The sequence below is a fragment of the Periplaneta americana genome, chromosome 15 (assembly GCF_040183065.1).
Source record: "Periplaneta americana isolate PAMFEO1 chromosome 15, P.americana_PAMFEO1_priV1, whole genome shotgun sequence".
NCBI lineage: Eukaryota > Metazoa > Arthropoda > Insecta > Blattodea > Blattidae > Periplaneta > Periplaneta americana.
In genome coordinates, this window is record NC_091131.1 from 58,245,363 (window position 1) to 58,317,451 (window position 72,089).

Sequence of the window (72,089 nt, forward strand, 5' to 3'; positions counted from 1 at the left end):
AATAATGATTTATTTTAGCTGGCAGAGTTAAGGCCGTAAGGCCTTCTCTTCCACTCAACCAGCAAAAAGTGTATATACATATGCATGAACTTACAAAGAATCCAACAATTTGATTGAGATGAGAGTTACATGTATACAAAAGTTATTTACAAATTAAACAACAAAATACTATGAACTATTAATTAAACACTGAAATAAACTGTGTAGCAGAATTAAACTAAAATACATAGAATGTTAATATATTTCAAATAATATTAGATAATAGAAAGAGATTATTACGAGACAATTAAAATACAGCACAATCAGGATGATGTCTAAAGAAAAAAGTAACAATGTAGTCAGTGATAGTTTAAATCAGTATGATTGGAGTGAAATGCTAATAAGGTTATCTTTTAAGCTGTTCTTAAAGGTGTTTATTGTCTTGCAGCCCCTAATACTTTGTGACAAGGAATTCCATTGACGCGAGGTGGATATTGTAAAAGATGAGGAATAACAAGATGTTCTATGAAGAGGTATACTTAGCGTGCCACAGATAAGTGATCTGATATTTACGTCGTGGTTAGAGTATAGATAAGAGAAACGAGACGAAAGGTAATTTGGTGTTGAAGTGTGCAGAATTCGAAAGAGTAAAGACAAAGAGTGTAAAGTTCTGCGTTCTTTAAGTCGGAGCCACGAGAGACTTGCGAAGGACGGTGATATGTGATCATACCGTCAGGATGATTCACGAAATTCTCCCTAGGTTTTTGGAGGTGATTCCTGAGGTTATTTGTAACAAAAAATGTAAATAAATTATTTGGATCACATTTATAATGACAGAGTTACAACACATTTTCGAAACGTGTCATAGTGAATGGAGCGCTAGGCATGTTCGTTGCCATGACTATGTGCAGGCATCATAGCTATTTATTAAGCTGTTATCTCTTGTGTAAGTTGCATTACGATTCTTGCAATGCAGTGACAATAAGGGACAAACTTGTGAAGCTGAGAAATGCTAGCTACAAGTGCGGTTCACACTCGTCCGGACCGTTGCCTTGAGCTTCTGGGAGGCATTTTCTAAAATGTGATTTAAATTTATTCTAAATTAAAGAGACTGATACATAAACAATCAATTGTTTTTATTTTAATTATTTCGTGTGTTTTTTTTTTGTGAAATCAAGAAATAAAAGTTTTTTTTCTTACGTTTTCAAATTACCGTAACTCTGTAATTATGAATGTGAACCCATTAATTTATTTACATTTTTTGTTCGAAATAACCTCAGAAATCACCTCCATAAACCGGGGAAAAACTTTGTGAATCACTCTGTATATATTGCCATTCACCCAATATAGAGTCTGGTTAGCTACCGGAGTAGCTCAGGCGGTAGCACGTTTCCCTACTGATACGAGGCTTCGTTAGGGCGTAAGTTCGATGATTGCCGGTTGTATTTCTTCCGAGAGTTCCCGAAATGTAAAGCGAATCTCAGGTAGTACTATGGTAAAACCTCGGCTTCATCTCACCAGAAATCATCTCGTTATAACCAGTTCTATCGAGCGAAATAACCTAGCAGTTGATAAAACATAGTTAAATAACTAATTCTTTTAAAGTTTAGGTAGCAAACGGACAAACAATTTATTTATTTTCTGCATTGTGTGACTAGTTTGTAAGATCTATTCTTATTTGGTTCTCTAATTAGAACTTCAAATTTGTGCAATAGATATTCATTTTGCTTACTAGTCTTCCAGTCCACACGAGGCTGCTTGACAAATTTACAAGACACACCAGAGAATCAGACCCTGTAGATTATTTGTCTGATAGTCCTGATCGTTCTATTTATATATTCATTGCTCTGAATCTTTTCTCTTCGCGATATCCCACCTGCCTGATTCAGATATATTCAGTCGATATCAGACGCGACTTTAGTAACTTGTCTAATTTAAATCTTACCATAGGACATTAAAAATCTTTCAGAGTTTTCATGCCTTTCAGAAAATTTTTGAAATACCGTTATCTTTATAATACTAGTTCGATGCAATCTTTTATTTGTTTGTGCGACTTTAAAATTGAGGGTGGAGACACGGTACGTGTGTCCCAGACCGTTGCGTCGCGTCGTTTTCTTGCTGGGACTGTACGCCAAGTTTTATATTAATTCCTACCTGAGTCGGTTCCTCTGCCGGGTTTAATTATTTCCGTGGGAGATTCAATGAACGTCAAATGCTCCAGCGAACAACCCGCCCGCCAGCCGCTTGGCTGAGCAGCGCTCTATCACCCTCCAGAAAACATCCTCCTCGGGCGCGGGGCGTGGCCTCATCTTGTAGCTCAGCCGCAGGTTATTCATGAAACAGCAAACGGGCCATGCCGAGCACTGTGCGCCAAGACATTAAAACATGTTCACGGTGATTGAATCGCATAAAACTTCAGTCACAGCTCGATAGTTAACAATAGAATTAAAATTCGTAAAAAAAAAATGTGTAATAAGAAATAGTCCTGAAGTCTCAAACTTTTTTCATGAAGCAATTCAATTCAATTCTTGGAAAAATTCTATAATACGGAATAGTTAAGAAGTCTCGATCCATTTTAATGAAGTAATTGAATTCAATTCGTGAAAAATTCTATAATATGGAATAGTCCATAAGTTTCAGTTTATTTTCATGATGGAATTCAATTGGTGAAAAAAATTCCACAATGCGAAATAGTCCAGAAGTTTCAATCTCTTTTTATAAAGGAATTCAATCCAGTTGGTGAAAAAATACCATAATACGGAATAGTCCGTAAGTCTCGATCCACTTTAATGAAGGAACTGAATTCAATTCGTGAAAAATTCTATAAAACGGAATATTCCAGAAGTCTCAATCTATTTTCATGATGGAGTTCAATGCAATTGGTAAACAAATTCTATAATAAGGAATAGTCCGTAAGTCTCAATCTATTTTGATAAAGGAATTTAATGGAAGTGGTGAAAAAATACCATAGTCCAAAAGTCTCGATCCATTTTAATGAAGTAATTTAATTCAATTCGTGAAAATTCTATAATATGGAATAGTCCATAAGTTTCATTTTATTTTTATGATGGAATTCAATTGGTGAAAAAAATTCCACAATACCAAATAGTCCAGAAGTCTCAATCTATTTTTATAAAGAAATTCAATCCAATTGGTGAAAAAATACCATAATATGGAATAGTCCATAAGTCTCGATCCATTTTAATGAAGGAATTGAATTCAATTCGTGAAAAATTCTATAAAAACGGAATAGTCCATAAGTCTCAATCTATTTTCATGATGGAATTCAATGCTATTGGTAAACAAATTCTGTAATAAGGAACAGTTCAAAAGTCTCAATCTATTTTGATAAAGGAATTTAATTGAAGTGGTGAAAAAATACCATAGTCCAGAAGTCTCGATTCATTTTAATGAAGGAATTGAATTCAATTCGTGAAATAATCTATAATACGAAATAATTTATAAGTATCAGTCTAATTCTGTAATACGGAATAGTATAAAAGTCTCAATCTATTTTGATAAAGTAATTCAATTCGTAAAAAATTCTATAATACGGAATAATCCAGAAGTCTCTATCCATATAGGCGAGAGCTCTTTTATGTCGTACGTGTATTTACAACGTGGGACCTATAGTTTTCCTCCCTTTTAGGCTATGCTAAGATTTTTATCTTCCATTGAAGTTGCAATATTTAGATTCATATTCAAAGTTTGTAACAACCACTCAACGACGACGACGACTATTGTAGAGTAAGGACTAGGAAGAATGCTATAGATAATGCAAGGTTTGATTTATATAAAAAAATCTGTCGACTCATAATGTACTATGACTGGGTAACATTGCTCTTGATGGGAAAAATATCCAAACATGTTACAGCTTTTACTTTACATAATATGAATTTCACAATTTAAAAACAAACATAAATATAAAGACAAGCCCACAGAATCTCATTAGGGCAAAGGTCTCCTGCATACACAGGGTTAGCTTTTTTTTTTGTTATGGCAAGACTTAGGCCTATTCACTTTCTTAACTAAGTCTGTAAGTCCTCTCAGTATTGTTATATTTTAAACTGTACTGTTCCAGTTCTCTCAAGGATGTTTTGTACTTAGCTTCTCGAGTCCACCATTATCCTGCCTCCTTCCTGAAGAGGTCCGCTCAACGCACGCGTGGTCTGCCGATGTTCCTCTTTCCCATCCTTGGGTCCCACGTTGTTGTTGTCGGCGCCCACCCCGTCAGATGAAGTCTGCATACGTGGCCACCTCACTTCCATTTCAGTTATGGTGCTGCCGTCACCACGTCTGTCATGCCCGTCCTCTTCCTCATGTCGCAGCTTCATATTCTGTCCCTCAGGGAAATGTTTGTGACAATGTGAAGCATTTTCCTTTGTATTCGGATTTTCTATTAACGACTATGTTTGTCAACCGTAGAGAAGAACAGAGCTCACACATTTCACTTCTTTTTTCGTTCTCAAGGTTTGGTATTTTTAGTTACAATGAGTTTTAAACACGAAAATTTCTTCCAAACCAGAGCTATCCTCCTTTTGACTTCTTTTGTGCATTTCCCTCCTGTCCTATTTGAGATAGGTGTCCTTTATTATTACTTTACTTCAAATTCCTTTCGTTGTTTTAGAATAGGTAACATTGTTGCTTTTTGTGATGTTCTGTATTGTCTTGGTGGACTCTCCGTTGTTCCGATCGCACGTTACAGAAGTAGGCCTACCACTAGGTATTAATTTAGAACAGCTTAAAAAGTACGAAATACATGCTTAGATAAACCCCCACTCTTGCTGCTTCGGTAGCTCAGTTCATAGGTGCACTTAGCGAATCCGGATTCAAGTCCCGGTGGTTACTATGTCGTATCTGTGGTGGACAAAACCAAAGTTCCTGGTTGAGACAAGTTACCTGGTTGAGATTTTTCCGGGGTTTTCCCTCAACCTAATAACAAGTGCTGAGTAACTTTCGGTGTTGGACGCTGGACTCATTTCACGTGCATTATCACCTTCATCTCACTCAGACGTTAGATAACCATAGCAGTTGATGTAGCGTCTTAAAATAAACCAGTTAAAAACCAAGGTTCTTGATGGTTCTCCTCGGGATTATCTCGTTACTCTCCATCATTCCATAGTCACTTTCCATTGAAATATTCATTCATCATCATCATCATCATCATCATCATCATCATCATCATCATCATCACCATCATCATCATTATTATCATTTCAATAGTATTTATCGAAATTAGTGTGACATAATTTAGTATTGTAACTGGAGTAAAGATGGCATCAGTCTGAGAAAGAGTGGGCACACTCTCAGTGGGAGGAAGTAAAAGGATATTCTAATGCAGTCTTGTCAAGGTCACTCACCATTACGAGAGGGTTTTGGCTCGCGTAGTAATCGTAGCAGTGTCTCCTATAAAAAATAATCTGCTACAAATTAAAACCTTGAGATATTTAGGCTACATATGTCACAACATTCTTATGTTAAATGTTAAATTTATTATGATACACGTAAAATCCAGAACTCTGTGTACACTGCGTTCGTATTCAAATAGATTCATACAAACGGTTTGCTCTGAAACTGTAATAGGCCTATTAAACATGATCATTGTGAAATATCTAATTACAGTCTTACTAATAAATCGTGTATATTTTTTGTACCAGACTTATGCAGTGTTGAAAAAAAAAAACTTTACTAATAAACCATACATAAGCGATGGCTGTATAAACAGGCCGTAACTATACAATGGGAATTGCTTTGCAGTAGTTATATACACGAAACCCCTTGTTTAAGCGTTGTACATAGAGAAAAAAATGGCCACCTCTCTTCTCTAACAGCTGTTCGTATCGACTGTCATGTTATGATGATGGTTGCCTTGTAACCACAGAAGAACAAACCAAAACAAAAACTTTATATCTTCTGAAAGAGACTACAATCAATGTTTTTAGTATGTTTACTATGAGAAGAGACTAGCAACTAACTTTCGAGCAATCGAAGTCTCAGCTGAGCTGTCAATCATCTGGCCACTGTAGAAGAGTCGAACGACGGCTATGGCAAATGCCATCTATGACTCACTTTGATATGCCTAGTTTTTTTTTATTTTATTGGGTTATTTTACGACGCTGTATCAACATCTAGGTTATTTAGCGTCTGAATGAAATGAAGGTGGTAATGCCGGTGAAATGAGTCCGGGGTCCAGCACCGAAAGTTACCCAGCATATGCTCGTATTGGGTTGAGAGAAAACCCCGGAAATAACCTCAACCGGTAACTTACCCCGACCGGGATTCGAACCCGGGCCACCTGGTTTCGCGGCCAGAAGCGCTGACCGTTACTCCACAGATATGCCTAGTCTAATGGAACTTTATCTGACTCTTGTGGATGAATTGCTGGACTCTTGTGGATGAATTGCTGAATCGAAAGATGTCACCACACTACTGATTTATGGTATTATGTTGAAAGAAAGCAGCTGTTCGGACTCCACAATTATTTATTAGTAAATAAAGGAGAGGTGAGGCTCAGTAAACCTCGAGCTGCGATGCTATCTTTCAGGTCATTCCTGCATATAAAGGGAAAGATAAACCTACTTGGAATGTCAAATTTTCTAGACAGATAGTGTCGTTATTTCTTTAGTGTAAGCTATGACATTTTATTGGCATGTGGAAAGACACAAATAAAGTAATCATTAGCGTGTGGCAACACATCCAGGTTGTTTACATTATGGTGTATTAACGTTATTAGCAGCCATGGATATGCTCAGGGTAGTGGAAGGTTTGCATACAATCGACATTAGTGTAATAAGAATGCTAGTCTATCTGCTTGCCGCCTTTGCAGTCAAGGAAATATCCTTGGTAATCATTTATATTAGAAGCTGAGTGAAAATTAGAAGGCCATAGTGATGAGGGAAACGAACCTGTGACCTTCCGGCTTGCAGCGCAACTCTTTAACCGCGACGCTGACGCTCTCCGCAATTCATTTACAAAGTAATATAAATTAAATCTTTCACACAGTAGTCCTGCAGGGTGGAGAGTAGCTAATCACTTGAAAACCTCTTCCTACTTTATTACTATGAAGTAATTAGTCTGAATAATGGATTTTACATGTACATTTCTAGGTTTACCCATGGTCATTTTTTGGTGGAGGGTTTTTTGACTTGGCATTAAAGCAGTGGTTCTCAAAGTGGGGTCGTGTAAAGAGCTGGGGGGGGGGGGTCGCGAGTTGGTTTACAAAACAAAACAAGAAAAATCTATATACAATATATTTATTTGCATTTAGGAACGTCAACATAATCAACGATGAACATAAAAATTAAAATAATAAGTTTCAGAGGCTGGTGTAACTCTTCAATGATATTTGGGCCCAAGGCAAGATACCACAAGATTGGATGATAACTTTAGTGATCCCACTATATAAAAAATTACCAAGAAATATTTGTTCCAACTATCGCGGAATCTCATTAATAGACACAGCGTCAAAATTATATGCAGCAATTTTAAAAGAGAAATTGAAAACATCAGTAGAAGCTCAAATTGGGGAAGAACAATGTGGCTTCCGAAAGGAACGTTCCTGTGTAGATGCCATATTTATAGTAAAACAATTGTTAGAAAAGAGGCGAGAATTTAACCTCCCTCTATATGTGCTATTTTTAGATTATGAAAAAGCATATGATAGAGTCAATAGAGAAAAGTAATGGTTAATTTTAGAATCGTATGGCATTCCAGAAAATCTGTCAAATTCTATAAAAAGTCTTTATGAAACAACTACTATAAAAATTAAACTAGATCATGACAAATATACGGAAACAATAGTAACTAACCAAGGACTTAGATAAGGTTGTGGCCTTTCCCCCCTTTTGTTTATAATATAGCCTACTTAGACAAAATATAATCAATGAAATGGTATCTTGAGAAGGAACTTTGGAAAACAAATGCGAAAAGAGATCCAAATCCGATTTCACAACGTAATATCAAAACCAGCTCTGTTATATGGCAGTGAATGTTGGACACTGCGGCGAAAGGAAATAAATAGAATCAACGCATCACAAATGAGATTTTTACGATCACTGACAGGAGTTACCTTGCGGGACCGCATTAGGAGTGAAGACATAAGAAATCAGTGGGAAGTTGAGGAGATGACCGCAGACGTCCAACATTATCAACGTAAATGGAGAAACCACCTTCTTAGGATGCCTGAAAATCGTTTACCAAAGAGACTTTTGTATTACCATGCACGAGGACGAAGAGATTTAGGCAGACCTCACCGACGTTGGACGGACCAATTCCATTTATAGTTCACAGACGGGAAACAACCCAAAACTGTGTATTGGCAGACGAAGAAGAAGTTTCAGAGGACATAAAGTAAAAGATAATTGAGGCAATAACAGCTTAACTCTACTTAAATCGTTATTCCGGCGATAGTATTTTCACAATCTTCCATGTCTTCTTTATCGACTGTAGAAGTTATATTTCATTTCGTCGACTCTAAATGGAAGGAGAGTTCATTATACGAAGTGCTGTGCTAAATCGAAATGTTCAAAATTCGCAATACAAACATATGTTATACTCATGTTTTATACATCAGGGTCTTTGGTAGTATCATATACTTACAATACCGTTTTTCAGCCATTCATTTTTTAGTAGAACATAATATACTACCAAAGGAAGAAATTGATCTAAAAAAAATCCCCCTCGTACTGGCTTAAAATTATCTATAGTAATCTCAGACCTCGAGTGACATTTATTAGGACTATTTCGTGAATAAAATAAAAATGTAAATAATTTATCCCTAAAATTCGTTCACAAAATGTTAATAATTGTATATTTATGAATACTCAGACATTGTGAAGTCGAAATAGATGAATAACGATTATTGCAGTAAAGAAATTGAATGTTATTCAGTAATTCCAATTGAGAAAAGCGAAATACAGGTTTAACTATGTTAATTACATGTACTGCGCTTTTCTCTTGTTCTTATAACAGAAATACGTTTTGATTATCTGCTGAAATCATAATTTAATTTAAACATTTTATAGTATAATTATAAATAACCTGATTAATACATTAATTAAATGAACAACATTTTCTTTAGATACAATGGACATGGAATTAGAAGATGAAGATGTAGGTGTGGAAGTAGGATTTCGCACTTTATTCAGGACAATGGATTCATGCTCATCGATTTACGTGGAAACAGTTGGCGACACTGACTAAACAAAAGAACGACCAAGCGATAAATTGATAGTGATAAATGGAGCTGCAAAAAGTATCGCGATGTATGACTGTGATTGGTTAGAATTCAAAATTTCATTACACTTCATTGGTCGAAAATGGAATGACGTCATATCAACGTAACAGTCAAAGAAAAATTATATTATTTCATTATTCAAATTCTTAAAACCAGAAAATGCATGTTCTTTTGAGAATGTTTTAGATTCTAAACCACGCTGGATTAAAATCATTCTGAAAGTGAAATCAGTGAACATGAATAAGAATTGGAGATATCTATTGGTTTTGAGTAAAACTACCGTTGTTTTTGAATTCACAAGGATATGTCTTTTTTGAATGGGGTTAAGTACCAGGGGGTTTCGAACAAAATTATTGTCCGAAAGTGGGTCGCGTCTTCAAAAAGTTTGGGAACCATTGCATTAAAGGAACACATTATGATGCGGATTAACAAAATGTCCGTCTCCAACACAATATAACACAGTTCATCATTTTGAAAACTGACTAAAATCAGTGGTCTGGGCGGAATTCGTATTGACGACAGTGACTTCCAAGCAGAATTGAAAGGATTTCTTTATTTAATGATAATAAATGCAAAGTGGATTTAATGATGCTACGAAAGTAACGTAACAATGGTGGAATGATGATAGACGAAACTATAAAAATCACATTTCAAGGACGATTAATCAACAGGATTTTCCGTGGATAGAAGGAATGATTAACATAATGAAGAAAAATTGATATAAACTTACTAAAAATAAATAGGAAAATTTCACGAAAGTAATATTTGAAGAAAGATCATATTCTAGAGACGAAAAGCAGTCTTTATGACAATCTGCTTTTGAATGTAGTCAATGTCTGACATCCTTTTACACTATGTACATTAAAATATAATATTTTCACTGTATACACTATCATAAAGAATGAAGGCTTACATTGATAAAACACTATTCACACTATTGTACACATTTAAAAAAATTAGTAGGCTATAGTATTATGAAATAAAATACCTTTATTACAGTACACAATCTGTACAAGCTTAATAGTGTAAATAATGTTTGATGACATATTATAGTGTAAATAGTAGAAATAGCGTATTTCTAGTGTATATAGTGTAAATAATATAAATTGTAAATATTAGTGTAACTGTCAAGGTTATTTTGTTCTTTTTTACTTGGTTATTTAACGACACTGTATAAACTACTAGGTTATTTAGAACCGATGGAGTGGTGATAGCATGATGTATTTGGCGAGATGAGGCCGAGGATTCTCCATATATTACCTGGCATTGGCCTTACGTTTGGGGAAAATCTCGAAAAAACCCAACCAGGGGGATCGAACACGCGCCTGAGCGCAACTCCGGATAGGCAGGTTAGCGCCTTAGCCGAACTGAGCTACGCCGGTGCCTGTTTTGTTCCGCCCCACTTTACGAAACAAGAGTCGCGTGAGCCGTTAGTCAAGTAGTACGCTTGCTAGATGCAAGCCCGTTGTCCAGTTAATAACTCTAGCAGTACTTAATCTTGTAGCCTTCTGGGGCAAAGTATGGTTCCTAGTTAAAAATGAAACGGTTCGAACGACCCAGCTCTAAAGAAATAAGATGATAATTATGATGTGTTTTTAGACAATGTTTAATTAAGGAACTGAAAGTATTTAATCGTATGGTCATTTAAAGAATATCTTTACACGTTTAAATTATATTCCATTCATGTTACTTCCCCATCTGGTGCACGCAAGAGTATATAAAATATATTTTCAGCCTCTTTTCACTTCTATACAAAGAAACATTAACTCTACCGAACACAAAACGTACAATCCCTGGGAACAAATAAAACAAAAGAGACTTGCCTGCTAAATAGAAGCAATTGTCGAGTTCGTTGTGCAGGCCGGACCTCTCTGAAAATACATGCAGTGTATTACCTCTCTCTTTCTCTCTTCCATCGCCATAGTTGCCAATATAAAATACTGCGTTCGAGTTTCTGTTGCACACAACACAACGAGAATTTGCTGTCGTGAAGTTGTCTCGCCCGAACACACCAAGAATCCAATCGGCATTGTGTGGAACGGACTGGGGTTACTGCAGCTGACGTTTTTAGCGCGGGTAGTGAGTTGCCTGGGGGTAAAGGGAAAGGGAGAGGGAAAAGTGTCAGGAAATTGTGGTACTTGTGCCGCACCGAGTAAATATTATCTTGTGCTAGAATTCTTTTATGCGGCTTCTATTTTTCTCTACTCTTGTAGAACGAAACAATGACATTGCTATTTTTTCAGCGAGAGTGTGTGTTTTACCGGAGCCCTTTTGTATGCCCACAGTGAATGCGGAATGAGTGAAGAAGGCAGAAATAATAGAGAATAAAATAAAAAGCAGCAGGTGAGGAGGACTGAGGAGAGAGCATTGTGCCCGACAACTATTTGAAACTCTCGTATTGATAAACCACTGTTGTTCTGCAGCATTGTGATAATTAGCCGGGCATGTGTACACAATTAGCTATATTTTATTCATATTATTTCAAAAGCATATGAAATGCATGCAGTGACCCAGCACGCACGTCAGGGCTGCATAAATTGTTGGAATTTTAAAAACCAGCGGGGGAAAAACTCAAACAATGAACCGTGTGTAAAATAAATAGGAAGTTAGCCGCGCAATGTTGCGACAAAAATTCTTAAATTTATACTTCACTTCTGCTATCCCAAATATAACTTCCCGTTAAATGAAACAGATTGATAGAACTTATAAAACTCTTTAATATATGCTAGAGAATTAATGTAATGAACCGTGTAAGAAATAACCAGAATAAATGTAACAGATTAATAGGAGTTATACAACTCTTTAATATATGCTAGAGAATTAATGTAATGAACCGTGTACGAAATAACCAGAATAAATGTAACTGATTAATAGGAGTTATACAACTCTTTAATATATGCTAGAGAATTAATGTAATGAACCGTGTACGAAATAACCAGAATAAATGTAACTGATTAATAGGAGTTATACAACTCTTTCATATATGCTAGAGAATTAATGTAATGAACCGTGTACGAAATAACCAGAATAAATTAACAGATTAATAGGAGTTATACAACTCTTTAATATATGCTAGAGAATTAATGTAATGAACCGTGTAAGAAATAACCAGAATAAATGTAACAGATTAATAGGAATTATACAACTCTTTAATATATACTAGAGAATTAATGTAATGAACCGTGTACGAAATAACCAGAATAAATTAACAGATTAATGGGAGTTATACAACTCTTTAATATATGCTAGAGAATTAATGTGATGAACCGTGTACGAAATAACCAGAATAAATGTAACAGATTAATAGGAGTTATACAACTCTTTAATATATGCTAGAGAATTAATGTAATGAACCGTGTACGAAATAACCAGAATAAATGTAACAGATTAATAGGAATTATACAACTCTTTAATATATGCTAAAGAATTAATGTAACGAACCGTGTAAGAAATAACCAGAATAAATGTAACAGATTAATAGGAATTATACAACTCTTTAATATATGCTAGAGAATTAATGTAATGAACCGTATACGAAATAACCAGAATAAATGTAACAGATTAATAGGAATTATACAACTCTTTAATATATGCTAGAGAATTAATGTAATGAACCGTGTACGAAATAACCAGAATAAATGTAACAGATTAATAGGAATTATACAACTCTTTAATATATGCTAGAGAATTAATGTAATGAACCGTGTACGAAATAACCAGAATAAATGTAACAGATTAATAGGAATTATACAACTCTTTAATATATGCTAGAGAATTAATATAATGAACCGTGTACGAAGTAACCTGAATAAATGTAACAGATTAATAGGAGTTATAAAACTCTTTAATATATGGTAGGGAATTAATATAATGATCCGTGTACGAAATAACCGGAATAAATGTAATAGATTAATAGGAGTTATACAACTCTTTAATATATGCTAGAGAATTAATATAATGAACCGTGTACGAAGTAACCAGAATAAATGTAACAGATTAATAGGAGTTATAAAACTCTTTAATATATGGTAGGGAATTAATATAATGATCCGTGTACGAAATAACCGGAATAAATGTAATAGATTAATAGGAGTTATACAACTCTTTAATATATGCTAGAGAATTAATATAATGAACGTGTACGAAATAACCAGAATAAATGTAACAGATTAATAGGAGTTATACAACTCTTCAATTTTTTGCTAGAGAATTAATATAATGAACGTGAACGAAATAACCAGAATAAATGTAACAGATTAATAGGAGTTATACAACTCTTTAATATATGGTAGGGAATTAATATAATGATCCGTGTACGAAATAACCGGAATAAATGTAATAGATTAATAGGAGTTATACAACTCTTTAATATATGGTAGAGAATTAATATAATGAACGTGTACGAAATAACCAGAATAAATGTAACAGATTAATAGGAGTTATACAACTCTTTAATATATGGTAGGGAATTAATATAATGATCCGTGTACGAAATAACCGGAATAAATGTCATAGATTAATAGGAGTTATACAACTCTTTAATATATGCTAGAGAATTAATATAATGAACGTGTACGAAATAACCAGAATAAATGTAACAGATTAATAGGAGTTATACAACTCTTTAATATATGGTAGGGAATTAATATAATGATCCGTGTACGAAATAACCGGAATAAATGTAACAGATTAATAGGAGTTATACAACTCTTTAATATATGCTAGAGAATTAATATAATGAACGTGTACGAAATAACCAGAATAAATGTAACAGATTAATAGGAGTTATACAACTCTTTAATATATGCTAGAGATTTAATATAATGAACGTGTACGAAATAACCAGAAAGGTAACCGCACGAATTAGCGACTAAACATCTTCACTTCACAATTAATCGATAGTTACAAATATAACTTTCCGTTAAATAAAATAGATTCATTCATCCATAGTGTTCACTGCAAACCCAGCATTCTCCAGTCTTTCCTATCTTCTGCCTTCCTCTTAGTCTCCGCACATGATCCATATATTATAAAAAAGAGATTAATATGAATTTAATGAATGCTAGAAAATTAATATAATGGACCGTGTGCGACATAACTGGGAAGTTAACCGGCACAAATTGTCGACTAAACATTCTTCACTTCACAGTTTATTCGCAGTTAAAAATATAACTGCTCATTAAATGAAAAGCATAAATGGGAATTAATATAATGAATCGGAACATTAACAGCACAAAGTAGGGGCTAAAAACATCTTCACTTCACAACTCATTGCTAGTTTAAAATATAACTTTCCGTTAAATAATAAAGATTAATAAGAATTTTAAAACTGCTTGATGTATGGTACAAAATTAATATAATTAACAGTGTGCGAAATAACCGGTAAGATGAGCGCACAAGGCAGGGGCTAAACAGTTCATTGCTAGTTAAAAATAACAAATTCCAGTTAAATGAAAAGATTAATAAGAATTTTAAAATTGTTTGTGTATACTGGAGAATATAATATAATGAACAGCGTGTGAAGTAACAGAGAAGTTAATCTTACAAAGTAGGGACTAAACATCTTCACTTCACAGGCCACTGCTAGTTGAAAAATTACTTTTCGTTAAATAAAAATGGTGAGTAGGAATTTTAGACCTTTTTAATGTATGAATAATTTCAAGGGAAAAATTGTTCCGGGGCCGGGTATTGATCCCGAGACCTCTGGTTGAACGCACCAACGCTCTACCGACTGAGCTACCCAGTTTTTTTTTTTCATTTCATTTATTAGCAATTAGCAATGAAGCTTTAAGATATGGAACAAGTCAAAATTTTACAAGATTACAATTACAATTACAATTTTTGCAATATTTTACCATTTTTACAATTTTGCAATTTTCTACAATTTATTACAATTTTTTACAATATTTTGGCGAGATGTAGTGAGATGAGGTGAGGCCCGAGGATTCGTCGAAAGATTACCTGGCATTTGCCTTATGGTTGGGGAAAACTTCGGAAAAAACCCAACCAGGTAATCAGATCAAAGGGAGTGAAATGAAGTGAGGCCGAGGACTTGCCATAGACAACCCGGCATCAGTCCCACCAATGGAAGAAACCAATGGGACCAAACGGAGGATCCAACCCAAGCCCGAGCGCAGCTCCGGATCAGCAGGTCAGCGAGTCTGCCAACTGAGCTACATCGATGGCTCAACTAAAAATATACATTACATAGCCAATCAGAGTATTAAATTTACAACACAAACGATTATTCATCAGTTGAGCTATAAAATATAATACATAACATGTAAGTTAATTAAATTTAAGGCATAAGCAATTCAATCAGTTGAGATATACAGAAATTGATAAAACATATCATGCAAATTACTTCAAATTACAAACATAAACAATTAATCAGTAGAGCTATACAGATTACTACTCAATTTAAAGCATACGAGTATACAATTCATCAGCCATACTATACAAACATATACAATACATAGTAAACAGATTAATTCAATTTACAAGCATACTTTCGTTAAACTATACAAATTTGTACAATTCATATCAAGTAGATTGATTCAATTTATAATCATAAACAATTCATCAGTAGAGCTATACAGACTACTATACAATTTACAGCATATACATATTCAATTTACAGTATATATTCATCAGTAGAGCTATATAGAGTATTATTCATTTTAAAAGCATATAAATTCATCAGCCAAACTATACAAACATATAGCCTACAACTCCATCCGACACCGTCTCAATTTTTCCCTTTATATCCACACAACCCGAGTGGGCTGGCAAGACGCCAGAGACCCATATCGAGTACACACAAACTCAGGTAACTTTAACTGAAAAAATTAGATTTGTTTAATATATGCTAGAGAATTAATATAATGAACAGCGTGTGAAATAACAGAGAAATTAACCGCAGAAAATGAGGACTAAACATCTTGACTTCACAGTCCATTGTTGGTTAAAAATATAACTTTCTGTTAAATAAAAAAGATTAATAGGGATTTCAAAACTGTTAGGTACATGGTAGAGAATTAAGATCCTGAAACCGCGTGCAAAGTAACCGAGAAGTTAACCGAACAGACTGAAGAACAAACTTCTTCACTTCACGCTGTGCTTCTACTAAGAACATAAAGTACCGTAAAATATAGAAGCCTAATATATTCTAGAGAGTTCAGATAATGAACCGCGAGAAAATAACCGGGAAGTTAACTGCACAAAGTGGAGACTAAATTTCTTCCCTGCACACTTTACTTCTACCTCCACACAAATTGCTGTAAAACAAACAGTAAACTATTATAGCAGCTTAATATCGATGTAACCTTGCATTAAAATATAATTTATTGCATTGTAATCTTCAGGTACATTCGAAGACAAGTCTTTCCTTAATTGAAAATGAATCACAGAAGAAAATAGCACAAGCAAAACATATGATAACAGATGATGTGATCATTATTATTACTATTATTACTGCTATTACTATCACATCATCATAAACATCAACAGAAGCATCATTATTTCTATCATATCGAAAAAAAAATTATTTCCTTTTAATATTTCCGTAAATACAGTAACACAACTGCAGATTTTAGCAGCTTATTTCTTGGATAGAGTACAAAAAATTGTAATATCATATTAATCCCAAATGAATACTTTTCTCAGAAAAAAATCTCCTATAATGTTAACACTTTTACTCGATAAATACTATCCGTACGATTCTTATTAGAGAAACCAATTAGGAATTATGTATCCCTTTGTAGTTGTTAAATAAAGCGGACGGTTTTCTTGCAAATTAAATAAAAAGATTAACACGTATCGTTATTTCCTGTCATTAGGAGAAGTGGAAAACCTACTGCAGTGCCTAAGGTACGGAATTCTGCTATTCAGACCGAGTGCGTGTGTGTATTCTTATAGTCCCGTCGCTCTTATTTCCGGCAGCCAATCACGTTGCAGGTCGGCTACATTTAAACGTGTGCGTCTTGTGATTTGCTGAAGATAAAGAAGGCTCGATGAATTCTTAATATAATCGCCCGCCATTTTGGCTCTTTCGTTGGCGTTCGCAGTAAGCACACGAGGATGTTATTTGCCGCTCAATTATTTGCTGAATTACAGTGCGTTTGATTTATTATCATAGGAGGTACGATATGATAATGTTTAACGGTGCGGCAAATAGATTCCTCGTCCGGTAGCTCGGCAACGAAAGAACAAAAATGGCGAACGATACTACCTACCTAGACTTTATAGAGCCTTCACTTTCTAAGACGTAAGCAAAGAGGAGGAGTCACGCCGGGAATAACAGCGTCGCGGCTATAGGTTGGCCGGCGATGCTCTGTTCCCAAACTGCACAGATTTCCAGCCTAATTTTCAAATCAAACATGCCTTTAATTACAAAACGCATAATGGTTCTTTGTTCGTTTTAATAAGTATATTACCTCTTCAATATACACTGTTACTTCACTTTCACCCTGTATAGCTCTTGAGTTAAAGTAGGCCTAATTATTTACAGAAAATTGTCCATAAATATTACTAATGAATAATTTACTTTAGAAGTTCTTTAATATATACTTTGTTCTCGGGAGAGTTTTCTTTTGCAATATGCTATGATTTTTAGAGATCATTTTCAGATATTTTCGCAGTGAATAGATTATACAATCGTAACGAGGACCTTGAATCTAAATCTGCTTTGACCAGAAAGTTCAGTTTGACTCTCAATGCAAGAAAATCGCAAGCAATCCTAGTGGGACATCAACGTCTATTATGCAACATTACTCCTGCTCTTCCAGCCAAATTAAACGACACAATAACCTCTTTTGCTTCCTATGTTAAAAACCTTGGCGTTTACTTCGATACGCATTTAAACTGGAATAACTAAGTAACTTATATTATCAAAAAAGTGCTTTCCATACTACATTCCTTAAACAGCATTTGATAATTTCTCTCGCTATCACTCAAAATAATACTAGTGGCAACACTAGTAAAATCTCACTTTGATTATTGTGATTTTCTACTGACTGACCTCAACGTCAACCAGTCGCAAAGATTACAACGTGTTCATAATTCTTGTGTTCGCTTCGTCTGCGATGTCCGTCGCGCTGACCACATTACCCCATCCTTCCGAACTCTAAACTGGCTACGGATAACGAACGTAGAAATGTTTATTCCCTTGTTCTCCTTTTCCAAGTTCTTCACACCTCTACACCTACTTACCTTGCCTCCCGTTTCAGTTACCTGTTATTGTATCACAATCTCTTCACACGCACGCAAAATAGCCGCATACTGACCATACCAACACATAAGACATCATCGTATTCGTCCACACCTGTGGAGTAACGGTTAGCACGTCTGGCCTTGAAACCAGGTGGCCCGGGTTCGATTCCCGGTCGGGGCAAGTTACCTGGTTGAGGTTTTTTCCCGGGGTTTTCCCTCAACCCAATATGAGCAAATGCTGGGTAACTTTCGGTGCTGGACCCCGAATCATTTCACTGGCGTTATCACCTTCATCTCATTCAGATGCCAAATAACCTAAGCTGTTGATAAAGCGTCGTAAAATAACCTACTAAAATAAAAAAATCATCGTATTCATCATCATACACAATCTCGCTATCGCGCTTGTGGAATACCCTAGCCAGTGGCATCAGAAATTGTCGGAATTTAACAGTATTCAAAAACAAACTTATTAAGCATTTTCTTACTGCGTAGAGTAGGTTTAATTTTTACTTAAGTAAAACAAAAATTCTTTGTTCTTAACTTCTACAGTAAACTGTCCAGCCTTTATTTATCAGTTAATCTTTTAGTACTTTGATTTTTATTGTATTTGGAAATTTAATATTAATTGCAATTATAATAGTAATAATTATATTCTTAATATTGTAGTTGTAATCCACTGGTAGAGGGGAAGAGAAGGTCTGATGGTCTTATCTCTAGTAGGTTAAATAAATAAATAATAAATAAATATTTATAGTTGAGCCAGTAATATAAATGGTATGCTATTTTTTGTGGTTCTCCATATTTTTGCGCTTGAATTATCTGGTAAAAACCTTCCCATTCTGCTTACATCTAAATTGTCTGTCTGATATAATTCCAACTCGACCAGCCTCATGGGCTAGTGATCAGAACTTTTGACTATACTTCATGAGGTCTTGGGTTCGATTTCCGGTTATAACACAGGATTTTTTTCTTAAAGGGGAATGTTCTTGTGTTCGTCCATGGTCTGGAAATTAGGCTAGGCTTAGGTTTAAGACCTCTCCTGGCACTTCATAATCATCCTATCATAATATCATCAGGGCAGCGTAACTCCGCTTTCCAGGCGCCCCAATCTCAGAACTGGGTTACAAATAACCATTGCCAGGAGAGACCAGAAATGTCAAATAACAACCTGGTGGCATTAGTTAAAAAAATTCGACTTACTAAGCACTTCCCGCTTCTAATAAGACTTGTTGGATGACACTGCTTCATAGAAATGGATTGATTTCAAATTACCGCTGTCATTCAGTTCAACTTATCAGTTTCTTTGACGACTTCCTACCAGCATTGCATCAGTACTCTGTGGTCCACAATCCTACTGAGTATCGTTGGCGAAAATAATGGATATCACTGCACTTTTTTATCTTGCCACGAAAATGTGACTTAAATATGTATTGTGGTTCAAAATTATAATTTCAGATTATGCTGATAGTTTATTCAGTCCGTCTTTCAAGAGACCTTCCTAATTCAACAGAGAAAGTAACCGTAGAATTCTTGCAGTTGGCACCGACGCCCAAAATACTGCGCTCCGGCAGGCGACACTGCATTCTCGACACAACGCTAATCCCCTCAGCGCTTGTATCCAATTAAATATTCATTAGTGTCGCTAGTCAGGTATGCCACCAGTCCCATCGCCTTCGCAGCCACTTTCGATCGAGTCTCCTGTCATCTGGTTGAACCAACCTTACGCGTTAGTAACCTGCGCTATAGCCCACGTTTGAATAGCTTTTACTTGAGTCCATCAGTTATTGTTTAATTGTACCGAATATTCATCTTCGATTCTATGACAGTGTTCTCTTCATCGTCAAATCATCAAGGATTAAGACCTTAATCCGCGCCATAATACCATCAGTCAGTTTTTGGACGTTCTCTACTCGTATCCCTTTAACTTTTGTCCTTCAGTTTGTATTGAAACTCCAATTAAAGAAATCTTTGTCACATTTATAAAAGATGTATACACAGATCATTGGCAATAACGTGTTCTCCACAGCTTGCAGTATTCGGTGCATGATCGTCAAGCCTATCTCTCTTCCGTTGTCCCTGTCCCGTCTAGTGGTATACAGTATTCGGCCAAATTTCTTCACTTACATGAAGGACTTCTATTAAGTCATTTCCTACATCCTCTACATCTACCTTACTCCTTATGTAGACACATTTAATGCCGAAAACTCCGTTGAAGATAGACCACTTCTCTATCACTTTTCTTAGCTATCCAAACTCGCACCCATAGCGGAGAAGAAAATTCCATTACATGCCTCAAAAACTGATTTTCCACAGCCATTTTATACGTAGGATAAGTGCATGGCATCTGAACTGATCTTTTGAGTTGAGATGTCCATCGATCGAGTGCGACCTGTAATCACATTTTTACTTTATTTTACTTATTGCTTCCTCATTTGAACTCTGTAATGGTTTTTATGCAATTTATATTAGGAATTCATATGACATATTTTATTTTTAAACAATATTAAGTAAAATTACAAATTACAACAGTGTTAGTTCAAGAAATATTGATAAATAATAACTCTGCATTTTTACAGGAACTTAAGTATTTCGTTCGACCTCTTTTGGCATCAATTATTACGACTTGAATTCTTCTTGTCATTCTTGCAATATAGGACTGTATTACTTTCTGCATCATCTTATCGTGATTCCAAACATGTATTAACCTTTCAATAAATCGAACTTTGATAGTAATGAATTCTTTTGCCATCTCCGTTTTCACGAGTTCCCAGACGCTTTCAATGAGATTCCCTCCAAATACAGAACAATGTGTTTGACACGCTATTGAAATGAGTGTAATTATTATTAATAATAGTAACAATGAAGCTCACAGACACATACCCGACAACAAAAAGCTAAAATATCGAAAAGATATTAAATTAAATTTAGAAGTGATTATAAAAATGTGAGCAGGTAGGCTACTGTAAATAATCGGAAAATTTATCGTCCGTGGTAAATCGAAACGTAAGCTTTAAAAAAAAAAAGTAATCTTAAAAATATGTAAACTTTCAAAATGTCTCGAAATTCAAATGTTGAGAGACTGCAAAACGAGCTCAACAGGGAAAAGGGCTTCCGAACACGGATAAAACAAGCCATGGATCATCGCTGCGGAGTGCAAGAGACAGCACAGAGAACGCTAAAGAGCGACGGCGTATGCGAGCTCCGTAGACTCTGGTGACTGTAGAAAGGCGAGACGTGTCACAGCAGCCGTCTAGATCGACTGAAATAGTGCGGCCACTGTTAAGTCTGTAAGCATATTCTGTAAACAATTCATTAGTCTAGTAGACGAACCAGATTCTAAATATTTTCTTCGCCAATTTTGCCCAGAATCGCACTTGCTAGCAAACGTAGTTTTATGCCCATAAATTCTCCGCTTCACTTTCAGTGAGTCAGTACTGCATGTGACTTAAACTATGCAAGTCCAGTAGTAATATGTTGAAAATATTTTAATATTAGGCCTATAAAATTATATTGTTAATTGTAGATACGGTCTTGCGATCTTTGGAATTTTTATTTTCTGTTTTTCTGTAATGACAATATATCATTGATGACAAATCGTTCTCTTTATTCATTTGTAGGAACCGAAAAAATTATCGCAGAAAAATGATAAATTTCTGTATACACTTACATTCCATCCCATGATAGTAGTAGGCCTACAAGAGACAATGCGTCTAATCTTACGCTATTGCTAGCAATGGACTTGAGCGCCTTATTTTCTGTAACCCGCTTCACAACCGTGATGGAGAAGTTGCCGACAGAGCAAGGCGCTGTCGCGTGGCGCGCTCGCGCGCAGGTATTGGAAATCGTTACGATGCTCTCTTGTTTAATTTGACTTAGTGACGCGCGCAGGGCTATGAGCGCCGATTTAATTCGAATCGACACCGGATCTCGCATTCCCTTTGTGCCGCACTTATCGTAATTGTTGCAGTTATTACGTGGACTCCACGTTGCAACAAATTCAGTGGCCTGCAGGCAACTAGGAAGTTGTGACGTCATATGAAATCCAAGTCCTTACTTCATCTCGGAACTGTGAGGAGGCGAGTTGTCAACAACACACTCATCTGCCTTTACACTTATTTTTTAGTTAATAAGAAAATATTGTTGTATACAATTCCGAGATGATCCAGAGAATGCACTTTAATCACGGAAACTGGTTTATCATTTGCTGTTTGTGGCTAATTTAAAATAAATGTACATGGAGACATGCCATTGAGTTGTTCTCTTGCATATGAAAGAATGGCAAAATGAACTGTATAGACAGTAAGCAGTAAGTAATGTCAATGATGTCAAGGATTTATTCTTTGAGATATTTCAAACATAAAAAGTTTAATATAGTTTTGCTCGTTTTTACTTCGATATAAAAATTGTTTTATATGAAACATTTCATAAGGTGCATCTACTTGGTTCAACTTTTCTTTCAACTTTACGCATTCAAGCAATGAATGCCAGATTGATATTTAATATTAATTAATAGCACATTGTATATACAGAGGTTTACTCCGAAATGCCAGACATCATCATGTTCGATCCTTAATTGCAACTGCTTTGAAAAAATAAGTCTTGAACAGTAGAAGAGGAAGTTTTTTGCCTTGCTACTGATGGCTCCTCTAGACGTGTTGACAACATAGCGTATTCCCAGACTACCAAGAAAGGTTATATAATTGATCCTACCAGATTTATTTATTTTATATATTTATTTATTTTTATTTATTTATTTTTTATTTCTTTAAATATCTATTTATTTATTATTTATTTATTCATTCATTTATTTATTCATTTATTTATCATTTATTTATTCATTTATTAATTCATTTATTTATTCATTTATTCAGTTAGTTATTTAGTTTTTTATTTATTTAGTTATTTATTTAGTTATTCATTCATTTATTCATTTATTTATTTATTCATTCATTCATTTATTCATTTATTTATTTATTCATTCATTCATTTATTCATTTATTTATTCATTCATTTATTTATTCATTTACTCATTCATTTATTCATTCATTAATTTATTCATCTATGTATTCATTTATTTATTCATAGATTTATTTATTTAATTATTTATTTATTTAATCATTTATTTATTCATTTATGTATTTATTTATTTATGTATTTATTTATTCATTTATTTATTCATTTATTTTGTTAGTTATTTAGTTGTTTATTTATTTAGTTATTTATTTAGTTATTTATTTATTATTTATTTATTCATTTATTCATTCATTTACTTATTCATTTATTTATTCATTCATTCATTTAAGTATTTATTTATTTATTTATTTATTTATTTATTTATTTACTTATTCTGGTAGAGTTAAGACCCGAGGCCTTCTCTTCTACGCTACCAGAAGTGTTTCATAAATAAAATTTGATGACAGAAGGAGAGAAACTATACGAAACAGGAATTACACACAGCTAGCTAGATATAGCTAAAAGGAACTAGGCCTCTTTATAGCAACATTAATATGCAGATTATCATTTCGTTTCCTTTAAATTACTTAACCCGTGAATTTATTTTATGAAAATGAATATGTCAATATGGCAAGCAGAGATATAATTCGTATAAACACGTCCTCTACAAGTCTCGCATAATCTTATGAGTTCGAATGCCTGTGTAGTGATCGACTAAGCTACGGTTGGATAGAGCCGCACTGACTCCCATTATTTACACCGCGATTGTGCAGTCAACACTGCAGATGCACACAGCATGACTCTTACGAGAGCGAGTGCACATTCGCAGACAATCATCCGTCCTCGAATCACTGTTTGAAGCTTGTGCCCTGTACGCCACAGTCTCTTTGTCATGCTGAGCAGCGTAACAACGATAGAACTTGTGCTCGCCCAGTCGATATCGAGGGGCCATCGATTTCAAGTACAAAAACATTTCGGCCTAGGGGTTGAGAGTGAGGGGGAAGGAGGAGGAGGAGGCGTCTGATGTACGTGGAGGTCCCTGAGCACAACAAGGGGGCCAGAATTCGATTCCAACCTGTTCCTGCGAGACATTTCAATGAAAAACCGGCAGTTTATGTCTGCACAACTTGGGCTCCGAATAATAGCAACATCTTATAGGGCCTAAGACTCACTGCCTACATGATCTTGTGGTCAGCATGCTGGCTTCCAGATCTAGAGTTTCAGAGTTCGATTCTCGGCTTACAAGCAAACATTCTGAAGGGGGCAGAAAAGAAAAAGTCATTTTCTTTCTTTCACAATGTTAATAATGTCAAAAGTAGTGCTTATAAAAATTTTGGCCACTCGACTGCAATTACGAGAACCGTAAAGAAATAAGTTCGTCAGAGGCGTTGACAGAAAGAAAACACAATTTTATGGGAAAAATTTATTGGAACAGATACAGCAATTTTGAGCTATTTTCTACATATTCCCCATCGAATTGAGACATTTGTCATATCATGGGATCGACAGGGAGAGGTGCAGACGCTGTCAAACGCTGGCTCCGATCTCGGGCAAGGAGACAAATGTCACAATTGCAGTGGGGGCTATGTTGACAAATAGCGCAACAATTGCTGTATCTGTTTCAGTGAATCTTTCAATGCAATTGTGCTTTTTTGTAAAAGGTCCCAGGGAAAATCACTTTCTGGACAGTCTCGTAATTGCGGTCCAGTAGCCAAAATTTATATTGTAAACATGAGTTTCAGAAATAAAATAAGAGAGAAAACATGAAAAAGTTAACAGGTTTTTAAGTTATGAGGGAAACGCTTCATCACTGCACAGTAAACTGCCACCATTTTGAATTTTGAAAAAATATATAAATAATTTTTTTTAATCTTAAAAATATTTTTTTCACATAGCAGAAAGACAGTGTTTCACACATACTAATTTTCATTATTCTACAAGATACAGTTATGGACGAAAAAAATGTTGAATATTTCCAAACATTTTACTGATGTAACATATATCTAACCCCTTAACTGACAAAACCTTTTTGTTTATTTTCTTTTGTAGGCGAAACTGTAATGTTCTGCTAATTTATTGTGTTGGCGATTCATTTGTGTTGTAATACAGTTACTGCTTCTACTACTACTATTTATTTATTTATTTATTTATTTATTTATTTATTTATTTATTTATTTATTTATTTATTTATTTATTTATTTATTTATTTAACAGGGTAAAGCCCCAATTACAATAGGCAGTGCAGATACTTGTTTAAAAAACATAGAATTGCATATAACATGAAAAAAGAGATAAAACAAATACAAATGGAAGATAAAAGTGTAATTACAAATTAAAAATTAAAAAAAAAATAGATACTAGCTAAATAAAAGACACAGATATAGATAGGATAAATGAAAAAATACCAAATAAAAATAAATTAAAAAGAGTTAAGTGCCAAAAATGTAAAATGTAGCTATAATTGGCAAATTACAGAGTAAATATAACACTGTTAATAAATTCAATATACAGTATTATAGCTATAATAGGCCTAATAGGCTTAATTTATTTATTTAAGAAATTACCAACACTATTTTCACAGGGCATTTTGGGGCCTGTAACGAGACAGCTTTGCTCTTTGATTTTTTTTTCTAAAAAGTGTTAAGTCCGATCTCGAACACTTCTGTGCTATTTGTGCTTGAGAAAACGGCTGTAGGGAAGACTTCTTTTCATGTAAATACTTGGATTTGTCGCCTCACTCTATATCCACCGTTATCGAAATCATCCGCCCCTGCATGACTCGTAAATAAAGAACAAACCTAACACTTCGCAACACGACACCAAAATAAACTGGCGTTGACGTCGCATGACCACCGCCCATTACTCGTAATAACGAAACATCGCATCCGCTTTCATTTGGAAAAATGTTGCAGACCACCAGTCGGCTTCTATTTAAACACTGGAATAGACATGCGATTAATACTATTTTGCATGTCGATTCTGCTTGTTTATTTACTTGATATACAGGGTCGAAGGGAACTAAATAGCGTCTTTGTGAGAGGAGAAACATGTTAATGAGTTAAACAAAAAAATGTAGTCTTTTATGAAAGTTATCTTTAATTAGGTTTCACCAATTCTTGTACCACTGACGGACGTGCAGAAGCAACAGGTACGTGCAACAGAACCGTGACTCTAGTTTCGTGGACATACTGTCTCGGCGTTGCCGTCATGGCAGTATTTTGCGAACACGCGGGCTTATTCGAGTGCATTGTAGCGCCTGGAGATTAGTCCCGCCCGCATCTCAGCTGCAGGATCTGATTGTGACTACTTCGTACAAAAATTCCAGCCGTCGGTGGCAGGACAGGCTCAGGGCCTCTAATGTTTCTGTGTGCTTTCAGAAGCTTATTTTAGAGTTTTTCCACTGTCGCATTCTGCTGGTACATGGTGGACTTCGGTGACGCAGAGTCAACACGGTGCCAGATCAACTAAGGTAACATATTATATCATCATACTGTCAACGAAGAAACAGCCATTCCTATGATGTAATTTGAGCCCTGGATCCTGGCTTGCTTTCGAACAGTTTCGAAGCTAAGCGTTTGTCGTCGAGTGTGCAATGGCCGATTAGGTTAATTCATCTTCATAATTACTGATATTCTTGCCAATAAAGCATATTTCTCTGTACTTCCCATCTTCAGAAACAGAGACATAAACCGGAGATTAAAGGTAATGCTATACAAAAACAATAACTGATCTATATTAGTTACTAATACGAACGCAGGCGGTACATAATAACAATTTTAAAAATATAAATTTAGATATTGTCTTAGAATTTTTGTGTGACTCTCAATTAGTAATTTACAATTCATATTGATTTTTCACATAATCCGATTAACATGTATACTTTAATAGAATATAAATAAATTGATTAATTAAAGGAAGAAAATTTCATCTAAATAGGAAGACTCGGGGAAGGATGCAAGAATACTTGTGGCATTATCGCGCTGAATGGCGATACCAATGCGCTGAAGTAGATATTGACTGCTTCGAGGGTCCCCAGAAAGCTTCACTAAACTTCTGCCTATGGTGGAGTGAGAGCTTTGGCTTCACTACACCATGATCCAAACGCTTCAACTGCAAAAGGGACAAAAATATAATTATCTGCAAGATGTTTATATTTATGGTGTTTACTGACAGCGGCACTTTCTGCTGCAGATCCTGGTGTCTTAGAGGTTGAAGACAGACGAGAAGGGGCCAGTGTATCCACACATGTGGAATCCCAAATTAAGTATTTGCCTACACGCCACGGGACTAGAGTCAGACCATCGGGTCTCTTGCCGTCTGAACAAAACACTTATTCGGAGTATAGTGCTGGATGGAAGTAAAACGTGGACCCTCTCAAAGAAAGCCGTGGAAAAGATCGATTCCTTCGAAAATAAAATCCTGAGGAGAATTTATGGACCCGTAAGCGTACAAGGGGAATGGAGAATTAGATATAATAACGAACTATACTCCTTGTATAGAGAGCTACCCTTGTCGCATGTTATTCGGATTAAGATACTCAAATGGGCAGGTCATCTAATTAGGATGGAAGAACATCGAGTCCCAAAGAAGGTATTTTTAGGAGACTTCGGAGGAGGAAGGCCGGTGGGAAGACCACGTAACAGATGGGAAGATGGTGTTTGCCAGGATACACTGCAAATCCTCAAAATTCGGAATTAGAGAGTTGCAGCACAGGATCGATGCAGGAAATAACGATAAGTACATGTTAATCCTTAAATGTAATTTGCAAGAAAACCGTCCATTTTATTTAAAACATGCAAAGAGATGAATTATTCCTTATCGGTTTCTCTAATGATAATAGTAAAATTCAGAATCATATATAGTGCGAACTTATTTAGTAAAACAGTGTTAATTTTTAGTGTAAAATTAAATTTTCTGAGAAAAGTATTTATTTGGAACTAATATGGAATTACAATTTTTTGTAGTACTTTATCCATGGAATAAACCGTTAAAATCTGCCCAGTTATATTGTTTTGACACTGCATGATTGCGAAATATAGAAGTTAAGAAAGAAACCTGAAAATATTGGGAGCAGTTAAAATGTTATTGATTTTATGAAAATTATTTAAAGGTATCTCGCGCTTGTGGAATACCCTACCCAGTGACATCAGAGACTGTCGGAATCTAATAGCGTCCAAAAGCAAACTTATTAAGCATTTTCTTACTGCATAGAGTAGGTTTACTTTTTACTTAATTAATATTTTTTTTCTCTCTTCTTAACTTTTACAATAAACTGTCTAGCTATTATTAATCAGTTAATCTTTTAGTATTTTGATTTTTATTGTATTTGTAAATTTAATATTAATTGTAATTATAATTGTAATTGTATTTTTAGTGTTGTAGTTGTAATCCCTTGGTAGAGGAGAAGAGAAGGCCTGATGTCCTTATCTCTACCAGCTTAAATAAATAAATAAATATATTGCTACATAAACATAATAATAAACTGGAGAACAAATTGAAACTTAAAATTATATGAAGTACGAACAAAGATCTCAGATCCAGTTGAATGGACCACGCAACAAGAATGGAAAGGACATGATAGCAGTGTATTTTGAACCTAAATTACGAACCATTAGACTTACTAGAAAACAATTTAGAAGCGAATTTTTATTAACGTCGGAACAGGCTATTAAAGTAAACCCATAATAATAATGATGTTGGTAATAGCTTATAGTCTGCACAAGACCATAATTTATGTTTTATCTTTATGAATCTGCTTATTACAAACTTTCACCTCCATTGATGGTCCCTTTACTTATTACATTCGTTGCAGAATGTGACTATAATACAGAAGCCAGCTACTATACATTTTTCTTGGTTCTAAATTAAGAAAGCCGGATGGTTGTACTTCTTTGTTCCCCGTAAAATGGACTTTACCAGAACATACTCCTGTTGTAGGACGTGAAGCCAGGGTCTGTGAGGAGCATTACGCAAACAAAACAGTGCCCGCTTCCTTAGGCTCCACCGCTACATGTGTTGGTGTATTTATTGCTGCACAATTGAGTTACAATGCTCTGAAAACATCCAGCCCGCCCGCTCTGTCTGTGGATACCAACAGGTGTTCTGAATTTCCCCATTTTCCCAGGTATTACTGCAGCGTATATAATACAGCAGTATCTTGTGCCTCACGGTCGAATGTGTTTGAGCTGTAGATTATAAGAACACAATGTACTTGTTAGTGGCACAGGATGCCCCAAAAACCATTTCATACGACGCGTCGGTCTTCTGAAACTTCACACTTTTAAGTGCGTACCATGATGTTTCATCAAGGCCAAAGAGTGGAGCGTCTCTGGATCAGTGCTACTGCGCTGGTCTTGTATCCAGATGGCCCAGGTTTGATCCCTGGAAAGTCGTGATAGAATTTGTGGTGGACAAAGCAAACTTTGCAGAGGTTTTTCCTCGGAGTACTTCCGTTTCCCCGTCCCGCGCCGTGGCGTCGTGGTCTAAGGCATCCTGCCTAGGACTCGCGTTACGGAATGCGCGCTGGTTCGAGTCCTCATGGGGGAAGAAATTTTCTCATGAAATTTCGGCCAGTGTATGGGACCGGTGCCCACCCAGCATCGTGATGCACTTGGGGAGCTACGGTAGGTAGCGAAATCCGGTTACGCAAACCAGCTATAACGGCTGGGGGTCTCATCGTGCTAACCACACGATACCTCCATTCTGGTTGGATGATCGTTCACCTCTGCTTCGACATGTGGCCGTGAGTCCAGCAGCCGGCTGGTCGGTCTTGGCCCTTCGTGGGCTGTAGCGCCACGGATTATTATTACTTCCGTTTCCCCACTATCATTCCAACAACACTCTCCATTTCATCATCATCATCATCATCATCTCTGTTTCTTCTCCTCCCATTTCGGGCTTGCGACCGATGTAGAGTTGGCTGCGGGCCTCTACCGAACTTGGACCCCATGGTGAGTGGTCATTAGTTACTGGTGATAGTGCTATGTAGCTTGGTCTCTCCCTTGGGTACATGGTACCTCATAGAACCGGGACCGCAATGATCCCTAAGTGGAAAGACTGCAGGTTGTATAAGAATTCGGGGGTTGCCCGTAGGGGGCTCTGTAGAGCAGGAGGTCCTTACGGCGTGCACAATATTTTGTTCAGAGTATCACAATGGCTTACCCAAGCGGACTATGTGTGAGGGATGTTCCAGCTCGTGCCCTCTCCTTTAGGGAGACTAGTAGCCTATAGACTGGTATAAGGCCAAAGAGCTGTGAAATGTTAGAGTTCCCAAAATCTTCTACACTCAGAATAATTACTATCCTGAAAATTAATACCTGAGGACAAAATTTATCCATATCTTCTTCATTCTGTTAGTTGCTAATATTTTTAGCTATGAACCATAGATGGTATTGCCAACAATTTGTAAAACTTCATTAGATTTCAGGAGTTACTTTAGTAAGTAAGGTCAAATTAGTGTTTCACAAAGAAATTGGATAGGTTTAATTTTGTATCTGCTGTAGATTTCCATTTTCCAAGTGCAGAAATGAAGCTTTCGAGATATGTTGCTGAATATATGTACAGTCTTAGATACAGTCGAACAGATACTTCATAAGTCCCAGAAAGCAGGTAGTGCGTATGATAAGACGACGAGCGACCTGATTCACAAGAGAACGTCTAATTAAAGTAATAAAAATAGTTTTGGTTTGTTGAATGATCATGCGCACTGCCTCCTTTCTGGAATTTTAAAGTATTTGTGCGACAAAACGTTTTTCTAAGACTGTACAAGATGAAATTAAACAGAAACAAATTAATCTGCTTATTTAAAATCGTAAATGATGTACAGTACGGTTATTTAGTCCTGACAGTCGCTGGCGATGTGCGCCTGGGTCAGACGAGTCCATTTAGTTTCGCCAAGGGTGTTTGGATTAGTCTCTCGATTACCGTCGAAGCGATCGGATGAGCGTGCGGTAGAGCGGTATGTTTCTAGTACAATTAAGCTTCACTGCATTCCTTTACCGACCGCTCGCCCTTATCTCTACTCCGGAGCTCTCCCCACTAGTCCTATTACTTCCCCTCTTCCGCGTCGCTGAGCTGTCAGGACTAAATAATCGGTCTGTAAATGCTTTGTTCTTAAGACTGGTTTCACTCTTACGGTCTCTGTTTCTTTAAATAGTATGTTCTTTTCTTTGTGGAATTCTCATGCTTGTATGGTGATCAAGTTATCTTTCAAACTAATTTCTTTTTAAATGGTGCAGTAATGAAATTATATTGACAAAGGACAAAGTTACCTTGCAGAAAAATCCCAGGCAGTCATTTCATCTAACAAATATGTCACTAAATTTGATGTGGAATCGAAGCCCAGACTGTGTAAACGGCACCCTTTTCATTACCCTGAGATATACGGAAGTGCGAATTGATTTCTTAATATCCCACAAAATGGCGAGGCGCGCATCAAATTCTCCCATTTTGTTCGTGTTTTTAATATCTCTTCTTTCCCTCACCTTTAATTTTATGCCTCCAAGTTTCGCTTCTCGCCGCCGCCATCCAAGTAATTTGGATTTTTATGACACTATTAATATCGCACCCCCTGAAACAGACGCCTGCCCTGCCTCGCGGCTCTCCACGTGCCTGAGTGTCCCAACTTCGTTTCCTTAGCAGTGTATTGTAGCCACCGAAGTTGTAAGGCCAGCTCCGGTTCCAGGGTCCTAATCAGATATACTTCCCTATTTTTTTCAACGTGCTTTTAATTTTACTCCAGTGTAAACTTCTCCGCCATCAACTTTATTCTCGTTATTATTTGATTCTTAAACTATCACTTTTCTCACTTCTGTGCGGATGTTCATATTACTGCTTCAGCTGTTATAACATTGTTGATATCACTAAAGCTATTACTGGTACTACTATAATTATAGCCACTTCTAGTCGTATAACTAGTTTTACTGCTACAAATGTTTCTATGTTGGAACTATTACTACTGCTACAACCATCTCTGCGTTGGAACAGTTATTACTGCTAAAACTATTTCTACGGTACCACTATTCTTACAACTTACTGTATCACCACATTATTATATTGCTATAACTATTTCTGCGTTACAATCATGAACACTATAACTATTCTTACACAACAATTATGAACAATATAACTGTTTCTACGCTACAATTAATTATGAACAATAGAATTATTTCTACAATATTATGAATAGTACAATTATCCCCTGGTTGTGTTTTAGAGAAGGTCGTATGGCCTTAACTCTGCCAGGTTAAATAAACCATTATTATTATTATTATTATTATTATTATTATTATTATTGTTAGGTCTAGGCTACGATTTGACTACTACAACTAATGCGCGCTGAAATTATTGATACTTTAATTACTTCAACACTATATTACTACTTCCATTTCTACTACCATTATTTCTATCTCACAACTCTTTATACGCTGTAACTATTACTGCTGCTATAAATATTTACATCTTACCACTATAACTATTGTTACATTTATTTATAACCTATGCTTATTAAATTTTGCTAAAGCTATTTATGCGCTATGACTGTTACTGCTGCTGTAATTGTTTCAACCCTACTACTATTACTACTGCTACAACTAATTATATTACTACTATCGCTTCCGTTGCAACTGTTTAAAAGTCATAACTGTTTATTACTGCTACAATTATTTCAATGCTATAGCTATTACTACTACTACAACGATTTACACTAATGTTGCTATAACTATTACTATTGCCACAACTATTTATACGCCATGACTATTATTACTTCAAAACTATAGGTATTTCAACACTACTACTGTTACAACTAACTCCACGTTAATTCTGTTGTAACCATTTGTACGCTGTAACTATTATTATTGCTACAACTATTTCAACGCTATAGCTATTACCACTGCTACAACCAATTATATTACTACTATCGCTTCTGTTGCAACTGTTTATAAGTTACAACTATTTATTTCTGCTACAATTATTTCAACGCTATAGCTACTACTACTACTACTACTACTACAACCATTTACACTAATGTTGCTATAACTATTACTATTGCTACAACTATTTATACACCATGACTATTATTACTTCAAAACTATAGCTATTTCAACACTACTGCTGTTACAACTAACTCCACGTTACTTCTGTTGTAACTATTTATACGCTGTAACTATTATTATTGCTACAACTGTTTCAACGCTATAGCTAATACTGCTGCTACAACCAATTATATTATTACTATCGCTTCTGTTGCAACTGTTTATAAGTTATATAACTATTTATTACTGCTACAATTATTTCAACGCTATAGCTACTACTACTACTACAACCATTTACACTAATGTTGCTATAACTATTACTATTGCTACAACTATTTATACGCCATGACTATTATTACTTCAAAACTATACCTATTTCAACACTACTACTGTTACAACTAACTCCACGTTACTTCTGTTGTAACTATTTATACGCTGTAACTATTATTATTGCTACAACTATTTCAACGCTATAGCTACTACTACTACTACAACCATTTACACTAATGTTGCTATAACTATTACTATTGCTACAACTATTTATACGCCATGACTATTATTACTTCAAAACTATACCTATTTCAACACTACTACTGTTACAACTAACTCCACGTTACTTCTGTTGTAACTATTTATACGCTGTAACTATTATTATTGCTACAACTATTTCAACGCTATAGCTAATACCACTGCTACAACCAATTATATTATTACTATCGCTTCTGTTGCAACTGTTTATAAGTTACAACTATTTATTACTGCTACAATTACTACTACTACTACTACTACTACAACCATTTACACTAATGTTGCTATAACTATTACTATTGCTACAACTATTTATACGCCATGACTATTATTACTTCAAAACTATAGCTATTTCAACACTACTGCTGTTACAACTAACTCCACGTTACTTCTGTTGTAACTATTTATACGCTGTAACTATTATTATTGCTACAACTGTTTCAACGCTATAGCTAATACTGCTGCTACAACTATTACTAATAGCTGTTACTAATTAAGTCAAAACATAAATGTGTTACCTTGAGATGTAGTTAGTGTGTCTGACTATATATTCACCGAATCCGATTAATTTGTATTCCAGAAGAAGAATGGACATCTAGAGTATGTACTTCTTGTAGGAACTTCACTTATGTTTCATATCTTGTGCCTGTTCTGAGATTTCTTTTTCCAGTGTCTGCATAACTAGATTTCTTCTTGTTCTCACGTACCTGCCATTGTACTGTACAGATGTAAGCTTTATGATTCTGTCTACATAGCCATTTTAACTTCGGACAACATTATTGACTTCGTATCTTACTAACCAATAGCAAAATATTACAATAAATTCGAAATTAATTAATCTTTTCCTACATTCATTTTTTCCTCCAATCCACGTCTCGGATCTTTCTTTTTCCTTGTGGACACAGATTCAGAAGTCCTCTGCTCGAAGCAGTGGAGGTGTACATGAGTTTCTCTATCTACCGCTGGAGGTGTTCTATTTTTTGGTTGCCGGGTGTAGCGACGGCATCATTTATCTCCCCTATAATACGCGTCCCTCTCCCCCACATTCCTCCGTGTAGAACAGAATATTTCTTCCGTAATGTCTCTGCAGAACGCATTTGTACGACAGCGAAGAAAGAGTGTTCACAGTAAACGACGCCTGCATGAGAACGAGGCCGAGGTCTGGGCTTCGTACACCAAAATGTTATACGTCTTTCAAGTCAGTCGACTGGCGTATTCGGGATTCGATTTCCCGTAGAGTCTGTCAGATTTATGACGAACAAAACAACGAAGATAAAACTGATCAGTTTTCATGTTATTCTGATTACACTACTGTTCACTTCATCTTGAGATCTCGACTGCTATCCAGCACCGGATACTGAAACATATCGGCTAACAGCCCCTCTGTCTTATTATCTGCCTTCCTTCCGACATTGTCCCTTGGATGCCTCTGCGACCTCAAGAGACGTAGAATATTACATTGGCAGAGTAGTACATTTATGTTTCATGCTGTATGACGTCAACGGGCACGCTCATTTGTTCATGAGACTCAGATTGCATATTTATACTAAAATTAAAATATAGCTGTATAGAAAATCATAAAATTGTAATAAAATCTTTTTCCTGATGATTTTAAAGACAAAAAATATTACGGTGATATGTATGTAGGGTAAAGGTTGGTAATACTGTGATACGAGTAATATTGTGATGGTTCTTTTTTGAGGATTTATTACAATTTTACTGAGCGAGAGAAGGACCGGTTTTGTGCAGCAACTTGTCCGCGAACATTCCATTAATACGTTGACGCAAAAAAACCGCTCTTCCCCTCGCTCAGTAAAATTTAATAAATTCTCAAAAAGAACTACCACAATATTACTCGTATCACAGTATTATCAACCTTTACGCTATGTATTTATTTACACTGCAAATGGGCAAACATCCGGTGGCAGTGGTGACTTAATTACAGACAATAATTACAATTAATATACAATATATAATTACAATACATAATAATTACAAAATACGTAATAATTACTATTAACAATAACAGTTAAAATAACCTAATTAATAAGTTCAGAATTGGAATTACAATTCAGAAATGAAATGAACCTAATTTTCCATTACAACCTACATATGTATGGGTCCTACGTAAGTTTCACATTGGTATTATTTCTATTTATTCAGTCTTCCTTAGCTTGGTGAGAATTCCAAAGACAAAGAATGTTAAACAGTAACATTTAAAATGACATTAAAAATGTCTTCACTTCGCTCTCATCTCATCCACTGCACTGACACTATGACACATTTCACTGACACTATATAACACATTTCATTGACATTATAAAATATCACTAATCGAAACAATTCACTGCCACTGTAAACCATAACTTCGCTGACTCGCCCCGCTTCACTGATACAACAGTTCAAATAAGACAAACAATTACACCTTATTGTTCCGTATAATCACACTTTTAAACTACGTTAAACTAAAAAAATATCTAGTCTAAGATACTCTTACAAGCTATTTTAAACTAATTTACAGTTCAAACTGAGAAAATAACTCGTTAAGAAAATATGGAAAATAGCAAGAAAAAATAAAACAGCAATCTTTCGTGAATAAATTGAGAGAAAGTGAGAAGAAAAGGGAAAAATTTTAGTATTTATTTCATTTGAATTCTTCTTGTATTAATATTATCATTTTTATTCATTATAAACGTAAAAGAAAATTGTATTTTCGCACTATGAAATACTTGCTCTCTGTAGTTTTAAAAAAATAAATAATTATAATTACTTCAAAAATGAAATTTCCAACATTGGCCGACGGTTTATTTTGGCTTTTTCTCACGCTACAAAGCTTTAAATCAGTTTTTCACCTCAGGCCTTATCCATGTCATTAAGTGGTTTCTATGCTTGTTGTTGAATTCCAGTTCTTATGTTCAAAAATCACCCATGAAGATGAAATTTCAAATATAAGTGTAGCTGCCTTCCATTGAAGATGATGAAATGCACAAAAGTAGAGCTTCCATATATATTTACTTCGATACTAGAGGTCTAGTACCTGTCTCAATCGTCAGGGGTCGATACAAATCTTTAGAATAGCTTTCTTCGTAAAGCAAGTTAAGTCCGAGGCCTCTTGTCGTAGATTTACGAAAGATAAAAGAAATTTGACTTAAGCAAAACTACCGCTAGCGTTTCGGCCGAGACTTCGCATACCTCTAGCTCTGAAGTAGTTGTATTGTATCGTGCAGTACAAGTCTCTCAAGGACAAAATAGAAAATAAGGGTTGAAAATATTACGAAATAAACCTTCAAAATTATAGATATTAAAAATTATAAAGTGACGGCACGTTTTTCTTGATGAAAATGTAGTCACAGAAAAGTTTTTTACTTTGTCTATTGTTATAAATGTGAAAAATAAATATTATGTAATGAATTTTAAACCTAAGTAAGCAGATAAAAGATTACTCGTAATTCAGTTCAGTGACCTGACTTCTGTATCTGAATGTAAAGAGAAGTTGCTATGAAGTCAATAAAATAAATTTCGTCTCAATTTTTTTGTAAACTACGTGTGGTCATTGTGACAGATACTCCCTCTACCTTTGTAACTCTGTAGGCCCATCTTCAGTAGGTTCATACTGAGGTGATTTTTTTCTTTCATAATTTCTCCTAGTAATTTACTGTACATGTGAAGCTACAGTGTCACTTCATGGTATTTTATATCGATTATGAATTATGTCCGCTGGCGTCCCAAGTCGTCGAGGCGTTGTCATCTAATCGACTTCCTAAAAACGTGAAAATGTTGTGTTTCACAGTTCCTAGCACTGTGACCGTCCAGACTTCATTAGGAAGGTCGGAGTTAGTATTACCTGTATAATCTCCACAGCATACTTCGCATAAATGAAACTACTACTTTGAAACGAACTCTTGCATTTTTGAGTCCTGACACCTGGTAAAGGGTCTCCAAAATTTATTTCAATTATGCTTTTTTCCGAGTTCACAGAGTTGTTAAACTTTTCATTTTCAAGATGAAACAATTTATTTACTCGTGAATGACTCTAGAGATCTTTTCGGTCTTAGTCTATTTTAGAAGTTTTCGACAACCAACAGATAACACACTTCCCACGATCATTTTCGTTTTCGTACTACAAATATGTTATTTGTTTTAATTTGGCAGTTTACGGTCTCCTATCATGAGAGTAATGAAGAAGTGACAAACACTGGGGATATAAAGAATTAACAATACAATAGAATAAATGAGAAAAAACTCGCAATGGCCTGAACACATACGGCGAATAATCTTATATTTGAAGGGTGAAACAAGCAAAATATTCTATGTGCCAGTGAGGATAATTATACAGGAGGATTAAAAATGTTGTGCAACTGAACAAGGTACTTATACGATTTGATATTCTAGTTAATCTTTATACAACGTGTCCACACTAAGAGTATACAGAAGTAATAGCTTATAATTTCACAACCGTATATTAATTCCTTAAGATAAAGCTCAATCAATAGAAAAACTCTCCACAATGTTTTGTTTCTCGCTTATTGTTAGATGTCCATTGTTGTGTGAAATGTTTCGTTTCAAGTTTATTGTTGTATGAATGAAAATTTGCATTCATCAGTCTAGTTCCTTGTCAATAGAGATGTGGACTGTACAACAAAAATTTCAATGCGTGCTCTGGTTTGCAGAATTGAATTCAGTTACGCTGTTCAGCGGCGCATAAGGAGGGAATGGAATGTGGACCCTTCTACACGCAAATCCATTTACGAGTGGGATAGAACTCCACGAGATAATGGATTTCAAAGACAGGGAAACATTATAAAAAAAACATGTGGCCGAAATGACTGTGGATCAGGTACGTGAATCATTTGCTAGAAGCCCATGTAAATCACGTACCTTGATATCCTGGATAACTTTTCGATTGCAGCGATATTTTACTACTTAATTAACTCAGTATTCCCAGAACATGAATTTTACCAGCAATCGGAAAGTATTGGGAATAAATATGAATAAGGAATAAAAAAAAGTTTCCTTCCCAGGCAGGATTCGAACCACGAAAGTCTTAGTTACCAGTCTATCGTGCTCTGGAGTGAACAAGGCTCTGAAATCAGCTACAAGGGTCGGTCCGGTTTTTTTGTCACTACCAGAGGTCTGCATCGGACGTTTTCGCTCGAGGGCCAAATAGTTCATAGCATAATCCGATAGGTAGCGCACATACATGATGGGTAAAATTGTCACGAGCGATAAATCCTCGAACGGTATAAGCCGAGCGTTAGACATTCGTTCTTGTTACAGTGATGAACTTTGCAGTAACATCATAGATGTTTATCATTTCAAAACTTTGCAGTGTTTAACTAACCTCTCCATAGTACAACTACAAAACTTGCTTTAAAATGTAATATAAATGTTGTAGGTAAATGTGTTTCCTCCCCCCCCCACCACACACAGGAGTGATTTTGTTTTTGCCACATCTGGTAGGTGTTATTGCATGTAGATGTAATTATTATAAAGGAGAACACAATCACGATAATGCAAGAACTGTATCAAGTTTTCTAGTAGTAGTAATAATAATAGTAATAATAATAATAATAATAATAATAATAATCTCTAATAATTAATGTATCAATCTTTGCGTCTGTAACAGTCGTACAACATGATTATTCGTTTTATTATATTTTCTGTGACGTTATCTCTGTACTAATATTGTTATTAATCTACTGCTATATCAATAATATTTTGTAAAACGTTTCTACATTGTCGCAGTATATAGGCGGAACACTATGTATGGACCTATCATATTATATATGTGGTAAATCAAATACCTATTGAATAATTATTAATTAGGAATAATAACTGTATATCGAAGTTTTTTATACTATTTTATTTATAACTTAATGTTCCTGTTTTGGTATGTTCCATTGACTGTTCCATTAAACGTTTGTCATAAACGCAGAAAATATAGCCTTATTTTTACCGTGTGAGCAAAACATATGTGTATCTTATCTGTCGCCTTCCATACAAGATAATACATGTCGGTGAGATGACCTTGTACTGTGCTTCTATTTATTACGAGCGTATCACGACCGATCGTAACTCACTCGAGGGTGCGACACTCGACAGAGTTCAAGCGAGCGATTTAACTCCAATGCAGCACACTGGTCACTACTGTACTTCTTGTAGGAACTTTGCTTATGTTTCATATCTTGTGCCTTTATGCGGCATTCTTTCATCATACTGATCACATGACTAAGCAATCTCACTATCTGAATTATGTAATATATGTTCAAAATCATAAGAAGAATGAGTATGAACTAGCTAAATTACAGAATTCTTGAAATGAACGCAAGATCAGACCCAAGGATATCTCGATGTAACAGTGATAGGCATGTGCTTCATCAGTCCAGCTTCAGCGGTACATCACAATGTGGCATATGAATAGGAGCAGAAGACAGAATTCTTTCCTTCCTCCTGATGGACGTCCTTCGAACCCAGTCGTACAACAATTAATTCCTAGCTTTGTTCCTGGATTTAGCAGCATGGAGGGACTCAGTCTCCCTCATGTGTGTTCGCAGTTGATAAGGGTAGCATATGATGCTGTAATCGGCCCTGTCACATGGGATTCCCCTCGTCATGCGACTGACAGCACATTTACATAGTGAAATTACGGGATTTGTTAAATGTAATTGTGTTGCGATGTCGAGACTAATGCGGGCTAATTAGGTTCGAAGAATGCCTGTCTCACGCAATAATCTAAACCCACAACCCTTCAGGACAGTAGGCCTCATGTGTTCTGTTTCTGTGTTGCAGGTAAGTTCCAGTGATGCTGGTTGTTTTGCTGTGTGGCGCTCGGTAAGGTAGGAGAAGCAAGCATGACATATTGTGTAAAATATTTTTCGTTCGTTTCTCTAATAAGACTCTCATTGGCAGAACAGAGTATTGTACTATTAGGTGAGAGGGGTGAAACCTACAAAGTAGGACTTGTTTTGGGTACAAAGCACGTACGGTCAGAAGACCCGTGCATTGGATTTAAGACATAATTATGACAATAATATAACATCTGCATGTATAATATTACTCAATAAATCTCCTATTTATCTATATCAGGCCTGCACAAACAGCGCTCAACGAGCGCGCGCGCTCCTTCGGTGCGGGAGAGCCATGTTTACCGCTCGCCGAAACGGAGAGGAAGATACGTCAGAATGACATAGACTTGCTATAGGTAGAGGAGAGGGAAACGACAACTCAGTTATCTAGTAGAGTGCAGTGCGTAGGCCTATTCTCAGTAATTATTTCACGTTGCTTATCTATTGCTACAGTACAATATGGAGGAATCTAAAAGACGGAACATAACGTTTAACATTTTACGATTTACAGCTCGAACTTATTGATCTTCAATGTGACCTAAGGACTAAAGATCGTTTGAATAATACTACTAGTCGGGTTGAGTTTTACAAGACTAAACATTAGCAATAATATCCACGACTACACAGGCTGGCTGTGAAAATGATTGCTATGTTTGGCTCAACATTTATATTTTTGAGCTACTGTTTTCTATAATAAACTTTAATAAAGGCAGACATCGAACATCTGTAATTGATGTTTCATTACGATCAGTAGGCTACTGTTCCTTTCAGCTGCCAACAGCATAAAACCTTATTTTCATGTACTGATAAATAAAAATATAACAAAATGATATTGTATATTTAAGTAGCTATAAAATTTCTATTATTTCTGTAAAATAAACATTTCTTTATTAATTAATAATAGTCCAAGATAGTTTTGCAAACACTGAACGGGAATTCATTTCATGAACACCTTGTGTATATTTTGTAAGAGATCACCCCTTCTTCCAGTCCACCCTTATACAGAGCGCAGCTAATACCTGCATTCCGCTCATGAGCTGTGAGCCGGCTCGGAGAGCGCAAACCTTGTGCAGACCTGATCTTTATCTATCTATCTATCTATCTATCTATCTATCTATCTATCTATCTATCTATCTATCTATCTATCTATCTATCTATCTATCTATCTATCTATCTATCTATCTATCTATCTGTCTATCTGTCTATATGTCTATATATCTATCTATCTATCTATCTATATATCTATATATCTATCTATCTATCTATCTATCTATCTATCTATCTATCTATCTATCTATCTATCTATCTATCTATCTATCTATCTATCTATCTATCTATCTCTATCTATCTATCTATCTATCTATCTATCTATCTATCTATCTATCTATCTATCTATCTATCTATCTATCTATCTATCTATCTATCTATCTATCTATCTATCTATCTATCTATCTATCTATCTATCCATCCATCCATCCAGCCATCTATCTATTCATCTATCCATCCATCCATCTATCTATCATTATCATAATTATCATAATTATTGAAAGGTTAGGCTTAAGAGCTACTTCCGGCTGCAAAACATATTTTTTTTTTAATCTTTTGTACAATGCATCGTTCAAGATACATTTATTGGCTACAAAGACCTTCACTTTTGTATGCTTTCACATTTACACAAAGAGTAGTTAAACATAACGAAGGAACGTATCAAACTCTTTCGTCTTGTATCTATACATTTTCCATCCTTCCCTTGTCCAGTCGCAATGCAATGACAATGGGGAAATGGGAAGAGATACATTTGAAAGTTACACGAAAACGCGTACTTAGCAAGGGAAATTGGGGCTGACAGAAAATGTCTATGTGAGCTCTAAGCTTGTTGGTCATTTGTCTCACTCCGAATTCCGTCGTTCTATTGAGGGAAAATTGAAGAATTCTGAAGGAGAAAAGCTGAAAATAGACGTAATCTAATAGCTGCCACATGAGGGAGAGAGAAGCGCGACAGAACAGCAAAAAGGTCAGGATCACCGAAAATGTTAAAGTCTGCACATCGAGCGTGGAGCGTGGGCGCCGAGGTTCTCGCGAGAGAAGGGATCTGAACCCTTGCACTGTGCGAGAGATGTTCGAGTAAATTCGTTCCAAAGTACCGAGGAAAATTTATTTTCTGAAATCCAAGGCTAAGATTCAAAAAGATTAATTTGAAAAAATTCCTAAATGTGTGGGGAAGGAGATGTACACTCGTGACTCATTTCTTTTAGGACTGATCCTAACATTTGTCTTATCGTTTTAGTAAAACCACGGAAAACTGTAGCAAGATGAGTTTTTCCAGTCGCCAATGCAAGTTATTTCTACCTCAAATAATCGCGAAATTTTCAGTAACTTATGCTGTTGCGTTTTCACGACACAGCCACGCGAATAGGATTGCTGACAAGAATGATTGAAGTGGGAGCGTGCCACGCATCCTAGTAGAAGTGAGGAACGTGAATATGAGTGCGGAGCTAGGGAAGGCAAACACCACTAATACAAGGACAGAGAGGCTAATTTTCCTTCCCAACTGACATCTTTTCTATGAAAGGACACAAACATTTGTTCCGAAATGTAACATTTTGAACAGGCTTCAAATGTGAATTATTTGTTGGTTTTTCATTTCTTTTGTCACGCAACTCTAGAAGAAGCACAATACAAAAAACGTCCATGTTCTCAAAATATAAAATGCCGAATGAATAGACAAATATTAATATTTTTCTCATATTGCATTTCAGTATACGACTCCCAGTAATATTCATAATTAGTTTTATTCTCATCTGTTTACTGGAAGTCTCTACATTGCCATATTTCAAAATGGTTTAATTGGAGTTCATTAAAGTTGGCTTATTATAAAGTTGTTTATTGTAGAATTGTTAACACCGTGTGGTTACACGTTGATTGAATTGAAATACTTTTGATTAAAGAACTGTTCCAAACTATTAAATTAATGCTCATTTAAAGTATATTATAGCAATCTCTGTATTGAATTTCATCATAACCATTTATGGCTACATGAAACTTGAAACTATATTAATGATTGGACTGCCATGTAGATTTCGAATGTTTCAACAGTGCTTTATAATTAGTTTCTAAAATGATGTTACTACATAATGGTTCATTTGTACCTGAAGATGAAGCAAGTAAGTGCGAAGTGTTCCTTTTGTATGGAATCTTTTTCCTGACTATGCAGCGATATCGATTAAGCAAGACGATATGCTAGTGACTTATAAACTGCTGGAATTTTTCTTGAAATTAAAATAGTACCGTAAGTTACAGTAGTACCTCAAAATCACAACCATCTTCCTAGATGCATTACTCCAAACTTGTAAAAAAATATCGCAAGCAATATGACCAATTCCTTGTCTCGTGGTGTTGAAAATTTCAATACGTGTTGCCTCTTAGTTCGTGTATAGTGTAATGAGCAGGGAAAGGATTTATATGTAAATACATATTTACTTATAAAGCTAATATAATTTATATTTTGCATTATCTTTATGTTTCACAATGTGTAGGGTTGAAAAATCCTACTTTTATTTTCCATATTTTTCCATATTTTAGAGTTTAGTACATATTTTCGTTAATTTCCATATATTTTCCATATTTCATATAAAACAGTCCATATTATATTAGGTTTAACAATAAAACAAAACAAAATTCCATTAACTTTTAAAAATACATTTCAACAATAGAGATTTAAACACATGTTCAGTAATCCCTTTAACATCAGAGTTATTTGAAAATTAGCAGTCCTATCAACAATGGGAAAGTAAGTTACAAAACTGTATTAATTTAATTTAAAATTTTTAACAGACTTCAGTTGTGCAGCTCAACAGTTAAATGCCAGTCAGAGTACACATAGGTTCAGTTTTGTAAATCATACTATAAAGACGGTAAATATGCCAAAAGTACGTCATTCAGTCAATTTAAAATCAAAACTAACAAGTTACATTTCAGAATTTAAAGAAGATGGTTTATCAACTGACAATAAAATATTATTTTGTAATTTGTGTCAGTGTGCAGTATCATCTACACAAAAGTTCCTGGTGCAACAACACATTACAACTAGTAAACATCAGGCCAACAAACAACTAAATTCCAAGCAGAGACAATTGTTTTTAACACAACCAACAACATCGAATGTAAGATCTGAGTTTAACATCGACCTGTGCCGTTCTCTCATCTCTGCTGATATTCCTCTCTACAAACTAAAGAATAAGGTCTTCAGGGAATTCCTTGAAAAATATACTCAACATACAATCCCGGATGAGTCAACACTTAGGAAGACGTATGCTCCATCCATCTACGATGAGACAATACAGAAGATAAGAGATGAAATTAAAGATAGTTCAATTTGGGTTTCCATTGATGAGACTCCCGACAAAGAAGGTAGACTTGTTGGTAATGTAGTTATCGGTTTGTTAAGTGAACAATATTCTGAACGAATTCTTTTACATTGTGATGTTCTAGAAAAGTGCAATAACAAAACTATAGTTAAACTGTTCAACGAAGCTATGGGTATCCTGTGGCCAAAGGGTATTATGTACGATAATGTGTTATTCTTTATTAGCGATGCTGCCCCTTATATGGTCAAAGCTGGACAAGCATTATCTGTTGTATATCCTAAATTGACTCATTTTACTTGTGTGGCGCATGCATTTCATCGTGTGGCAGAAGTGGTCAGAGACAATTTCCCTAAAGTAGATTTGTTGATTTCATCAGTGAAAAAAGTATTTCTCAAAGCTCCCAGTAGAGTTAACGTGTTGAAAGAAATGTACCCTGAAATTCCATTGCCACCAAAGCCAATTTTAACTAGATGGGGTACATGGCTAGAAGCAGTTGAATATTATGCCGAACATATAGACTCTATTAACAATGTTCTCCTTGCATTGGACTCTGAAGATGCAGTCTCAATTGATACTGCGAAAACAGTTACCTGTGACATAAGTGTGAAGAATGACTTAGCTCACATTCAGCATACATTTTCATGCATCATAAAAACGCTCAAAAGTCTCCAAAATAGGCACCTTTCACTATCTGAAAGTTTTGAAATTATAAATAGTACTGTGGAACAACTGAATCGTGGTAGAGGTAAAGTTGCAGATGCAGTAAGAGCTAAGGTGGACACTGTACTTTCAAAAAACCCTGGATATGAAGAACTACAAAAGGTTGTTGCTGTGATGAGTGGTGAATCAACAGTGAAGATTAACTTGGACTTATCCCCAGCAGACATTGTGAAATTGAATTATGTACCAGTTACTTCTTGTGACGTCGAACGCTCTTTTAGTCAGTATAAATCTATCCTCAGAGACAATAGAAGAAGATTCACTTTTCAGCACTTGAAAGAAATGTTTGTAACCTATTGTTATGGTAACAGACAATAAAAATTGTGTTTTGTTGAAACTACATTGGAAGATAAGGTACGTCCATTATATTTTTTGTTTAGTTTGATTAAAATGTACCAATATTTAACGTACATAGTCATTTTTTTATAATCTTAAGTCCATATTTAATTCCATATTTTGGTAAAAATCCATATTTAATTCCATATTTTGGTAAAAATAACTACATATATATTTACATATTTCATATATTTTTAGTCCATATAAATCCGTTCCCTGGTAAAGAGTGTTCGAAATACACCGCAGCTTCCTATTTACTCCTTAATTATAAAATGTCAGGGATGTATACTATATTTGGCGGTTAAAGTGGATAACATTCCTCAACTACTCACATGACATGGTTGTAATCTCCTTCGTTGACAAATTTTAAATGTATGAGGCTTTTCTTCTCTGAATTAGACCATGTTTTCGCTTCTGCCAATTCGCTGAAAAACGGATCAATATGTCATAAGCATACTTTTCAAAATTCAGTGTCTACTTTTGAAACACCGACCCGATTATTCTAAACTCACTGATCGTATACAAAGGGGCATTAGGATAGAAATAAATGTTTTTGTCCTTTTTATGTAAATAGTTATCTTATATATTTATTTAACATTTGTCCTACATTTACCCTACGTCCGCCATTTTGAGAGATCTGGCGGCAATTTTTAAAATGCTACGCGCAGCTTTTTCAAACCTAACACACCCACTAAAAATTGCGTTTTTTCAAAACTACGTTTTTAGTCAATATAAAGGTCCCCAGCTGCTTACATTTACTCCGATTTGAATGAAACTTTGCAAGAATACTCAGCATACACAAACCTGTGCATGGAATCAGCTCTTCTCTGAAAACATTACATAATATGAATTTTTAACTTTTAAAAATGAAATAAAATTATCAAGTAAAAATTAAGATTTCTATTAAAAAAATTGTCTCATTAACCATTGATGGAATTTAAAAATTTATGCTTAGTTTTCTTAATCATAAAATGAAAGTCCTTCGAAGAAAATTTTAATACGCAGAATCAATTCTGAAGTCGTCAGGGATATTTTGAATTTACGCATAATTTAATATCATTAATACAAGTGAAAATTAATATCTAAGGAACTTGTGCATGAAATTTGATTACATCTGGTACTATTTAAACATACAGATGCAGAAAATCCACCGAATTAATCAAAAAACTTTACAAGTTTCAACACTTAATCCCAGTGTACCTTAAACTTCGATCTTCAGGAAATCTCTTGTCACAAATGTTTTAATCATAGACTTATTGTTATTGTGAAAATGTAATGTTCTATACGAAAATATCCGTAATAGTATTCTCCCTAACAGTGAAACTAACGTGGAAACTAAACGCCACAACCCTTTTGCTTTATGAAAACTCTCAGTAAAGATCTGTTAGACATTCAAGACTCCCAGGTCAAATGGTCAGCATTGAACAAAAACTTCGTGTAAGATACCAGATAAGAAACACAAACCCAGTTTCTTTAGGAAGGAGACAATCGTATCAAGTCGAAACCCACCAAGATGAATCAAAAGTTCGAAGTGCCTTAATAATAATAATAATAATAATAATAATAATAATAATAATAATAATAATAATAATAATAATACATCACATACATTTCCAAATCCAGCAATCCGTTGTGTTTACAAAATTATAAGGCCCTTTCGTCCAGTGATTGACTAATTTTCTGTTGAAGCCAAAATATTGAGGAAAGGTACTGTAAAATACCGATAAAGGAATAAAAATCCTCGATATATCATGCTAGACTCCCTGCTTATGTGGTAACCACGATGCACAGCTAAGGAGACGCAGGACAGAAACGAGAAAACGGACAGGAATCGAACTCAGATCCATTAATAGGATTTTATTGTGGCACATCCTTTTATTAGTAGTCCCCATCATTTTCCCATATTGTCATCATTATCATAGAAAAAACACGACGGTGAACTATCGCACTGTATAAAGTTATTCGGCGACCAACTCATGAATTCCTACGGTACATGCACACGAGTTGCTGAAATTGATGTACACGCCTTTGTATTTCAGAATGGCACAATAAGAAGATTTCATCAGATTTCCCTTTCACAAACCTCTCACGAAATTCATTCCATGCATATTTCCTGAAAATATAGCCTTAATAAATAACGGATAAAGGGAAAGTATGTGCGATTTACATTGCTCATTAAAAAGTATGTGTGCGCTGTGTACGAGTGGCAGCATTTCGTTCTACGCGAGGCCCGCACTTCATCTGAAGCACCCTCAGTCGTCTGCAAGTGGAGTTTAATTTCCTGGCTCTCGTCTCAGAATTGAGAGTTCTCCGTCTTTACTGCAAAACGACGCCAAATGAAAATGAAAATCGAGCCTTTCTGGACGTGAACCCGCTTCCTCGGGCTGCGACTCAATCTGCATGCTAATCACCGCTCGCGCCGGTGTTTTCTGTCCGGTCCGTGCCGTAATGAGGCTATGTTTATTCAGCGCCGCTGACGTCATCGGATACTTGCCCCTGGCGCACTCCCCCCAACTCCGGGATTCCCCACGTGCGATGTCTCTGTTGCCTTTTGTTCTAGGGGTGAGCAAACTCTCTTCCTTATCACCTGTGTAATGTTATACAGCTGATATTTTCCCACCAAAGAATAACTCAGACCTCTGGCGGATATTTTGGAATTAAGGCACAATGCCGTTCACTGATGTAACAGTATAAGAAGGTTAGGTGAAAGAGAAAAGAGTGAGAGACGAGCGCAAGCATGCCTCCTTGCACTAGTTTTAGAAATATTTATGTGAGCTCCAAGATTGTTGCCCACTTGCCCCACTCCAGCACAATGTCATTGTGAAGGAACTCTAAAGAGATCTTTGCTCTCCCATGTGCCACACCACTGATGATGTCTGCTGGAGTAGTAGACGAAACGTATAGTAGCAACAGTTCCAACAGACCACGGCCCTTTAGCCCGGATAACACTGATCCATGACGCCGACCGTGAAAGCCTACATTCCAAGTCTATTTGAGTCATTTCTTTCTGCGTGATTTAATCATTCTTCTTGGTATTAATTTATTTTTGTTGCAATATTTCCCATAATTTTAATAACTTCTATTAGTTTCTTATTAGTTTTCTGTCGTTAAAGGTGTATTCCACAAAAGGTTTCAGTAATCTAATTTCTACAGCCTTGATTAGTTTCTTTTGTTGGTTTGCCAATGCCGACATTTCACCATGTGGGGGTACCATGGTTTTGTAGAATTTTTAAATTGCGTCTTTCCGTACCTTCTTCATTAGACTTCATTAATTGTCGATACAGTTTATTGTAGCAGATTCGTGTCAACTGTATTGCTTTCAAGATATCTCTCCAGTCCAGCCTGTATTAATCTATTTTATTTACATGCAATATCACCAACTCATTTACATTTATTTATTTATTTATTTATTTATTTATTTATCTATTTATTTATTTATTTATTTATTTGTTTATTTTGCTAATAATTGTAACATAAAATATAATATAAACAGAAAAATTTTAGCTCGCCCCTGAAAGAGTACAACTCGTGCTCAGGGTCGGATTCCTGATTTGAAATTAAGAAGTATATAATACAATTTCTTTTATGTCTGCTACACAATAAGAATATATAAATTTAAATTTACAATTTTTCAATTTTTATAAAAACCATACATAACTTTTTTAAATTTAATACTAGAACTATTAGAATTGACAAGATTAGGATATTTAAATATAAATTTGTTATATATTCTTGGGCCTAAATTACTACTATGATTAAATACTGTAGCAGTGTTGCATTTTGGTTCAAACAATCTTAAAGTATTCATACCTTTTGTTTCATAACTATGAGAATACAATTCAAAATTATTATAGTCATAGTAGTTTATTATGTGCACTGCTGTATGCCCCTTTAAAATAAGTAGAAACAAATTTCGTTTCGACTTAAACTCGATATATTTTAGTGGCATTATCCAACATACATACCTTTATATGAAGGTGGGCATAGCACTTACCTTATTGTATAACTTCAGTTTCGTGTCCTTACATGTTACAAAATCTTATTGCCGTGTAATTTTAAAGAAGGCCTATATCACTTTCATAATGTCAATATTAATTTTAAAAAAAAAATAATAATAATAATAATAATAATAATAATAATATTATTATTATTATTATCATTATTATCTTGTACATTATTATTATACATTATTATTATTATTATTATTATTATTATTAGCTTGTACCTTTTGTAATGAAACCGTTTTTACTCTTGCTTTAGGTCAAATATGATACTTGTCTTGATTGTTACTTAAGTAGAAAACAAAATCTGACACTTCACTTCTTCTTGCATTGGAAGCAAGAAATTAGCAAAATATTATGTATTGCATTTAAAATTAATTTTACAGGCAGTATTATGGTTGTCATACTCATCGACTTCCAACTACCGCATCTTCCTCTTGGGTTGTATTTAAAATATGTGAGATTTCCTTAAAATGCGTAAATCATTGTTCCTACTTGAAGCAAAGGACGCGTCCATCCTTCTGAAACAGGAATAGAGGACAGCTCGGATAATAGTCGTATGCATCTTCAAACCCTCTAAATTTCGAAATCATTATCATCATTGTCGTCTGTTTCCAGGAATAGCCTAAATCTGTTCTTACTTCAGCTTCATTTCTTTCTAGGTCTTTCTGGGCCGCGATTTCTCTTGATTTAGGCCTACCGTCACCAGCACCACCAGCAGCAGCAGCAGCAGCTAACTGAACTGTTAACCCATACATAGGCTACCTTACTATCATGAACGAACATCTATAATTGCAAATATCGAAAATCTCTGTCATGTGGTCAGTAAGACGCGAAATCTCTACTTTTGTATCAGCCAACGACGTTATATCAACTGCGAAAGTATGTATCATCTGTGAAATTGGTGATGGCGAGACATTTCTTGGCAAGATGAGTTCGATTTTTCGCTGTGGATTACCGTACCTGACATTCTTCTTATAATTACATTAAACTCTCGATTACCCTGGAGGGATTAACCGCGGCATTTTATGCGCTACTAACTTTTAGTCTCGATTTCATAACATAAACCTCTCCCTTCTCAAACAGTTGACAATGGCAGGGTAATGACCTTGATAGTGCAAACAGAATATGGAAGAAATGGTTGCCAGTAAAATTGTACTGTACTAACCTCTACGTATAGTAGCTGCTATGTTATAAAAAGTTCCAAGCTGTGTGTTGCTTATCAAGTAAAGGCTGCAGATAGTGCAAACAAAATACCGTGTAATAGAAACAAACTGGGCTTAGCAAAGCTTAGTTGCAGCGTCATGCCCATGTTCATAATGAAACCAAACATATCTATATATATAATTTGAACTGGTAATGGAAATTACGGGAAAACGGCTGAATGGATTTTAATAAATGACTCCTCATTTTGAAGCTTGGAACCCAAAGTTTTTCAGAAAAATAGTAGTTTTCAGTGAAATGTCAATTTTCCTACATCATTTTCCTATTTTCCAAAATCCATCTGTCGTCAGTTTTGAAAAATATAGCTTTCCAGAATAAAGCAAAACACACACTACAATAAACAATATTACTCGAAGGCCATGATCTGCAGGATTGCTGACATATTTATAGTTCAGATGGCGTATAAAAATAATTTACAGGTCTGATTCTCTGGTCTGTAGTTCTCCGAATACAGCTGTGTATTGGATATTAAGAACTACAAAACTTAAGAATGTTTGATGAGATTATTACCATTAAAAATGAAATATTATTATAGTTAAAGCAGTATTATGTGAGTAGACCTATTTGCCACTAATTACACACTTTAATGCTCTATTGATGATATGAAAGTGAAACCTTTTGAGGTTTTATATAAGTAGACGCAGAGAAAGAATATTTTAAATTAGATCTTTATTTCTATAATTTACTGTGTAAGAGCTATATATATATATTGTTACTGAAAATTATAAAACTTACTTAAGGTAACAATATTGTTATTAAAAATGAAATATTTTTATAGTTATTAGTCAAGTGATGTGGGTTTTTTCATATATTTAATGGCAGTGTGATGTAGATATTTAGCTATATGTGTGATTCTCTAATTTTCCTAGGTAGTAATGAGTCATGCTTCCTATTTTAGCTGCGTCTTAAAACAAAATCAAAATTAATTTCATATTTCTTTGGTTTAATCGAACCTAAAATTTTCTTAACTCTCACCTATAATCCGCAATGACCTGAAATAGCTACTGCAGTACTCCCACATGAAAAATTCCCTGATCGTCCTAACATTGTTACTTGCGTTTTCGCATTGAAACTCAAGAACTGAAGATGGATAGGTTCAAGGAAATGTATTTGGCATAAAAAGCATTCAGAGGGAGTATGTTTCACTATTATGGAAGCAAATAACTTTCAAGATGTCTGCTATTCTTAATTGGAAATAAATTTGAAAAATTTTAATTTGAACTTCTAATGAACTTAGTTTGCAGCATTTGCTGTACAAGCCACTAGTCCTTGTTAGATACTGATACACGGGACCTGTGAGCCGTGGTTTCATCAAGCTAATGGAAACAATAAACACTGAATTACTGCAGTCTTTTTATAAGTTTTCAAGAACTATACAGGGCGTTGGGTGCTCAAACACGACACTAGTGGCATGACAATGAAGTATACATGGCATTCAGTGTATTTTCTTATAAAGTGAATGTGTATCATTTTCCCGCCTTTGCGCTAACAGAACAGAACATGGAACTAACCAAAATGCAGGATTAATAGTTGGACAGCCCTTGCCGTGTTTGTTTGGAGTGGCTCTAATGAACTCACTGTCACTGAAACTGCAGTTCAGCGACAATCTAATACAAACAGCTGCAACGCGTTTTTCACCCCGTCGCAGTTGTCAACCCCCTGCGAGGGTGAAGGCAACAACCCCAAGTCACCAGCTACAGCGTAAATAATGCCAATGCTTACAGCAACTCAGTCGCGATCAAGGCTTTGTAACAACAGAAGCGACAATTTTTCTCTGTTTCAAATACATGGATGTTTATTGCATCATCGCATCATTATTTCTCGTAATATTACAGCTTGTCTTATACACTTCATAATACAAGTCTCTCTGAAATTATTTCCATTTCTAGGTTATCTTCCTTGTAAATGTTGGAGGCTCCCTTCTCAAAAATAAGTACAAAGCCGATCTTGACCCGACTTATATAACATATGAGGGACAAGTGAATGCTTTAAGTTGAACTTTGAAGTTGCCAGAATTATACATTTTCAAGTTTGACTTAATTTTTACATCGCATAACTACGAAAATGAAATGTTTTCGACATTTAAAGCAGGTCTATATTAGCCTAGAAAAATATATGCCAACATATTTCATAGTAATATTATCATAGTAATTTAAATTCAGGAATCTGCCCCTCAGCACGAGTTCTACTCTCTCAGGGGTGAGCTAAAGTTTTATCTGTTTATATTATATTTTATGTTTCAATTATTAGCAAAATAAATAAATAATAAAATAAATCGCTGGGCACAAATGCATTATAACACACCGTTCATTCACTCCAAATACTTCGGAGTGATTCACGTGTCCCTTATTATTAAGTTAATCCTACATTTTATATCGTTCCCATAAAATTGCGATACCTGTTTCTCAGCCAGGAGATTTAAACGCAAGACTACGTGTGAAATTTCTATACGTCCAGGAGGAGTAATTTAAGTCGTTAGACGACGATGGGTAACAGTTCTTCTATACGGAGTCACAAATTATTATTCTTATGAGTAAGAGCTTCTGCCAGCCAAGAAATCGTGCCAAGGGCTATGGGACCTGTCGTAAGATCATCGCTGGTCCCATAGGTTTTCCTTAAGTTTTATTACAGTGATGTATATTCTGCAGTTCTTTAATATCCAAGTCTGGAGGAGGTATGACTACATAAATCCTTGTAACAAAGACAGCAGAGCAGGTTTAGCGTGGTTAAGGTTGGAGGCATAGAAGGGTAATAAAGTTGTCAACGAAGGAGAGTGCCTTTGTCCACTGTGCGGAGAAAAGGACTCCTGGACACATATTTTATTACAGTGTGTCGAATTGGAACATATCCGGAAAAAATATCTACCACCCTCGATGCTATGTCAGAATAGGAGTTCGCTTCCATGTCTTGACCTCAGGGAATAGAGAATAGGAACAAAAGACTGGATTGTTCCTCTTGAAGGCGAGACAGTTTAGAACTTCAGCTGTTGAAGTTTATGATGCGAACTGACGAAGAGGTACTCAATTATACACTTTTATGCCTGTTTAGGTTAGGATATATTATATAATGTGTTTTGTTTGTGCCATTTTTATTTTAATCTGTGTATTGTTTTGGAGAGTGGTTGAATCTAACTATAGGTGAGGGGGGTGAAACCTACAACGTAGGACTTGGTTTAGGTACAAAGCACGTATGGTCAGAAGACCCGTGCATTGGATTTAAGAGAAAATTATGATAATATAACATCTGTATGTATACTATTACTCGATAAATCCATTTATCTATCTAATATCCAAGCACATACTTATACATTTTAATGGGCTTCTAGAAACTAATAAATGGTTGCGATTCGTTTAACTGTTTTCTCTGGCACACATTAGGCGCTCCATATATAAACTGCACCCAAATAACTATCTCAAAGCTTTGCAGTTTGAAACCAGCCAGCCTGTGAGTCCGCACCTGTAATGCTTGTTTGTACTTACTCAGTATCTTTACAACAAATTAGCATGCATTCCCAGCAACAGCTGAGTCAGGTGACGGCTTCTCACCATTAGGGTCGGATTTCGATCCCAGAGAGCTTCTATGCGATTTGAACGGACAAAAGCTTCGCCATGATTTGCATTTCACCCTTGCCCTTTAGCCCTTTATCATCATCCTTTCTACCTTGAATAGCTCTGCAGCTGAAAACTGTTTATGTAAAAGTCTTCCAGGAGCAGCAATAATAATAATAATCATCATCATCATCATCATCATCGTTATCATTCTAATGACAGGCGGTCCAATAAAATGAGTCCAGTGGCAGTAGGTCTAACACGTTTTGGACTAATTTATGTGTACATCCAATAGGAATCTACGTCTAATTTTGTGATTGTTATGAAAGTTTAAAGACAGAAAATAAGGTAAACTTTATGCAATGAATGCATTATATTTTATTGAGATTCGCTTCTAAACTATAACAATTGTTCGATCGTGAGTAACTTCGAAGTTTTCCACAACTATTCAACCATTACTTCTCAAGGTATATAGTTGGGTTGTTTGCAGTTTTAACCGGAAGCTAAAGCCCCTGAGGTAGAGGAGGATGTCTTCTCACTCTTTATATTGTTGGTGATTGTTGGCATTTCCTCCACCTGACTAAGATTAGCAATTACGTTTTCATAATACGATGTCTTATTCATATATGGCCTGCCAATAGGCCTAAGTGCTGTATCAGAATTTCGTTATCTATTTCATCTTCCATTATGTTATCTATGTATGTATGTATTGCGAGTAATTTTACGGCTGTCGCCGTCTCCCGCTTCTCAACTTCCAGGTACTCCGGTTTTGCCAATCGCCCATTTGTAGACTCCTGCAGACCATATCCTCCTCAACCTCCTTGCTCCATTTTTTCATTGGCCTTCCTCTTCTCTTTTTTTTCCCGGGGAAGTCCAGTTGAAGACCTTATTAGGCCAGCGGTCGGCTGACATTCTCTGGAGATGCCCATACCATATCAGGCGTTTAGTTTCCACTGATTGTAAGATATCTCCTGATACCTGCATTATATTACGGACATCCTGATTCCTAATGTGGTCCATCCTCGAAATTTGGCAACTACGGCGCCAGTAATCCATTTCTAAAGCCAACAATTTCTTCTTCATCCTGTCTCTCATTTCCCAAGTTTCAGAGCCATAGGTACCTATACTTTCTATTATAGTTTTATATATACTTGTCTTAGTTTTCCTTGTTACCTTGTCATTCCACAGGAGTGTATTTAATTGTCTTATGGCCCGCTTTCCTTGACCAATCTTATTATTCATATCTTCATCACTTTTGGCCTGACTGTTGAGGGTAACACCCAAATATTTGAATGACTCAGAGTTTTCTATTTGTGTATCCCCAGTATCTAAATTTACCTTGCTGCGACTACCCACAAACATGTATTTTGTTTTCTTGAAATTAATTGATAGGCCCCCTTCCTTATAAGCCTCACTCAATTTACGAAACATATAGCTGGAATCTTCTTCATCTGCCGCTATCAGTACTTGATCATCAGCGAAATGTAGGCTATTTAAAGTATCTTCCCCGACTGGTACACCCATCTGACCACATTTCTTCCTCCACTGTTCCAAAATTGCTTGGAGATAAATCTTGAAAAGAGTTGGAGCAAGTGAGCATCCTTGGCGTAGGCCTTTTGTAACTGCGAAGTCTTCTGATAAGTGACTTCCTACCTTTACAACAATACTACATCCACAACATAATTTTTTAACCGACCTTATATAGGTTATCTAAAAATTTCCAAATATACGTACGATGCGTCATTACTATTCTTCAAAATTTACAGTCTGTGAAGATCTTTTAAGATATTACGTCTTTGTGGACGCTCTCCGCACAAATGCCCATTATGCAATACTATTTCATAATTTCCCCTACTGCGGTTTCTAAAGGGAATATGTACTTCCACAGTAGGCCTACATGCTACAGCTTGTTAGTTGCCAAAATAGGCGACATGATAATCACATTGTAAAGCTCTAATAACTTTTAACTACTCAATACAGACATTTTTGCTGTGAGTTTGTAAGAAGTGATTTCGAGTTTTCCTGCTTCTGTGTTAAGCATTGCCCACCAAGTGTAACACTCCATAATGATTTAAGGATTACGTAATTATGTGATAAAAGTTGCGGTAAATAATTATTAGGCACTCTTTGTAGACCTAGGTAGTTAGGCCTACAATTAGCAGCCTCCTACATCAGATATACAGTGAATACACATTTTTCATTGTAACAGGTTACTCCGAATTATAAATAAATCATAAACTCTAATGTTATTTGCATCATGATAAAGGAACGTAAATGTAGTGAAGCGCATAAAACTTATACCAAGATAGAAAGTGAATTTCGTGACTGTCAATTTTATATTCATATTAAATTCTGAATTACCGACTTACGTAAACAGTAAGTAACATTAGCAGCGATTACAACAGAAAAAACGTTTATGTGAGTGTCTGTGAAACTAGTTACAACAACGAAAGTGTGTGAAAGGAGTCAGATATATAATTTCGTGGAATTACAAGAATGTGTTTTATGTGCCAGAAACGAGCATGTGTATTCTTGTGTTCGCGTAGGCTTCCGCGGCTGGTGTACATGGTGTGTGGATGAGCTTCGGGGCTTCTACCCCGTTGTCTTGGTGTTGGTGGCTGACGTTTCGACCGCTGTGTTGTGGTCATCTTCAGAGCAGTTGGATAAGGAAATAGTCTGCGAGCTCATATATATATATATATATATATATATATATATATATATATATATATAGTAGTCTCGATGGGGGGAGAAGGAGAACCTACGACCTATCACCGAAAGTACTCCCCCCATCGAGACTACTAAATATATATATATATATATATATATATATATATATATATATATATATATATACGAGCTCGCAGACTATTTCCTTATCCAACTGCTCTGAATATGACCACAACACAGCGGTCGAAACGTCAGCCACCAACACCAAGACAACGCGGTAGAAGCCCCGAAGCTTATCCACAGACCATGTGTATTCTTATTTGGGTGCCCAGTGTCTCTTCACCCCACACACCCTGCCCAGGCTTTAACTCATCTTCGGCGACCCTACTCTACTGCTGTTCAGCCATACTGCAATCGTGCTTGCGGCATTTTCTCCCCTCATGTGGTGGTTAAGTCCATTTTCGGCTTTTCCCGTTCATATTATTTTAAGTTGCTTTAACAGAACAATGAGGAACGTAGTGAGACAAGTGACCTATAGGCTTTGAGCTCACATAAATTCTTTCTTACGAAATTCCCTTGCAAGAACTCGTGATCGCGTACCTTTTAATTGATTCTCATATCATTCTCCCTTCTATCATTATCATTACCAGGTACTCAGTGAATCAGTTTATTTATACGTTTCATTTGAATTTTAATTTGAATCTTAAAGATATTTGAAAGACATTTAAAGAAAATTAACTACAAGCAAGCATATTATTTGTAATATAAAAAATAAATTAATTATTATGAGAGTGTTAAATCTACTGGTTGTTCAGTTCAAAGTGTGTCCTGGCTCGCTGTATGCCGTCATGTGGCTAGTCAATGAGCCTAGAGAATTCAATCTTCCTACACTTCCGCAGAGGTGTATTAATTATGTGCCAGAGAAGTTGCCTAGCAAGTACGGCGTTCATTCTGAAGAGTACTTAGTGATACGTACGGTAACGCCGGTAGTGGCAGGAATGTGAACTGTTTCGAAACATGTACTGAGGTGAGTTTTTTCTAACTGTCGGGATATGGGGAAAGGGTTAAGACGATTATTTACGTATGTGTTGACATTAACTTTGACGGTCAACATGGACACGGAGCATTTGATTTGTATTGTGGAATGTTTCCGTACGCAACCGATGATAACAAATACCCTGCGTGTGACTTGCCCGCGCAAAACACAGTTCGAAAGAGGTTATGGTAGCACACAGACCGTACAGACCGCCATCTGTTGCTACGACGTTCAAGTTATACCGTACACGTTCTGAAGTTCAGATTGAACGCCTTGATTAATAGGCAACTTCTCTGACACAGAAGCTGAAACTCGCTTCAAATCGCTGACTCATCAACAGTGACGTCATGACACACTTTGAAATGAACACCCAGTAGAATAACAAAAGGTTATGCGATCTCTATGACAGCGTTTATATTGCATTTTAAAACTCTATAAAAATACATACTTTGAAAAGTTAAAAAAGTGGCTTATCATAAGGCTTCAATTTAATAAAGTTAGCCGCCATTTGTGAGAAATTATCCACGGTTTACGTCTATATTTCCTTTCAAAATATTGAAAGCTAAAGAAGCTCCCAGCTATTAGAATAGAAAATGTGAAGTATGACACTTTGGTAGTTCACGAATTTCATAACCGTTAATTAGAACCACTACACAGGAATCTGCATGAACAAAATGATATGAATTTTGATTGGATACATTCTCGTTTCGATGGCGTAATGAAATTCCTAACTAATTTAATGGAAAAAATGAAGAGCTACTTTATCTGTTGCATTTCAAACAGATTTGAACATTGCGAACATATGTTTTATATAAATTTAGAATTGAACACGTATGAAAATTTTAGAGTGCATATCACACTGCTACGGTTAAAAATCCGTCGAGGTTCGCCAAAAGACGGCTCTAGCAGCTCTTGCTCTTTGAACGGGATCATTCTCTCACTCTCTCTCTCTGGTTTAATTTCCAACAAAGACGTATTAAAGAAAATAAGGACGTAATAAAAGAACTGTCCTTCATTTGAAACTGTATTTTCTTCTTCGCTCGCTTAAAAAGTTTTGATGAGTGCGATGAGATACCCGTTAATTACTTTTTTTCCCTTTCTCGTGATAATGAAGTCTGCTCTAATATCCTATTTACATATTCCATTCCGCGCTGCTGGTATCGGACAATGGTCCGTCTCTCTCGCGACTTGAAGCAATTCACGCGGTCTGAATGCGGAATGAAGCCTGCACTCCCTGGGTCGACACTAGGCTGCGTTCCATTCACAGTGTGCTTTAAAATCCTTTCACAATGTGTATATACACTTTATTTATATTTATTTTATTTCTTTAGTTACTTATTTATTTATTTATTTATTTATTTATTTATTTATTTATTTATTTATTTATTTATTTATTTATTTATTTACTTATTTATAAATTATTTATTTACTTTTATTTATTTATTTATTTATTTAGTTTTATAGCTCGCGCAAAGAACGATTACCGGAAAGGAATGGTGACGTTGCTGTCTGTTTTGACGTGTGTACGTATGTAGGTACGCCGAGGGAGGGGAGAGGTGAGGGCCGATGGAAGTACTGTCTCTCCCAAGAAGATGAACAAATGAGGACATCGCTGTGGAAATAAAAGACGCAGCAAGAGAAAAATTCCAAGTTAATTAAACGCACAACATATGTTTACGAATGAAATAATAATACCGTGCGATACAAGACACGTATTCACATGCAATGGAACAAACTAAAGTCGTAATGTAACCATCAAAACGCAAGACTGATTCTATCGATGTCATTTCTCTACCGACTGTACTCTTGAATATCATTCAAGCTATCTCGTGACCTTTCCTGTCGCCCGCTCTTCCTTATCGCATTGTTTCTTTCGCATTCCTTCCATCGGTATTCCCTGCTTGCGAGACCTATATTTATTTATTTATCTGTTTATTTAACTACTTATGTATTTATTTATTTCTTTAATTTGTTTATTTATTTATTTATGTCTTCGTTTGTATACTTTATTTATTTATTTATTTATTCATTTATTTATTTATTTATTTATTTATCTATTTATTTATTTAATTAAAATCTCCTAACGGCTGATGGATGTTCTCCTAGACTTCGCCCTTAAATTATATTATACTACATAGACCACATAAACTCTTGTTAGGATGCATGAGATTAGTAAACTTATAGGGATAGTTAGGAATGAGTTTGCAGTCACAGAGATATCATAAGGGTGCATTGTGTGACTGAAATCTGCTACCATAACGTGTTTGGTATGGTGTTATTGTGTAATCCCCACTGCAATCTTTTTCAGGTAAAAGGAAGCTTTTGTTACTCTAAAAACTAAAGTTACCCTACTATAGGCCATGGAGGCCCATAGAATAGTCGGGGGTTAAAACTATTACCTTGCAAATAATTTGTATTAGTAGTATTAAGAATGTCAGTCCTAAGTGGTAGCAGCATTTTACCCCAAAGAAAACTCCCTGGTGCTCAATTGAGTCAATACTACGGCAGGAAGAATTACAGCAATTGGAAAAATTTCATGACAGTATCAGGAACCGAACTGACGACCTAGCGTAGTGACTTAATCACTACGCTACCCCTACGTGTCTCCTGCTACTATTAATAAAAACAGTTGTCATCAGTAATGTTCTGATCGTGTAAGAAAGAAGAATAACACAACTGCTGAAGTAATGTTTCGGCATGTATTCAGCAATTCTGAGTGGTGAACCATAAAAATCACACTTCTAGAATTCCCGCCCAAAAAACTGGCTGATAAACTTTGTCTCTAACCACCAGGGCCTCAATTTTCAGTCACGAACAGTATGTTAGACAGTTATCTTCCAGTAGTCAGATTGAAAATTAAACTTGGCTGAATCATAGGACCTATCTGTTGATATCTGGACCTGCACCGCTCCATGGTCGTGAGCTGTTAGTACAGAAAGTTGCATGGACTAGCCTACTCAATCTGATATTAGCGAAGCTCGTACACCAGTTTGTGCTTTTTTGTCTTATGGTATGTTATGAAATGAGGGAAATCTGAGGTGTCGGTAGAATAAATTGTCTGAAGTTGAAGGAAAATGGAATATAACCTCGAAATAAATCCATGTTCTCCGATTTTGTTCCCCACATGTATCTTTTCAGTCTATACCAGGCCTGCACAAGCTTTGCGCTCTCCGAGCCGGCTCACAATTCATGAGCGGAATGCAGATATTAGCTGCGCTCTGTATAAGGGTGGACTGGAAGAAGGGGTGATCTCGTACAAAATATACACAAAAGGAAGTACTATTACGAGTGTTTATGAAATGAATTCCCGTTCAGTGTTTGCAAAACGATCTTCCACTATTATTAATAAATAAATATTTATTTTACATAAATAATAGAAATTCTATAGCTACTTAAATGTACAATATCATTTTGTTATATTTTTATTTATCAGTACATCAAAACGAGGTTTTATGCTGTTGGCAGCTGAAAGGAACAGTAGCCTACTGATCGTAATGAAACATCAGTTACAGATGTTCGATGTCTGCCTTTGATTATAGAAAACAGTTGCTCACAAATATAAATGTTGAGCCAAACATAGCAATCATTTTCACAGCCAGCCTGTGTAGTCGTGGATATTATTGCTAATGTTTAGTCTTGTAAAACTCAACCAGGCTAGTAGTATTATTCAAACGATCTTTAGCCCTTAGGTCACATTGAAGATCAGTAAGTTCGAGCTGTAAATCGTTAAATGTTATGTTTCGTCTTTTAGATTCCTCCATACTGTACTGTAGCAGTAGGTAAGCAACGTGAAACAGTTACTGAGAATAGGCCTACACAATATACTCCACTAGATAACTGAGTGGTCGTTTCCCTCTCCTCTACCTATAGCAAGTCTATGTCATTCTGACGTATCTTCCTCTCCGTTTCGGCGAGCGGTAAACACGGCTGTCCCGCTCCGAAGGAGCGCGCGCGCTCGTTGAGCGCTGTTTGTGCAGGTATGGTCTATAGTAGGAGACGAACCAAAATGCACGGAATAATAATATCATATTTTAGCACTCAGCTATAAGAGGTATAATCTACAGGGCCACCGCGGAGTTACAGAATAACTACAAGACAAGAACAAACACCCATTCCCGTGAAATGGAGATAAATCTTCGCCCAGGTTGGTAATCGAATTACAAACCGATTGGTTGGGAAGCGCACTCGCTATCAATTGAATCATAGCGGCGGACGATTAGTTACTTAATATAATTTAATTATTAACATACTCAATTGCATAATTAATTGCTTAATTAATTAATTAACCGACTTACAATCCATTTGGTAAAGGGTATGACATATCTTTAGGCAAGCAGTACAAAGACATATAAAGCGAGTCTCTTTGGTCGTGTGATTAGCACGGCAAAGGCTCACTGTTGAGACGACACATGACATGAAACAAACACGGAAATATAAAATCTTATCTACATAAATATAAAATTATAGATAGCCCATTATGTCCATGTAACAATGACGAACAAACGATAGATCATTTGTTATACAATTGTAAATTACTTGAGAGAGAAAGAGACATTCTGAAAGCGGAAGTTCTAAAGTCTGAAAACTGGCCAGTTCATAAAGACAAACTTGTGCACAAATACCAGAAGAACTTGATCAAATTTGCTAACAATATACAGTTTGACAAATTACAATGAAAGAAAAGTACAAAATTCATCCATCTATATTGCCTATAAAGAAACCCTTAGAACAATATAAAGTAATTATATGAACATAGTTTAATGTAAACCAATGCATGTAGTATTACTCCACAGTAATGGAGCATGCAGACTGTAGAAAAAAAAACTCTGTCCTGTAAATAAAAAATAAATGTCTTCTGTCTGTTGCACATGCCGGGAATCGAAAAATGGATAGCTTGGATGGAAAGCGGATATAGGCCTACTATCCACAGAGTCAAGACAACGGATAGTAATTTCTTTCATGTTGGATTAATGTTTTGCATACTTGATTACTTATTTACTTACGGAATTATTCACATATTTCATTACTTACACAATTAATTTCCTATTAACTTAAACAGTTACTTACATGATTCATTACTTACGTATTTAGTTACATACTTTATTACATGCATAGTTAGTTACTTAAATACTTACATGCTTGATTACTTAAATATTGAGTTACTTGATTACTTGGATACTTAGTTACATATTACTTACTTAATTACTTACATGCTTGATTACCTACGTACTTATTTACTTAATAACTTGCGTACTTAGTTACTTAAATACTCACATGCTTGATTACTTGCATACTTAGTTACATATGACTTACTTAAATACTTGCATGCTTGATTACTTAAATATTGAGTTACTTGATTACTTGCATACTTAGTTACATATTACTTAATTACTTACATGCTTGATTACTTACGTAATTAGGGGAGAGTCGGGTAGTATCGGACAGTGCGTTTCTTTCATCTACCACCATATGGTAGTACCTGAATGACATGGTTACGTTTCTCTATGCGACATCACAGAAACGTAACCATGTCAATCAGGTATTATCATCGTGTGGTAGATGAAAGAAACTCACTGTCCAATATTACCTGATGTCCGATACTACCCGACTCTCCCCTATTTACTTAATAACTTGCGTACTTAGTTACTTAATTACGTCGTTAATCACTTAATTACTTTTATACTTGATTACTTACGTACTTAGTTACTTAATAACTTACATACTTAGTTATACAATTGAAGGGGTGAGAATGATATGTAGTCTTAAGCCACACAAACAAAATTTTACAGGAGAACGTGTTAAAGGTTTAGAGTCCAATGCTATTAGGTGCGGCACCATAATTTCTTTGGCGTATACTTACGTCGTTTGATGAGTAATTTTTATAATATTTTAATAGTGGCTTCCCCATATGTGTAAGAAATGAACGCTCACAAAAAGAAGACAATTTTATTAAAAGTGGTGCCTTTGGACTATCTTATTCTCACCCCTTCAATTACTTTTATTTATTTATTTATTTATTTATTTATTTATTTATTTATTTATTTATTTATTTATTTATTTATTTATTTATTTATTTATTTATTTATTTATTTATTTATTTATTTATTTATTTATTTATTTATTTATTTATTTATTTATTTATTTATTTATTTATTTATTTATTTATTTATTTATTTTGCTAATAATTGTAACATAAAATATAGTATAAACAGAAAAATTTTAACTCGCCCGGAAAGAATATATGATTGGTTACTTATGTACTTTGTTACTTAATAATTTACATACTCAGATGACATACTTATTTAATTACATGCTTGATTACTGAAGTACTTACTTAATAACTTACACACTTAGATGCATAAGTACTTACATAATTGATTATATACATACTTAATTACTTACACACTTCCTTTCTGTAAAGAACTACAATATCATTTATAGTTGATTTTGTAATTTCCTAGAACCAATATTAGGCTCTCTTACATGGTGCCCTTCTAAACCTTGTAGTCAAAAGAGTACAGGTTTACCGCGCATTCGTTACAGGGCAAGTACAAGACGGAAGAATTAATTAATGAATTAATGAGAGAAATGGGAGAAGAAAGTTAGAGGTACAAGAAAACGCGTCTTTGCGAGGGAGATCGGGGTTAAGAAAATTAAATATGTGAGCTCCAAGCCTTGTTTCACTCCGAATTTCGCTGTTCCACTGAAGGAACCTTAGAAAGGCAATGGCGTACACACAGTCCTATAGAATGAAGATAAATATCCGTCCACGCTGGGAATCGAATCACGGACCGCTTGATTGGGAAACGCATACCCTATACAATAGTATTTATTGTTGAAGACTCTTACATAATTAATTATTTACATATTTCATTACTTACTTCATTGAATACTTATATACTCATTCATTCATATCAATATCAATCTTCAAGGAATGGGCCGTTGCAGATTCCTTCCCACATTTCTGAGGGTTTTTAAATAGCAGTATATATATTTTCAAGTAGCCGAATTCCCTCGTTATATTCTTATGATCAGTATGTAGAACAACATAAAGAATAAGTCCTGTAAAAAGAAGAAAGACCTAAATCTGCAGTCTTCCCTCGGGATTCAAACTCTTGTCAACTGGACGTGTAACCAGAAATTCTATATATTTCCTTGAACTACTTGTGTTAAATTAATTTGTACGAAGTTTTACAAGTTCATTAGTCATTAAGGCTAATGTAACTGTGGGATTTGATATACAGAGTGTTCGCGTGAGTTTGTTACAAACTTTGTAAAGTGATGGGAGGTGTCAAAAGGAACAAGTTTTACTAATGAAGCCATAACCGGCGGTGCTTAAGTACGAAGATAATTACACATAGAAGCGTCGTTTTACGCCTGGCACTTGGATAACTCTATTGCTCCTTTGCAGAGTGAGATGGAAGGAGTTAGGTGTAATTTTTATCAAGACCACACTTAATTAATTACTCGTGCTTTTTATTTTATCGTATATTACATATTTATACATAGCTATAAATTTATAGTGTTATAAATTGTATGTGTTATAGGAGGTTCTCAAAATAGCATCCATTGACTATCGGAAACTTTGAAAGCTTCTTGGTTTCGTTCGTTTCTCATCACAAGCGACTGAGGTTCTCGTTAAAAGTTGCTTCTCATTGTTCATTGGTACTCGTAGATTAGACTTTCCACGACTCCTAAAGGAAAATTTCTAGATCTAGGAAGTATGATAGCCAAACAGTAGCTCCTCTCATTCAAATCCACCTTTGAGAATAACGTTGATCCAGGTGCAACGACTTTAAGTAGACGGCAATTTATTCCTTCATAGTTTTCTACCACAGGTCAGGTCTTTCACTGCAAACCCAACATCATCCAATCTTCCCGCCTTCCCCTTAGTCTCCGCATAAGATCCATATAAACATTTAATGTCGTCTATCATCTTCTGTCCCGAATATTTTCTCCCGTTCACCAGTGCATCCTTCAGTAAGCAATTTATTCTTATCCAGTGATCCAGCCAATTTCTTTTTCTCTTTCTGATCAATTTCAGCATTATTCTTTCTTCGTCCATTCTTTCTAGCACAGCTTCGTTTCTTATTCTGTCTGTCCATTTCACACGCTCCAGTCTTCTCCATATCTCCATTTCAAATACTTCCAGTCATTTCTCTGTACTTCGCCGTAATATCCATGTTTGTACCTCATACAGTACCACACTCCACAAAAAGCACTTCGCTAGTCTGTTCCTTATCTCTTCCTCCAGAGGTCCGAAGATGTTTCTTTTTTATTAAAAGCTTCCTTTGTCATTGCTATCCTCCTTTTGACTTTCTGTTAGCAGATCATGTTGTTACTGCTTGTAGTACATTCCAAGTATTTGAAGTTTTCAACTTGTTCTACTGCCTCATTTAGAATTCGCACGCTTACCTTTTGTATTTTTCGTCCGGTAACCATAGTCGTCACCTTGTTTCCATTCATCTTCATCCAATACTGCTCACAAATGTCATTTCGCTCTAATAACATATTTCTTAGTATCATATCACCTGCTAACAATGCCATATCATCAGAAAATCTTATGCACTTTATTCTTCTTCCTCCCACTATCACTCCTATTATGTTCTGGAAACAATTCTTCACTAAATCCTTCAAGTGCATGTTGAAAAGTGTAGATCAGCGTTTCTCAAACTGTAGTCCGCGGACCGCCTGTGGTCCTCGAGTTCTGCCCTTGTGGTCCTTCAAAAAAGACAGAAGAAAAAATAAAATTCAAACGAATTGCGTATCACACTACAGCTGAAAATCTCAGAGTATGGAAATGACACATGGCAATCACCCTTCACTTTTTCTCCCAGTACTAATATTTTATGAAATTTCTTACCCTACCCGTCTACCCACTTCCCACTCTACTCTCAGCAACAAAAGAGGGATTTAAAGGACTATGAACGTGGCGTTTCTCGCCATCTTTTCCCTGCATATCTGGCACCGAGCCTGTAACCCAGTCAGAGATCACCCGAATTCATAACAGAGGACCAAAGTACCGAATCATTTCATGTATCGATGACTTTCTTAATAGTTTTGCCGACACCCAGTCTGCTCATTGAATTGGGCACGTACTGTGCGTCGTACACCAATAATAGAACGTGCTAAATTACATCTTTACTTGTTGAAAATCGGGCATGTTTCTGCATTAATTTTATTTGTTTTTCCAGATGACGATATAAGATATTTTAGACTCCGCCTATTTTAAAATCCGACAGGTTTACTTTTTACACTTGCTTGTTTCGTCTCTAAGTGCAGTTTCAATTTCGCGGGTTTCATATACTCGTTTGAAAGCACTTCGTAACAAACAACGCACCGAGATTTTGATTCACTCTCATTACCACACCAAGTAAATCCAAGTTCCAAATAACTCTTGTCATATTTACGAAAATATTTTTTCTTTGAATAGCTACCACTAGGACTAGATATTTCTTTAATGACACTATAATTAATATATTTCTTCACACACAGCTTCTGAACATACTATTAGCACTGCCTAAATGAAGCGTATTATCATGTTTCTTCCTTTTCAAGATCCGGATCGAAGCCAGTTTTCCGTTATTTATAATGGGCACTATTTAACAGAGACATGAACAACTACTAGCGTGTACCACACAAGAACGATTTTAAACAACTAACTGCTAACAAGCAAGCGATGAATGAACAATGCACAGAATATGTTATAAGTTACTTGTGATTGGCTACAAAAATATAATTACAAAAGTATTATAATTAATTAACTCTATTTTAAAATATAAGTATACTGATATTAAAATATAGAAATGATAAATTTGCTTTCGAAGGGAACAAGAGTAAGGTGGTCCGCGGAACTGTTCTGACTTAAAAAAGTGGTCCCCACTTCAAAAAAATTTGAGAAACGCTGGTGTAGATGATAAAGGGATCCTTGTACTCATCTCCGTATTCGACTTCGCTCTGACACATCTTCTCCTATCTCACATTCACTCGTTTCTTATGAAGATTACTGAATAGCCTCCTCTCTTTGTAATCCAAACCAGTGTACATCGCAATGTAGCTTCGTATTGAATCACCGCTAGGAATAGATTCATTGGCGAATATTCTTTCTGACAGCTATCACTCCCCAGAATCTGTAATAAAATTACCCAAACATCCTGTAGCCTATATTGAAAAGAGATTTGGCGGAAAGTAGTCCCGTTTCTTTAAATTGTTACTCAGTTTTTTGGTTAGGAACACGAATTTAAAGGTAACTGGCCTTGGGATAGGAATTGAATGCGAAAAGAACTTGGCTTCATATAATTTATTCCTTGTAAGATATGTGCCCATGTTCTTATCTTCCTTAGACCTTGCATACAATAAAGTAAGTTGGTAGAACTTTCTCTAGATGTAATGAACATAACACTGGATATCAAGAGGACTGCTGTATGCTTTGTGTCGGGTTTCACACAGGACTCGAGGGATAAAGATTGGAGAGAGAAAATGTAAGATATTGGCGTTCTCTCATCTTTACATGGGCCTCCCGATTGGAATATTTATGTGATCTCTCAGCCTGTTGGTAAAATTGTCTCACTCCGTGATATGCAGTTCAATTGAATGAACTTCAAGAATGTTTAAGGAATAAAGTCAAAAGGATAGTGTATTCTATCATGTGGAAATCTATCTTCCAGCTTTAGTCTACGAAACACAGGGTATTCTGTTGCGACATAATCATTTGTTACAAACATCAGTCGGGATTCCAATAAGAATTTACTGAGTTCCATTGTTCATGGATCGCTGATCTTTACATCACAAATAGGTATCGATATCTATCTTTTTAGAAATTTGGAATAAATCCTATTTCTAGCCAAAATGTAACGCAACATCATATACTGAGACCGGGCGCTTTTCAACATCAATTTGCACAAACTTAACAAAGATATTTCAAAATACAACGACCTAAAAACTCAAGCACAATAATTGTTCTAAATATTCTGAGTTAATTTCTCTATTATTCAATCTTAAAAATGAATCACTTAGGTCTATTGTAAAAATTATTGAAAGAGTTTTGGTTTTCGACCTTTTCCATTGCTAATGATGTAACAGCAGTATTTTGTTTAATGGCGTTTTGAACTGCAGAGATTAATTAGCGTGTAAACTCAATGTGCACGAGATATAGCCAATATACTTGTATTTTTCCTGGGGCCCCACTATCAGAAATAGTTTTTACGCGCCATAAATGTTCCGCTGCTCTTCTTTATGTACATCATGACAGATTTCTTTCAAGACAACATAAAATATGTGGGATTGACAATACTATTGATTTTTTAAAATTTGTAAATGGAAAAATAGAATAGGCTGTAAAATAGTGTTGTACATTGTATTTAAAAGATTCAACAGTAGCATAGATGTTGACGCGTTGTAAATAGTAAATTTCCTGGTAGGGTTTTTTCCGAGGTTTTCTCCAACGGTAAGGTGAATGCCAGGTAATATGGCGAATCCTCGGTCTCATCTCGCTATCACCCATCTCATTGACGCTAAATAACCTTCTAATTGATACAGTGTCGTTAAATAACCCACCAAAAAAATAAAATAAACAGTAAATTTAAGGAAAGTAGAATGGGTTAGCTCTAATGTGTATACATTGTATTCCAAAGAGTTAGCAATATTGTAATGTGTAATTTATTAGCATGTAGTATTGCATTTTTGTAATGGAACATGCTTGTAAAGAAGGATAAAAAAGATAAAATATGCAATAGTTCGGATTGTAATCCACAAATTCAATGTTCTGAACAAATGTAATGTTGGATAATCTTAATTTATCACTACATCTTCCGCTTTTTGCATTCACTTTTACCTTCAATGCGTTGACTAGGTATTAATCTTCATAAATATCTAAATGAAAAATAGAACAAATTAAAAAGAACTGGTAAAAACATCTAGAAAGAATGGAAGATGATCGGATTCCAAAAATAATGTTAAAATATAAACCGACGAAGAAACTTGGGAAGACCGGGATTTCGATGGATTAATAGATCAAGATGAAGTTGCCAAATTTCTGTGGGCAACGTAACGAGCCGGCCCAGTTTCACCAAGCTTCGTTAAAATAACGCTAACAGCATGTTAACTAACGTGTTGTTAAAAATTAAACATCCTGTTATGTAATAGTGTTTCACCAACCATTTGAGGTACTTTGGTTAGGTAACATGACGTCAAAAGTAATGCAACAGGAATCAAAGAAGCAGTGATTGTATGAAAGTTTACTGAACGTGTCTTTTGGTGTAGTCATTTGTTTTTAGCGAAAAAATGTATTTTTTACATTATGAAAGTATTGGAGACTAACATAATTACAACGGAAATCTAGAAAAAGAATCGTGTTAGGGGCAGTAATTTTACCTCATATGAGAAATATAATTATTTTAGTAGAGCTAGTAATTAATTATAAGAATGTAATTGAACTCAAACGTAGTGATGGAACTTTTATTAGGAAAAAGGAAGAATCATGGGTCTCTTTAATCCAAGATTTCCAATCGGGATTTGGATGTGAAAACGCGAACTATGAAACAAATCAATGTTATAAAAATATTAAGAGAAATGCTAAGACGAGTCATGCACAAGATACAGTGGAACCTTTTAAAACTGACGGTGGTACTTTCAAAGTTGATGTTTGTGCGAAGATTCTTTCAATTATCCAGGATCAAATAGAACCAATAGAAAATAAAGATAATTGTGATGCTGAATACTACAATGGTAAGCATTAACATTATTTTCATATCTTATATACCTAACATAATTACATGTGAACTGTTAAATCATCGTTTTGAAAATCTGCAATTGTATCTGTGTATTAACAAGGAATAATAATCACAGAAATGCTTACGTTAATAAGAACACATCTTCTCTTTACTGCGGATGCAGTGCTAATATTAATATCAGTCATTTGAGTATTTATGAACATATCTATTCTGAATAATTAAAAATACTGAAGCATTGATTGCAGCTGATTGTTTTCATTGCATATATATCTCGATATAATAATGCGGCTTGTAACATATGTTCCCTGGCAGCCATGATTCACGCTGTAACAGGATGTTAAGGATTTAACTGAGGGAGTATGCTATGTTAATTTAACAGTGGATTTAACATGATGTTAGCAGCAACAACTGTTGATGAAACATTTCTTTCGTTAAGTTTGCTGTTAAACTGCCTTAACGACATGTTAAATATTTAACAAAGGTTGGTGAAACCAGCGAATAGGGATTACAAAGAATGGACACTGAGCGAATTTTCCTGTGTTTTGTTTCTCTGTGTGCCGGCGTTTAGTTCCACTTTCAAGTGCTAGAGGTTAGTGTAATCGAGCATACGCAAAGATAATAATTGAGAATAGAATTAAGACAAAGGATCCAAACATCGCCTACCTTATTGCATAA